Source organism: Triticum urartu, chromosome 1A (assembly GCF_056163025.1).
Source record: "Triticum urartu cultivar PI428250 chromosome 1A, HENAU_Tu73, whole genome shotgun sequence".
Taxonomy (NCBI): domain Eukaryota; kingdom Viridiplantae; phylum Streptophyta; class Magnoliopsida; order Poales; family Poaceae; genus Triticum; species Triticum urartu.
The window spans coordinates 144,398,119-144,470,207 of NC_141873.1; the positions used below are offsets into that span (position 1 = coordinate 144,398,119).

At 45.9% G+C, this 72,089-nt stretch overlaps 1 protein-coding gene across 1 annotated transcript; it reads right to left on the reverse strand.

Moving 5' to 3' along the window:
- Positions 1-25,672: 25,672 nt before the first annotated feature.
- On the reverse strand, positions 25,673-55,042 carry LOC147990398 (uncharacterized). Its single transcript, XM_087538205.1, has 2 exons — positions 54,097-55,042; positions 25,673-25,839 (listed from the first exon to the last, which is right to left on the reverse strand). The coding sequence occupies exons 1-2, from the start codon at positions 55,040-55,042 to the stop codon at positions 25,673-25,675; spliced, it is 1,113 nt and encodes a 370-aa protein (XP_087394331.1).
- Positions 55,043-72,089: the final 17,047 nt, after the last annotated feature.

Sequence of the window (72,089 nt, forward strand, 5' to 3'; positions counted from 1 at the left end):
CTGTCACCGTCTCTCTCTCCTCCACCGTGCGGCCCGCGGGACCCGGATCGGGCCCGCGCGAGCCCGCGCCGTCGCTGCCGTCCGCCCATTCGGCCTGCGCCTCAGCGTGCCGTCCACCGCGCCTGCTCGCTGGGGCTTCGCCGGACTCCACCGGCCGCATCACCGGTGCTCCCCGCCACCACACCGTCGCCCGCCGCTCCACCGCAGGAGCTCCACCGCCACCACTGCGACCCTCCGCGCCACCCCGCACCAGGATATGATCCGGCTCATGCGTGTAGCATATCAAAATGTTCGTCTCAACGAGTACACCGTTTCATCTCATTGCATCATTTTCATTTGAGCTCATCTTGATGCCCGAAATGTTGTTGGAAGAGGGCTATGTGGTGAATTTGTCAGATCTGTTTCATCAAATGGCATTTTGTCATTTTTTCCATGATTAATGTGTGCATGCTATGACCCTGAGCTCTACATGTGTTTTGTTATATGCCATGCCATCTCTACAGAGGAGCTTGCCATGTATTTTTGTGATATTTGTGGTGACTAGCACAAGCTTGCAAAGTAGCGTAATCAGTAATGCTGATTTCAGGGACTTAGAATTTCTCTAAGTCCTTGTCCTGATTTTGTCATTATGTCATGTGTTCATGTTGTTTCGTAGTGATCCGTGCCTCTTTTGAGGATGATCAATATTGTGGTGCTCTATCCATCCATGTCTTTGTTTGCATTTCTGGAGCACCCTAGATTGAGTCAATCGAGCTCTACTTTCGCTATTTCGTGAATCCTGGCAGATTGTTGACTTGTTAGCGATTTTGCCGAGGATGTTGCTATTGATCCGTGCATGCTATGTTCTTGTTCTTGCCATGTCTAGCTTCTATGCCATGTATTCTTGATGGGTGTATGCTTAGTTTGTCATGCCATGCTCTGTAGTGAGTGCATCGAGCTCGTAAACATGCCTACTCGCTAATCTGTTTTGCATGCTCCAGTTTTTCACTAAGTCTGAATCTGTTTATGTTTTTGCCATGTTCACATGCTTGCAATTGTATTTTCTGATCCCTTTTGGCTCAAGGTCACTAAGGGACTTTTGTTAAGTCCTTTGATTAGCTTCATGCCATGCCTTGCTTTGCCATGACATGTTCCCGTAGCATGTAGTTTTCTTGCTCTAAAGTATGCTTCCTGATAATAAATTCCAGACTTGTGTTAATTTCACTAAGTCTGAAACCTGTTATCATTTGCACTTTTGCCATGCTTGTTTGAACCTGTTAATGAGTGATTTATCCGTAGCTCAGTGTTCATCTTTTGTTAAGATTCTTGAGTGGATCCCTGCCATGTATTTTGTTGCCATGTTTGAGTGCTGTAGCATATTTATCTTTTTGCATTTAGATGGCTACTTGCTGATTATCGCAGACCGGTGCCATATTTGTTTTGCTTGCCATTTCCAAACCATGCATCCGATTCCGGCGATCTTTATATCGATTTCAACCGAAATCACCTCACCTTTCTAGTGGCACTCTTGGATTTCCATGTTGAGTCCAGGTTCAATCATTCCTTTGCAAATCATGCATATGCATCACATACCGCATCCCGCATATCATACCATGTTCATGTGTTGGTTGTTTACTATGTTATGTGCTTCTTTTCGGTGTTGCTTCTTCGGGTTGGTTCCGATAATGTTGCGTTTGTGAGGACCCGTTTGACTACGTCTGTTTGTCTTCTTCATGGGCTCGTTCTTCTTCCTTGCGGGATTTCAGGCAAGATGACCATACCCTCGAAATCACTTCTATCTTTGCTTGCTAGTTGCTCGCTCTTTTGCTATGCCTATGCTGCGATATCTACCACTTGCTAATCATGCCTCCCATATTGTTGAACCAAGCCCCTAACCCACCTTGTCCTAGCAAACCGTTGTTTGGCTATGTTACCGCTTTGCTCAGCCCCTCTTATAGCATTGTTAGTTGCAGGTGAAGATTGAAGTTTGTTCCTTGTTGGAACATGGAGATGTTGTTCCTTGTTGGAACATGTTTACATGTTGGGATATCACATTATCTCTTATTTAAGTAATGCATCTATATACTTGGTAAAGGGTGGAAGGCTCGGCCTTATGCCTGGTGTTTTGTTCCACTCTTGCCGCCCTAGTTTCCGTCATATCGGTGTTATGTTCCCGGATTTTGCGTTCCTTACGCGGTTGGGTTATAATGGGAACCCCTTGACAGTTCGCTTTGAATAAAACTCCTCTAGCAAGGCCCAACATTGGTTTTACCATTTGCCACCTAGCCTTTTTTCCCTTGGGTTAGGCCAGCCCAAGGGTCATCTTTATTTTAAACCCCCGGGCCAATGCTTGTCTAAGTGTTGGTCCAAACTAGAGCCCCTTGCAGCGCGACCTCGGGGAAACTCGAGGGCTGGTTTTAGTTGTACGGATTGCTTATCCGGTGTTGCCCTGAGAACGAGATATGTGCAGCTCCTATCAGGATGTCGGCGCATCGGGCGGTCTTGCTGGACTTGTTTTACCATTGTCGAGGATGTCTTGTAACCAGGATTCTGAGTCTGATCGGGTCTTCCCGCTAGAAGGAATATCCTTCGTTGACCATGAGAGCTTGTGATGGGCTAAGTTGGGACACCCCTGCAGGGTTTTGAACTTTCAAAAGCCGTGCCCGTGGTTATGGGTAGATGGGAATTTGTTAATGTCCGGTTGTAGAAAACCTGAAGTTGACCTTAATTAAAATACATCAACCGCGTGCGTAACCGTGATGGTCTCTTCTCGGCGGAGTCCGGGAAGTGAACACGGTGTTGGAGATATGCTTGACGTAGGTTGTTCTAGGATCACTTCTTGATCATAGTTGTTTGACCGTGCTTTTGCCTTCTCTTCTTGCTCTCATTTGCGTATGTTAGCCACCATATATGCTAGTCGCTTGCTGCAGCTCCACCTCATACCTTTACCTTACCTATAAGCTTAAATAGTCTTGATCGCGAGGGTGTGAGATTGCTGAGTCCCCGTGACTCACAGATACTTCCAAAACCAGTTTGCAGGTGCCGATGTTACCGAGCAGGTGACGCAACCAAGCTCAAGGAGGAGCTCAATGAAGATCTTGTCCTTTGTGTTGTTTCATTCTAGTTGATCAGTAGTGGAGCCCAGTTGGGGCTGATCGAGGATCTGTGTAGCATTTGGGGTAGTCTTCTTTTATTTTGGCTCTGTAGTTGGGCCTTGATTGTAACTGGTTGATGTAATGCTTTATTCATGTAATTGTGTGATGTGGCGATTGTAAGCCAACTATGTATCTCTTTCCCTTATGTATTACATGGGTTGTGTGAAGATTACCTCACTTGCGACATTGCTTTCAATGCGGTTATGCCTCTAAGTCGTGCTTCGACACGTGGGAGATATAGCCGCATCGAGGGCGTTACAAGTTGGTAATCAGAGCCTTCCCCGACCTTAGGAGCCCCGTGCTTGATCGAATCGCGAGCGTTATTGAGTCTAGAAATGTTTTGAGTCATTTACGAATTATATGTATCAGAGAGTTAGGACTTCTTTTTACTCCCTAGTCCCTTTGTCGCTCCGGTCAGGCATCCTGACGTAGAGTTTTGACTCTTCTCTTCTCAAATTTCACTAAAAAAATTTAGGATCACGCGGGTATCTTGGAATCGTTCCGATGGTTTTGTGACGAGAACATTGTTCTTGGTGCCTCCTGACATTTAGGGGTTGTGGCAGTGTCCCGGGGAGTTGATCTCCGAGGTGTTGTCGTCACAATTTTATCGTTGCAGTTCTGGAATACCTGAGATTAGTTTCGTCGACATCGAAAATCTCTTTTATGCAGTTGTTGGTGAGATAACCTCGACGCCACCCAGTACTGGGGCGGGAGTTCGGGAGTATTGCCATAACTCGTATAACGGGTGTTTTTCGAAGGTTGAGGTAAACGATTTCCGAAGGTTTCTTGGTTATGTGTTGAAGGATGGATACAGCTGGATGTAGGATTTGCTAGTTTTGGGTGAGATATTATTCTTCCCCTGTATCCCGAATACCTGATTGCATAACCAGAAAATTTGGGGAGTTTGTAAGTGGGAATTCAAGTAGCTCTTAGGATATCTTTCCGACAGATGTATGATATGAAATTGGGGTTCGATGTCTAGTGGTCCGCCTATCCACGGTTGGTTTTATAGTGGTCTCGTTGTGTCTTAAAAAGTCCTTCGCTATGCCGACTCCGGGACGCTTTGTATGTCATGTGCACTGCCTTGTACATGATGGTGCTGTACGATCGAGCCCGTGTAGGCCCCACCACGAAAACTTCGGACGAAATCTCTATCATATGTTTGTTCTAGCTTATTTTGCAAGCCAATCCTTTGTTTTGTTTTTGAGTTGTGGTATTCGAGTTGCTTCGAAGTCAAATGTTGATTCCATACCTTTCCTAAGTGGTGTTCTCATATTCCTATGTGAATACTAATCCTTCTCGATCATCGAGTTTGTCATTTCAATTTCCTTTCACCGGTGTGTCTCTCTTCAAGTGGATCCGATCATTTCAACAAACGCAAGATCATGTATCAGTTCTTCTCAATGGTGTTTTCTTCATTTGTTCCAAGTTGCCTTTATTTTCCCACCCCCATCCCCTTTTCTTCAAGGATTCAGATCTCTTATTCAACTATCCACCTTATTAATGGAAGTCTGTTCATTCTTTTCTTTCAATGTTCTATCCGGTGATTCTCATGAAGATACTAAGGAACTCCAAGTTCATCATTCGTCATTCTTTTCTTCTGCGGTGGATTCAATTCAAGCTTTGTTGATCATATCCTTTCCTCGGTTCAAATGTTTTCTCATGCCGGTGCGCCTCATAACCTTCCATTTCTCGCTATTCAATCGTTCCGGAGTGCTCAAGATATCTCGAAGATTCGCGTTTCCACTCTGTATTCGTTCAATCTCTTTCGAGATTGTTATCTCATTCAAGACATTTAATTCTACCGGTGCAATATCTCTTTTCAAGTAATCATTTCAACGGTGTTTATTTTGAGTGGGCCCTAACCCACAGGTCCTTTTCCAGGATCTTACCTGACTCTTCTAATTCTACCGGAGCTATTCTAAAAATTTCTTTTCGAAGTTTGACGTAAGAATGATTTATCACCAGTCAAATGTCTTTCTCCAAGATCTCTCAAATTCATTTCATTGTTGATTCAACTTTTCTATTCTTCTTTATTCCGGAGTGTCTCAACAATTCACGATGGTGTTTCTCGTCGTCATTCTCAGATTTTGAAGACCGAAGAAGAGTTTTTCCTCCATATCTTATCCGTTCTCTCGAAGATTTGTCATTCTAGCTTGTTGCCTTCCTCTCATAACTGTTTTCGATTGTGAGAATTCTTTTCGCCCATCCGGAGCAACTCAAGAGTCTGCTCAGTTTGATTATCCGGAGTCCATAAATTCAGGTTTTTTCATTCCAGCTTTCAGCTCTCACTCTCCAATCTTACCGGTGCTTCGTTCAAGTGATCTCTAATCAGCTCGTGATCTCTTCGTTCACTTGCATCTAAACTCTCTCATGTATCTTCGTTCATTTGTTAATTCTTACCAGTGATTCACCCCTTTTGCTTCGTTCATTTTGAATTCTTACGGTGGTTCGTTCAAAATTCTCTTCCATGGTTATCATATTAATTTATTCGTTGTTTCAACCTGACCGGTGGTTCGTTGAAGACCTTCCCAAGTTTGCGCTATATCTCGCTTAATCCTTTCTACGAGAATAAGTAATATGTCAAATCCGTTGATTGTCATCAATTTAATTGGTGAAGGATAAGCATAATGTAATTCTTATTCTTGTTTCATCGAGTGAACTCAATTCCCTATTCTGGAGGCTCATCAAATTCTTGGTTTCAATAGCTCATCTTTCTTTTCCGGAGTTCCAAGATCTCACAATTATATCATCTCGGAGATACATCTAAAGCATTACAAGGTTTCACCTTGTGTTTTCAACTTCCCTTTCTTCTCGTTATCCTTTTGTTACCGGAGTTCTTCACGGAGGTTCTACATGATGGTTCAGCTATGATTTAATTCATTCTCGAAGTGTTCATTGGGATTCTTTTCTAAGGAGCTCAAGCATTCTTCATCTTGCAATCCGGAGTGCAATTCTTCCTTCAATATCATTGGAGGTGGTATTATGTCATTCTTGATATTTTGAGTTCATGTTTCATGATTCACATGTTGTCAAGGATGAGGTATCTTAAATCCACCGATCTCGTCAGTGGAGTTATCTTGGGTTATATTTCACCTAAAGCTTTCCCTAAGGATTGTTGCTAATTATGGTGCTTATAAAGGACCCAAGTTCTTCTTTCATCCTCCCTGTGAGATAGCATCTCGTCTCTTTGTTCTTATCAATCAAATTCTTGTTCCCATTAGTGGCAGGTTGTCACCTCATAATCTTGAGATGTTTTTCCCATAAGCCCACAACTAGCTTACTCTTTGCGTGGTTGAATTTCCGACAACTCCGTTCGACCCTTCTCCTAAAGATGCCTTTTCAAGCTCTTTTGTGGCATAAGATGGCTTTTTCTTCTCCATTCTCCTATGTCAATTATCTATCTTCTATTCTTTTGTTCCGGAGGCATTGTGATGTTGCTCTTCTCAACCCAGCTTCTCGTTTGTCAAAGATCATGTTCTTTTCATGATTGTCCATTTAACCGGAGTGTCGTGCCCTCTTTTCAAGTTCTATCACCTTATCAAGTTCTTATTCAATTCCTTTCTTTTTCAATCGGAATGCTGCCCGAAGTTGTTCTTCCTTGTTCCTCTTTTCTAACGAAGTGTTTTTCAACTTCGTCATATCCATTGTATTCTTTTCTCGAAATGGCTTAACCTTTGCAAGGTTCTTTGGTTTCACTCGTTTGTCAAAGAAACAACTTAGTTTTACCTCTTCTCTTTCCCTTTCGTTTACCCTCCGGTGCCATTCTAGATCTCGGGACGAGATCCTCTCGTAGTGGTGGAGTGTTGTAACGCCCCGAGAACGATGTGCCAGGTGTCTTCCAGTTATTCGTTGTTGTTGCGTTGTCATTGCTTGTGTGTCATGCATTGCATATCATGTCATCATGCGCATTTCATTTGCATACATGTTCATCTCATGCATCCGAGCATTTTCCCCGTTGTCCATTTTGCAATCCGGCGCTCCTATGTCACCCGGTGTCCCCTTTTACCTCTTTTCTTGTGCGGGTTTTAAACATTTTCGGATTGGACCGAGACTTGTCATGCGGCCTTGGGTTACCACCGGTAGACCACCTGTCAAGTTTCATGCCATTTGGACTTCGTTTGATACTCCAACGGTTAACCGAGGGACCGAAAAGGCCTCGTGTGTGTTGCAGCCCAACACCCTTCCAAAGTGGCCCAAAACCCACCTAAACCCCCTCCATCATCTCGGTCGTTCGATCACGATCGCGTGGCCGAAAACCGCACCTCATTTGGACTCTCCTAGCTTCCTCTACCTATAAATATGTGCACCCCGTAAAAATTCGCGGACGAAACGCTAGCGTCTTCCTCCTCGCGCCGCCGGACATGTTCGCGCCCGCCGGACTCGTCCAGCCGCCACCTCACTCCGGGCATCACATCGTGCCACATCTGCCTCGCCGCCGCCTCGCCCAACCGCGGCGCGCCAATTGTCACCGTCTCTCTCTCCTCCACCGCGCAGCCCGCGGGACCCGGATCGGGCCCGCGCGAGCCCGCGCCGCCGCCGCCGTCCGCCCGTTCGGCCCGCGCCTCAGCGCGCCGTCGCCCGCGCCTGCTTGCCGGGGCTTCGCCGGACTCCGCCGGCCGCATCGCCGGTGCTCCCCGCCACCACACCGCCGCCCGCCGCTCCACCGCAGGAGCTCCGCCGCCACCACTGCGCCCCTCCGCGCCACCCCGCGCCAGGATCTGATCCAGCTCGGGCTCGCCGCCCCTCGACTCCGGCAGACCGTACCGGCCGGCGAGCGCCGCCGCCGCCCCTGCTCGGTGCCCGAGAGTTCGCCGCCGCACCTGCCAGGGCCTCCCGCTGACCTCCTCCGCCGGATCCCGCACCCAGCACCTCCCCAGACGTCTTCTTCTCTGTCTCCGGCCCAACTCCGGCGAGGGATCCGGCCAACCTCGAGATCCGTAACAAGAACCCTAGATCTGGGCGGGTAAAATTCGTCTAAGTCCTTTTTCCCCAGTATTTTTTTGGCATTTTCATTGCATCGTAACTCTCCACTCGTAGCTCCGATTTGTGCATGTAGCATATCAAAATGTTCGCCTCGACGAGTACATCATTTAATCTCATTGCATCATTTTCATTTGAGCTCATCTTGATGCCCGAAATGTTTTTGGAAGAGGACTATGTGGTGAATTTGTCAGATCTGTTTCATCAAATGGCATTTTGTCATTTTTTCCATGATTAATGTGTGCATGCTATGACCCTGAGCTCTACATGTGTTTTGTTATATGCCATGCCATCTTTACAGAGGAGCTTGCCATGTATTTTTGCGATATGTGTGGTGACTAGCACAAGCTTGCAAAGTAGCGTAATCGGTAATGCTGATTTCAGGGACTTAGAATTTCTCTAAGTCCTTGTCCAGATTTTGTCATTATGCCATATGTTCATGTTGTTTCCTAGTGATCCGTGCCTCTTTTGTGGATGATCAGTAATGATGTTTTGTTAATATTGTGGTGCTCTATCCATCCATGTCTTTGTTTGCATTTATGGAGCACCCTATATTGAGTCAATCGAGCTCTACTTTCGCTATTTCGTGAATCCTGGCAGATTGTTGACTTGTTAGCGATTTTGCCGAGGATGTTGCTATTGATCCGTGCATGCTATGTTCTTGTTCTTTCCATGTCTAGCTTCTATGCCATGTATTCTTGATGGGTGTATGCTTCGTTTGTCATGCCATGCTCTGTAGTGAGTGCATCGAGCTCGTAAACATGCCTACTCGCTAATCTGTTTTGCATGCTTCAGTTTTTCACTAAGTCTAAATCTGTTTATGTTTTTGCCATGTTCACATGCTTGCAATTGTATTTTCTGACCCTTTTGGCTCTAGGTCACTAAGGGACTTTTGTTAAGTGCTTGGAGTAGCTTCATCGCATGCCTTGCTTTGCCATGACATGTTTCCGTAGCATGTAGTTTTCTTGCTCTAAAGTATGCTTCCTGATAATAAATTCCAGACTTGTGTTAATTTCACAAACTCTGAAACCTGTTATCATTTGCACTTTTGCCATGCTTGTTTGAACCTGTTAATGTGTGATTTATCCGTATCTCAGTTTTCATCTTTTGTTAAGCTTCTTGAGTGGATCCCTGCCATGTATTTTGTTGTCATGTTTGAGTGCTGTAGCATATTTATCTTGTTGCATTTAGATGGCTACTTGCTGATTATCGCAGACCGGTGCCATAGTTGTTTTGCTTGCAATTTCCAAACCGTGCATCCGAGTCCGGCAATCTTTATATCGATTTCAACCGAAATCACCTCACCTTTCCTGTGGCACTCTTGGATTTCCATGTTGAGGCCAGGCTCAATCATTCCTTTGCATATCATGCATATGCATGACATACCACATCCCGCATATCATACCATGTTCATGTGTTTGTTGTTTACTATGTTGTGTGCTTCTTTCCAGTGGTGCTTCTTCGGGTTGGTTCCGATAATGTCGCGTTTGTGAGGACCCGTTCGACTACGTCCATTTGTCTTCTTCATGGACTTGTTCTTCTTCCTTGCGGGATTTCAGGCAAGATGACCATACCCTCGAAATCACTTCTATCTTTGCTTGCTAGTTGCTCGCTCTTTTGTTATGCCTATGCTGCGATACCTACCACTTGCTTATCATGCCTCCCATATTGTTTAACCAAGCCTCTAACCCACCTTGTCCTAGCAAACCATTGTTTGGCTATGTTACCGCTTTGCTCAGCCCCTCTTATAGCGTTGTTAGTTGCAGGTGAAGATTGAAGTTTGTTCCTTGTTGGAACATGGAGATGTTGTTCCTTGTTGGAACATGTTTACTTGTTGGGATATCACATTATCTCTTATTTAATTAATGCATCTATATACTTGGTAAAGGGTGGAAGGCTCGGCCTTATGCCTGGTGTTTTGTTCCACTCTTGCCGCCCTAGTTTCTGTCATATCGGTGTTATGTTCCCGGATTTTGCGTTCCTTACGCGGTTGAGTTATAATGGGAACCCCTTGACAGTTCGCTTTGAATAAAACTCCTCCAGCAAGGCCCAACATTGGTTTTACCATTTTCCACCTAGCCTTTTTTCCCTTAGGTTAGGCCAGCCCAAGGGTCATCTTTATTTTAAACCCCCGGGCCAATGCTTGTCTAAGTGTTGGTCCAAACTAGAGCCCCTTGCAGCGCCACCTCGGGGAAACTCGAGGGCTGGTTTTAGTTGTACGGATTGCTTATCCGGTGTTGCCCTGAGAACGAGATATGTGCAGCTCCTATCAGGATGTCGGCGCATCGGGCGGTCTTGCTGGACTTGTTTTACCATTGTCAAGGATGTCTTGTAACCGGGATTCTGAGTCTGATCAGGTCTTCCCGCTAGAAGGAATATCCTTCGTTGACCATGAGAGCTTGTGATGGGCTAAGTTGGGACACCCCTGCAGGGTTTTGAACTTTCGAAAGCCGTGCCGCGGTTATGGATAGATGGGAATTTGTTAATGTCCGGTTGTAGAAAACCCGAAGTTGACCTTAATTAAAATACATCAACCGCGTGCGTAACCGTGATGGTCTCTTCTCGGCGGAGTCCGGGAAGTGAACACGGTGTTGGAGATATGCTTGACGTAGGTTGTTCTAGGATCACTTCTTGATCATAGTTGTTTGACCGTGCTTTTGCCTTCTCTTCTTTCTCTCATTTGCGTATGTTAGCCACCATATATGCTAGTCGCTTGCTGCAGCTTCACCTCATACATTTTCCTTACCTATAAGCTTAAATAGTCTTGATCGCGAGGGTGTGAGATTGCTGAGTCCCCGTGACTCACAGATACTTCCAAAACCAGTTTGCAGGTGCCGATGTTACCGAGTAGGTGACGCAACCAAGCTCAAGGAGGAGCTCGATGAAGATCTTGTCCTTTGTGTTGTTTCGTTCTAGTTGATCAGTAGTGGAGCCTAGTTGTGGTCGATCGGGGATCTGTGTAGCATTTGGGGTAGTCTTCTTTTATTTTGGCTCCGTAGTCGGGCCTTGATTGTAACTGGTTGATGTAATGCTTTATTCATGTAATTGTGTGAAGTGGCGATTGTAAGCCAACTATGTATCTCTTTCCCTTATGTATTACATGGGCTGTGTGAAGATTACCTCACTTGCGACATTGCTTTCAATGTGGTTATGCTTCTAAGTCATGCTTCGACACGTGGGAGATATAGCCGCGTCGAGCGCGTTACATTGGCTGACATAGCCAAATGGTCGGCCCAGCCCACCTCGCCCCCTCCTCCTTCCTACTGCTCACCAGGAGCGTCGTGGTCGCGCGCGCCCCATCCATGCCCGCGGATGGCCACACAATGTCCATCCCGTGGCTCCTGATGTAGATAAGGTGTCCCAGAGCTGCCCTCGTCGAACCCTAGCTTGATATTCCCCTCCCCCTCGCGTCTATCTCTTGATCCCTTCTCCACCCGAGCGCCTCCTATCACCGTCGTCGTCGTCCACCGTGGCGACCCTCGCCGATGTCCCTCTCTGACATGCCCCGTGGTTCCGCTGCCATCGGCTACTTCATCTATGACGCAGAACGCGAGCCGGGAGCCACTCTTTGTCAGGATCGAGTGCTTCTCCACGTTCGGACCCGCCACTACCTCGTCGTCATCCTGCTCTACACTCTCGCTCGCTCAGCTCGCCGCCACGGCTGTGCCCCGCCACGAGCGCTCACGTCCGTTGATGCGCCCGCGCTCCCCTATGCTGCTGCCGCTGCTCCCCCCCCTCCCGGCTGCCCCATCTGGCGACCCCCCATCACTGGCGACCTCGCCCCGGGGCCCCCATCGGCTGAGGCCATGGCCTCGACGGCCCTGCTGGGCGAGCGCCCCAGCCCTGCTGCCCGTTTTGCCTGTCACCCGCTAAGGCCCAAGTGGGCCACTGGCCTATGGGCCCCGCACCCTAGAAAAGGAAGAAAAAGAAAAGTAAAAAAATATTAGATGGGTTAATGAGTATGACATGTGGGCCCCACGGTCAGTTTGACCAGTCAACGTGTCAACATTGACTGCTAACTTGGCAGTCAACGGGCCCACTGTTAGCCTCTAATGACCTGTTGGGTGCACTAGACCGGGTGCATCTAGTATTTTAGGTGTATTTTCGATTTTAATTTAATATCCAGAATTTTCTAAATAATGTTTAAACTTAGAAAAATCATATAAAATAATCCGTAGCTCGGATGAAAAAGTTTTAAACATGAAAGTTGCTTAGAACGACGAGACGAATCCGGATACGCCCACCGTTCGTTTGTCACATGCCCCTAGCATAGCAAACATGCGACCTCCCCCTCCATTTCATCTGTCCAAAATGCCAAACTTCAGGAAAACTTTCCCGGATGATATCCCCCTCTGCCGATAGCATGTAGCACCGCGTTAGAACACGTCTAGCTCTGCCTGTTGTCCTATTATGCACTTGCTTGCTATGTATTTACTGTTCTCCCACCTCTTCTCTTTGGTAGACCTCGTGACGGCTACCGATGCCGCTATGATCAACTATGTCAACGACGACCCTCCTTCCTTTTCGGCGGAGCTTCCAGGAAAGTCCCCTTTGATCATCCTGATATCGCCCATTCCATTCTCTCATTCTTGCATTAGATTTTGCTACTATAATTGATTGCTCCTATTCTGATGCATAGCCTGCTTTTGTAACCTGCTCATTGTACCTTACCTGCTTATCCTAAACTGCTTAGTATAGGTTGGTTAGTGATCCATCAAAGACCCCCACCTTGTCCCGGTTGCCCCTGCTTTATCATCAATGACTCGATCAACATGATCCAAGACGAGAGCCCGACACCTCACATCACATCACGCCCCTTGTGTTGCTCGACTCTACAGAGCTACTATCGAGTGCCAGGGGTGATACCTCATAACGCACTCCTGATGACGACTCTGTAGTGTAGCTATTAAGTCGTGGTCATCGAGGGTGATTCCTCCTTGACCACTTCCGATACGACTCTGTCGTGCAACCCCTCAAGTGTGAACCTTGAGGGTGGTTCCTCTTTACGTTCACCTTGATGATTACATCGAGTGGAATTCACCGATGGTGATTCCTTGGGTTTTCCTCCTTGATGATTTTGACACGCGGTTACCCGGACTTTACTTGAGACCATTGTTGAAGTCGGGTCGGCCCTAAGGGGTAACCGCGAGTTGATGTGAATGTCGGGTGGGCCTGTTGAGCACCTGCGAGTTTTCCACGAGGCACGATCGGGCATTCTAGGCCCTTGCCGTAAGTCCATGAGACGGGGTGACGGGGTCACATTATCGTGAGTCTCTGCTTGTCTCTGCGAGCCCCCAATGCACTAACAGGTTTGGGTATTTGTTATGAGTTGGCCTCTGGCATTTACGCACTAACCACCACGCAAGAATAGATATGGGCTTCGACGTCATAGTGTCAGCTGAAGCTTTGTCAGACGTCCAGTTCATCATTGTGGCACGGTCGAATCGTACTGGCCATCCGAGGTGGTGCTGGTATCCACCCTGCACACAACGACCCGGAGTGCAACGGGCGATGGGCCCAAGACCCCGGAGTGCTTAGGATGTAGACCGGCGGGACCTCTCTGCTGAGCCTAGGTAGGTCTGCGACATGTTGATCTTCCAAGGCTGGGCATTGACCCAGAAAAGTGTGTCCAGCCAGAGTGATCGAGCGTGTTGGGTAACGTGGTGCACCCCTGCAGGGAAGATATATATTCGAATAGCGTGTCCACGGTAATGGACATTCAGACTTGTATCCTGATATATTATAACTAGAAATGGATACTTGAGATATGTTATGGATATGTGGCTCCAGGATTGCTTTCTCGTAGGGAGTCGAGGAAGGATCTCTGGGCGTTAATGCTACAACATGTTTGTTAAATATAAACTGCTATTATTTACTCTTCTACAAGCTGCAAGTTGCTTGGAGCTGCTTGAAGATGCTAGTCTTTGATAGGCTAGGCCTTCCCCCCTATTCTGGCTTTCCGCAGTTCACTCCACAGATACAATCCTTGCATTTGATACCAATGCATACTTAGTATAGATCTGATGCTTGCGAGTACTTTTGATGAGTACTCACGGTTGCTTTGCTACCCCTTTTCCCCCTTCTTTCTTCTTTCTGGTTGATGCAACCAGATGGTGGATCCCAGGAGCCAGATGCCACCCCAGTAGACTACTACTACTACCCAATGGAGCCTACTACTACATGGAGGCCGCCGATGACCAGGAGTAGTTAGGAGGTCCCAGGCAGGAGGCGTTCCCTCTTCGATCATTGTTGCCTTTGTGTTTCCCTTCTCAAGGCGTCCTTGTTTAACTTATGTCTGTACTCAGATATTGTTGCTTCCACTGAATCTTAAGAATCGAGCTATGTATTCGAGCCCTTGAGGGCCCTGGCTTGTAATATGAAGCTTGTATTATTTGAATTTGTGTCTAGAGTTGTGTTGTGATATCTTCCCATGAGTCCCTGATCTTGATCATACACATTTGCATGTATGATTAGTGTACGATTGAATCGGGGGCGTCACATCATGGCCGACCGGGTCGAGGGGGGGGGGGGGTCACGGCGCACGATCGGGCGGCCGGCGGCCTTGTCATCCTACTTCGCGAGATCAGCCCACTGGAGCACCAGAGCAGGTGCGAGGGGTGGCGAGGGGGAGGAGGGGACGGTGGACAGCGCGGCCGAGGCCGAAGCAGCTGCAGGACGGGGTTCCGAGGCGAGGAAGCCGGTGGCGAGGCCGCGAGCGACGAGTCGCCTTGCGCATCACAGGAGCTCATCTTCTCCCAAGCCCTGTCACAAAAATCCCTATGGAGTGTAAGAATGGAAGAATAGTTGTGCTTCAAAGAGTAGTTGAGACAAATGAATCAATGATACACACCAAAAAAGGGTTTTCCCCCGCTTTGTATTCCAAAGCAACCAACACCGAGTACAAAGATCGCTGTGGCGAGCAGCACAAAGAGCCAAAAGAAAAAGAAGAAGAAACAAATGCCAACTGCAGCAACTCGGCAAACCGCGGTTGACCCACCACCGCGGCGCACACCAGATACAAACCACCACAAGCCGAGGCTTCAAACCGCCGCATACCAAGCAGCACCTCCAAGAAGGGATGCGACGCCAACTACGTTGTTGCCCGGACGAGTCCTAGGGTTTCCCCCGGCACGCGGAGGGGGTGGGGGATGGATACCACCAACACCCTCCGGGAAGGAATGGTGGCACCTGCGGGTGCACGACATCAGGGCCGAAACCGGCAAGGATTTCTCCCGCACTCCAAGCCCAACCGCCCAACCGGACGAAGCCGACCCTCCAAACCGCCGCCCACCACCATGCGCCAACGCAGTTGTGCTGCCACCCATGCTGCCTCACTACGAACACCACCATGAGGCCAAGAGGACCAAAGAGAAGTGCACCACGGCAGGAGAAGCAACCCTGAAGCCGAGCGGGAGGGAACGACCTCCACCACCGTCATGCTGGAGGCCCGTGCCTCTGGCACCGTCGCGGTTGCCGTCCGGACGCAGCAGTGGGGCATGCCGTGCCACCGGATATGTCTCCAACATATCTATAATTTTTGATTGTTCCATGCTATTATATTATCAATCTTGGATGTTTGATAATCATCTTATAGTCATTTATATCATTTTTTGGTACTAACCTATTGACATAGTGCCAAGTGCCAGTTGCCATTTTTTACATCACAGGAAATAAATACCAAACGGAGTCCAAATGCAACGAAACTTTACGGAGATTTTTTGGGACCAAAAGACACCCAATGGGCCAAGGCAGCGCCTGGGGGTGCTCTGTGGGGAGCACAACCCACTAGGGCGCGCCAGGAGGCCCAGGCGCGCCCTGGTGGGTTGTGCCCACCTCGGGTGCCCCCCGGACCGCCTCTTTGCTCTATAAATACCCCAATATTCCAGAAACCCTAGGGGAGTCGACGAAAATCAATTCCAGCCACCGCAGAGTCCAGAGCCACCAGATGCAATCTAGATACCATCACAGAGGGGTTCACCACCATTGGTGCCTCTCCGATGATGCATGAGTAGTTCTTGTAGACCTTCGGGTCCGTTGTTAGTAGCTAGATGGCTTCCTCTCTCTCTCTCGTTTGATTCTCAACACAATGGGCTCTTGGAGATCCATATGATGTAACTCTTTTTGCGGGGTGTTTGTTGGGATCGGATGAACTTTGAGTTTATGATCAGATCTATCTTTTTATATCCATGAAAGTTATTTGAGTTTCTTTAATCTCTTATATGCATGATTGCTTATAGACTCGTATTTCTTCTCCAATATTTGGGTTTTGTTTGGCCAACTTGATCTATTTATCTTGCAATGGGAAGATGTGTTTTGTAGTGGGTTTGATTTTACGGTGCTTGATCCCGGTGATAGAAAGGGAACCAACACGTATGTATCGTTGCTACTAAGGATAAAACGATGGGATCTATCTCTACATAGATATATCTTGTCTACATCATGTCATCATTCTTATTGCATTACTCCGTTTCTCCATGAACTTAATACACAAGATGCATGCTGGATAGCGATCGATGTGTGGAGTAATAGTAGTAGATGCAGGCAGGAGTCGGTCTACTAATCTTGGATGTGATGCTTATATAATGATCATTTCCTGGATATCTTCATGATTATTTGACGTTCTATCAATTTCCCAACAGTAACTCGTTTACCCACCGTTTGCTATTTTTCTCGAGAGAAGCCGCTAGTGAAACCTACAGCCCCCAGGTCTCTTTCTCATATTATTTGCCTTTGCGATCTACTTTTCCTTTGCTTTTATTTTTCAGATCTACTAAACCAAAAATACAAAAATAGCTTGTTGCACATTATTTTATTTGGCGTTTGATCTATCAATATTTACAACTTTCTCCCGTCCATGTGCCAATTTCTGGCCCCGCTACCCGAAACGGATTGACAACCCCTTTTACACGTCGGGTTGCGAGTATTTGTTATTTGTGTGCAGGTGCTGTTTACGTTGTGTTTCTTGGTTGTCCTACTGGTTCGATAACCTTGGTTTCATATCTGAGGGAAATATCTACCGATGATGTGCTGCATCGTCCCTTCCTCTTTGGGGAAATTCCAACGTAGCTTCAAGCAACATCAAAAGGAATTTCTCGCGGCGTTGCCGGGGAGGATCTTCAACATATACCAGGTTCCTAATCACAAATATCATCTCCTCGCAATTTACATCATTTTCCATTTGCCTCTCATTTTGCTCTCCCCCACTTCACAAAAATTTGTCGTTTTATTCACCCCTCTTTTTCATTCGCCGATTTCTTGCTGGATCTGTTTTTAGTGCAATCTTGTTGCGTAGTCATCATGACTGAAGAGAACACAAAATTGTGTGATTTTTCAAATACCAACAACAATGATTTTATTGGCACTCCGCTTGCTCCTCCCGCCACTAGTGTGGAGTCTTGTGATATTAATACTGTTTTGTTGAATCTTGTTATGAAAGATCAATTTTCCGGTACTCCTAATGAGGATGTCGCGTCCCATCTTAATACCTTCATGGAATTATGTGATATGCAAAAAAGATGTGGACAATGATGTTATGAAGATGAAATTATTTCCGTTTTCTTTGCGTGATTCTACAAAAATTCAGTTTTCTTCTTTGCCTCAAAATAGTATCGATTCATGGAATAAGTGCAAAGATGCTTTTATCACTAAGTATTTTCCGCCTGCACAAATTATTTCCCTTAGAACCCAGATCATGAATTTCAAGCAACTTGAACATGAGCATGTTGCACAATCTTGGGAAAGGATGTAAATGATTCTAAGGAATTTCCCAACTCATGGGTTAAATCTTTGGATGATCATACAATTTTTTTATGCGGGATTGAATTGTGTTTCTCTTAATCTTTTAGATTCCACCGCAGGTGGTACTTTTATGGAAATTAATTTGGGTGAAGCCACTAAATTTCTTGATAATATTATGGGAAATTATTCACAATGGCATAACGAAAGAGCTCCTACTAGTAAAAAAGTTAATTCGGTTGAAGAAATTTCTTATTTAAGTGTGCTCTAATGAAAATGGTTTCTAGTAAAAGTGCTCCTATTGATTTTAATGACATGCCTTTGTCTAATTCGATTGAGAAAAATAGTGATGCCATATATGTGAATTTTATCTCTCGAAATAATTTTAATAATAATGCTTATAGAGGTAATTTTAATCCTAGTGTAGCGACCCGATCCCAATGGACCGAAGTCTCTGTGCATAAGTGGCATCCCTGGATTGGTGTGCTGAGACACACAATACTCGAGGAATTATAAAAAAGTTCAATCAAACACTTATTACATCGAGGTCCTCATAAAGAGAATTTATTACAATAATGTGGCTGAAGGCCATCTAAAAAAATAACTGCGGAAGCTTCGAAGGTAAATGAGTCCATCCAACTCCACGGCAAAACTGAGTGCAAGAAAACGACCTATCGCACCTTAATCCTCGTCTGAAAATTCTTCAGCATGAGACGTTGCAGCCGTGTAGGTCAGCACATGGAATATGCTGGCAAGATCACACTATAGAGCAATGATGAATAATGACTATCACTACATGCACATTTGGCTGGTGGAAGCTCTATATTTAACATTTGCATAAAGCTAATTATTCCCTACAACAAAGGAATATATTTAATTTACTACCAAGTTTATGCCATTTTTGATAAGGTATCCCCAACTCAATCACAAAATTCACCAGTAATAATAATATTAATAACCCAACAAATTTACTAAGTAAAGTGATGAGATCAACCAATAACTCAAATACCAAATACTCAAAATGTCCATAACTCGGGACACGACTAATCATGATTAGTTTGTACACTCTGCAGAGGTTTGCGCACTTTTCCCCACAAGACTCGGGCGCATCCATGATCGGAAGATCGAGACATAGCCTTTTTGAAGAGGTCGCCTTAACCGATAGATAGGCTGGCACACCTACAATTTCCCTACATCTGCTAGCCTATCATGGAAAGGTTTCCCACAACTTACTTAACTATGCTAGAGCCCATAATGGCTTGTGGCTGCGCACGGAAGTTTCTAGCATGAATAATCTTATGATCCCTTTGAGCCTGGATGGCATTCCATAGGATGATCACACGGAAACCCAGGGATCTCCTAGGACAACATTGGATTCCCTGGTGCCCACAACCAATCCACCCAGATGTGTATCAAAGTAGCAACCTTAAGTTTCCCTTAGTTATTATCTCTCACAACTTGCATGATTCTGACATACCAATCCCCGTCTACTAGAATGGCTAAGCAATATGAGCATAACGTATATTCCCGGGGTGATCAAAAAGGTAATAGGTTCCTACCTCATCAACTACATAGTAATAACCACATCAGAATTGCGAAACTCAAGTTATGATCAAAAGAAATTCAAATTCAAATCTGTTTGAAACCAAATTTTAATCTTTCAAAAACATGTTTAAGTTGGTTATCTAGATGGAGGGATCATAATGAAGAATTTGGCGTTGGTTTCATTGGAATTGGATAAACGAGCAAAAAGTTGTGACCGTTTGAAGAACAGGGACTAATCTGCAAAGAAAATATTTATGGATGGGTCCCTTGCCGAAAATAAACCGAAAAAGAAAAATCTATCGGAGGAACATCCGCTACAAAACCTAATCTAACGAATCTGTTCACTACAGTGCCTAAACGAACGAACGATCGCTAAATAAAAAGAGATCGGGTTTTAAAAGAAAAACCAAGGAGAAACCGAAAAAACCGAGACGGTTCGGCGGTTTTACGAGTGGTTCTCGAAGGTTTTTGTCGACGGCGGCAAACTCCGGCGACGGCGGCTTCGGGCGGCGGTTGCGGTGGCGGCGGGGTGGCTAAGCGGCATCGGTGGCGGCGACTACGAGCGGTGGCGGCGGCGGCTGCGCGGGGCGGCAGCGGCTGCTCGAGGCGGTGCGACTGCGGCAGTGGCTGGTGAGGAGGAAGAGGCTGCGGCGCGGTGGCTTATAAAGGCCCAGGAGGGCTTGCCTTGGGGGAAGGGGCGGGCGCGGCTCGGACTCCTGCCGGAGTCCGGCTCGGCGACGGGAGGTAGGCGGCGGCGAGTTGGACCAGCTGGGCTTCGGCCCAGTTTGGTCCAAAAAGTTTTTTTTAACAATTTTTTCGGAGACGAAAAATACGAACAACATAACAAAAAATATTTTAAAAATTCTAGAAAAATTCACATAATTCCCTCCTAATATTTGGACTAATGTGAACATTTTTCTGGACCTAAATGCCTAAAAATAGAGTAAACTTTTTAGTACAAAGAAATAAATAAACACGCAATAAAATAAAATAAAATATACATTTATTCAAAAATAAATTTCCAACATTTCTTTACTGTTTTTGAAGAAGTCATATTATCTTCTCTCATTATTTTATTTGTTTGAAGTTGTTGGAAAAATATTTTGAATAAAACTCTTTGATCCAAATTGCCAATTTTAAAAATTCAAAAATGGATATATTTTTAGAAAACCTCCAACTCTCTCAATTGGTCCTTGAGTTGCTTAAGGTTTCTAGGATCAAAACTCAATTAAAAAAAATTCAAAATGCTCAAATGATGAATGCATATGAATGATCTAAATAACATCCAAATTGAAAATTGGGATGTTACAAACCTACCCCCCTTAAGATGAATCTCGCCCTCGAGATACGGGTTGGCTAGCAAAATGGTGTGCGTGGTCTTTTCGGAGGTCTTCTTATTGTTCCCAGGTGGCTTCCTCCTCGGTATGGTGACTACACTGAACCTTTCAAAACTTGATGACCTTGCTGCGAGTAACTCGATTGGCGAACTCGAGAATCTTGAAGGGTTTCTACTCATAAGTCAGGTCACTCTCCAACTGAATTGCTTCCAGGGGCACTGTATCTCTGAGAGGAATATCAGCCATTTCTGCATGACACTTCTTCAACCGGGAAACGTGAAACACATCATGAACTCCTGACAAACCTTCGGGTAATTCCAACTTGTAGGCAACTTCACCCATACGTTCCAAAACTCTGTATGGTCCCACAAATCGTGGCGCCAACTTTCCTTTGACTCCAAACCATTTAACTCCTCGAAGTGGCGACACACGAAGATATGCTCTATCTCCGAGTTCATAGGTTACCTCCTTGTTTATTATTGGCATAACTCTTCTGCCTAGACTGGGCTATCTTGAGTCTATCATGAATCAACTTGACCTTCACTTTAGACTCTCTGATTAAATCTGGTCTGAACAATTGTCAGTCTCCAACTTGATCCCACATCAATGGTGTCCTGCACCTCCTTGCATACAAAGCTTCAAAAGGGGCCATCTTCAAACTAGCTTGGTAACTGTTGTTATATGAGAGCTCTGCGTAAGGCAAATTATCATCCCAACTAGATCCATAATCTAGCGCACAAGCTCTCAACATGTCTTCCAGGATCTGATTGACTCTCTCGGTCCGCCCATCTTTCTGCGAATGAAAGGCTGTACTGAACTTTAGCCTGGTACCCAAAGTATGGTGTAACTGATTCCAAAACATCGAAGTAAACTGTGTTCCTTCATCTGATACTATGGTCCTCGGAACTCCATGCAGACATACGATCCTGGTCATATATATCTTGGCTAACTTAGCGCTCGTATAAATGGTTTTCACCGGGATAAAGTGAGCCACCTTGGTCAAGCGATCTACTACAACCCAAATGGAGTCATACCCTGAACGAGTCCTGGGTAATCCGGTGATGAAATCCATGCCAATCTTATCTCACTTCCATTCGGGTATCGGCAAAGGCTGAAGTAATCCTACTGGTTTCTGATGCTCTGCCTTAACACTCTGACATACATCACATACTGATATGTACTCGGCGATATCTTCTTCATACATGTCCACCAGAAATGTTCCTTCAAATCCAGATACATCTTGGTGTTGCCTGGGTGAATCAAGTAAGGCGAATCATGAGCCTCCTGAAGAATTAACTTCTTGATCTCTGGGTCATTGGGCACATAGATGCAATCTTCAAACCATAAGGTTCCATGTTCATCCTCATGAAAACCTTTGGCCTTTCCTTTACTCATCTTTTCTTTTATCTCTGCAATTTCCTTCTCAATCTTCTGGGCTTCTCGAATCTTTCCCAACAAAGTGGACTGAACTTCCAATGCTGCAACAAAACCTCTCAGAACTATCTCCAAGCTAAGTTCTCGGAGATCATCGGCTAACTCCTGAGGTAATCCTCCGGTTATGAGAGTATTGGCATAACTCTTGCGGCCCAAAGCATCTGCCACAACATTGGCCTTTGCTAGGTGATAATGCAGTTTCATGTCATAATCCTTCATGAGCTCCAACCATCTCCTCTGCCTGAGGTTCAACTCCTTCTGCGCGAAGATATACTTCAAACTCTAATGATCCATGTAAACATCACAACGATTTCCGATAAGAAAATGCCTCCAGGTCTTAAGCGCATGCACTGTGGCGGCTAACTCCAAATATTGTGTGGCACAATTCAACTCATGGGGTCGAAGCTGACATGAGGCATATGAAACAACTCTTCCTTCTTTCATAAGAACGCCTCCAAGTCCCTGTCGAGAAGCGTCGCAGTATACTTGGAAATCCTTGCGTATATTCAGAAGAATTAGCATTGGGGCTGTAACCAAACGTTTCTTCAACTCCTAAAAACTGTCCTCACAATCATATGTCCAATTGAACTTGTTGTCCTTCTTCAATAACTCCATCATGGGCTTCGCGATCTTGGAAAAATTATCAATAAATCTCTGATAATATCCTGCAAGTCCAAGGAAACTGCGTTTCTCTCCCACTGAGGTGGGTGCCAACCAGTCGGTGACGGATTGAACCTTGGGGGGGTCTACTGCTATACCTTCTCCTGATATAACATGTCCGAGGAATCTGACTTCCTTCAAACAAAACTCACATTTGCTAAACTTGGCATATAGCTGATGTTCCCTGAGCATCTCGAGAACCAAGCGCAAATGTTCCTTGTGTTCTTCTTCATTCTTCGAGTACACCAATATATCATCAATGAACACCACAACAAACTTATCCTAGATCTCCATGAACAACTTATTCGTCATACTCATAAAATAGGTCGAGGTGTTAGTCAGTCCAAAAGACATGACCGTGTACTCATATAGCCCATACCTTGTGGTAAACGCTGTCTTAGGTATATCCTGTTCTCAGATCTTCAGCTGGTGATATCCTAGTCGAAGATCGATGTTGGAGAAAACTTTAGCTCCCTACAACTGGTCAAACAAATCATTGATCATCGGTAGAGGATATTTGTTCTTGATGGTCACCTCATTTAATGCTCGATAATCAACAACCATTCTCAAGGACCTTCTTCTCAACTAGAAGCACTGGGCTCCCCACGGTGATGAACTTGGTCGAATATAACCTTTTCTCCAATAACTCCTTAATACGCTTCTTAGTTTCCTCGAGATCATTTGCGGGCATCCTATACGGTCTCTTGGATATTGGTCTAGTGCCTGGCAACAGCTTGATCAAAAACTCAATGTCTCGGTCTGGTGGCATGCCTTGTAACTCCTTTGGGAATACATCGTTCTAATCCTTCGCAACTAGCACTTCCTCCTAAACAACTCCCGAGAGTGAATTTACTCGAGTCCTCCTTGGCGCATGCCTGGACACATACTTGATCCCTTTTCCCTCTGGGTGGTGAGAAGAATTGATTTACTAGCACAATCGATATGTCCCCCATACTTGGATAGCCAATCCATGCCTAGTATCACAGCCAATCCCTGTGATTCCAAAATAATGAGGTCTGTGGGAGAAACATTCCTACCTATGGTTAACGGCAACTAAAAACATCCCTGTCTAGCCATATACTCCGCTCCTGTTGAGCTTACCAACATAGGTGTCTTAAGGGTTACGGTTGGCAGCTTAACTTGTCCACAAATCACCTTGATATGTATGAATGCGATGCACCAGTGTCAAAAAGAACAAGGGTTGTAAATGACTTATCAAAAACTTACCAATAACTGCGTCAGCCTGCTTGTCAACTTCCTCCACGTTGACATGATTCACCTGTCCCCTGGTGAAAGGGTTGGGCTTCTTTCCTGAGCTTCCATTGCCATTTCCATTCTTTGCCTCAGGATAGTCATTGGCGTAGTGTCCGGTCTTCCCGCACTTGTAACAAGTAATGTGACTCAGATCCTTCTTGGCGGGGGTTGCTGGGTTGGAACGGCTCTAACTATTGTTTTCTCCACTCCCATTACCATTCTTTGGGCCATTGTGGTTGTGTGAATTTGCTCCATTGTGAGAATGGCCTCCATGGTTATGTCCTCCATGGGTATGAGTGTGTCCTCCCGAGTACGGGGAATAGCGGGGCTTCTGCCGAGTTCCAGAGTTGTACTTTCCCTGTCCATACTTCCGCTTGCGGTTCTCTATCTGCTGCTGCTTGCCTTCAATCATGAGGGCCCTGCCTACCAACTCCCGGTAGTTTGTGAAAGTTTCCACCATCAACTGCATACTCAGCTCGTCATTCAGTCCTTCAAGAAACTTCTCCTGCTTCGCGGCATCTGTGGCCACATCATCCGGGGCGTAGCGTGATAACTTGCTGAACTCATCCACGTATTGTGCCACAGTACAGTTCCCCTGGCGTAAGTTGCGGAACTCACGCTTCTTCATACTCATGGCTCCAGCAGAGACATGTGCGGTGATGAAGGTCTGCTAAAACTAATCCCATGTAACATTGGCCACGGGGAAGGTGGTGGTGTAGTTCTCCCACCATGAGGCTGCGGGTCCATCAAGCTGATGTGCGGCAGAGTGCACCTTCTCCGCATTTGTGCATCCAGCAGTTTTTAGCTCCCTTCCGATCTTGCGGAGCCAATCATCAGCGACAGTCGGCTCAATGTTGCTAGATAACACCGGTGGATTCAACCTTAGGAAACATGCTAGGTTGTCAACTAGGGGTGGCGGCAGTGGGTTGTTGTTGTTGTTGCCTTGGTTCTGGACGAGCAACTGCATCAAGGCACTCTGCTGTTGGATCAACTGGGTGAGCTCCGGCGGGAAAACGAATTTGTGGTCACATCTTGGAGGCATCTGATAGGTTAGAGGGGTGAGAACAGAATAGAATGGGGTCTAATGAGAGATTTCACTACCCATATGCACATGAGACAAAACATACTCAATCCATATCACTCAATTCAAACAAGATTCATACAATCAATCTAAGATACTATTACAAGATCTCATGAACGATTTCTAACTACTTGGAAGGATTCTAATAGTAATGTGGTAGTCGACTAGAAATTTTGATTGGTGGAAGACTCCATAATATCTGCTCCATCTTCGTCTTCAAAGTCATTACTGTCCTTGTCATCTCTACCTTCTTCAGCATTACTGTCAGTGTCTGTGTCATCTAGTATGATGTAGTCTTCAGAACGAATGTCCACTTCAGGTTCCGGTTTCACTATAGATATTCCAATCTTCTTCCCCAGGTATTCATTCTGCTCCAGTAGCACAACAATTTCCTCATCGTATCCATCACGTGTTGCCTTGAGTTCCTCTTCTAGATCAATATTCTGGGTCATCTCCTTCTTGCTATCTATCATGTTAGCGCACATCTGATTCTCATATCGACGGATGTGCTAGTTCAACTCCTCTATGTAGGTTGCAATAGATCCATCCTTCCTGGTGCGAATCAACTCCCATTGCTCATCCCGGCGTCCACATTTCTGATAGACGATGTCCTTAAGATCCTTGTTGTACACCTCGCCTATGCGTCCAATGGTGATGTGGGCGGCCATGCTCTTTCCTAAGCTCCAGGTTGGTGCATCAAAAGAAAACTTGATGGGCTCGGTAATTGGTGCAAAAGTCATCCCAGGAACTCAAACTTGAATTGTCCAGCGCTCCTCTTTTGGTAGAGTTGCAGTGAAGGTTCAAGTGAAGCTTGGTATGCTGATGTTCAGTTCTTAGTGACTTCCTTCAACTATCATCCGAAAGGGGTGTCTTCATCCGGCCGAGTGAACTTGTTCCTGGGGTACGACATCTATAGAGTAGAAATAGAGAAGAGTTAGAAATAAGTAGAGAAGAGTATCCTGTGGCTTTTCCTAGTGGTAGCGTCCTACAATCAGCGTGTGATCTGATACCATCTTGTAGCAACCTGATCCCAATGGACCGAACTCTCTATGCATAAGTGTCACTCCTGGATCGGTATGCTGACACACACAGTACTCGAGGAATTATAACAGAGTTCAATCACACTTATTACATCGAGGTCCTCATAAAGAGTATTTATTACAATAATATGGTTGAAGGCCATCTAACAAAATAACCGCAGATGCTTCGAAGGTAAATGAGTCCATCCAACTCCACGGCAAAATTGAGTGCAAGACAACGACCTATCGCACCTTAATCCTCGTCTGAAAATTCTGCAACATGAGACGTTGCAGCCGTGTAGGTCAGCACATGGAATATGCTGGCATGATCACACTATAGAGCTATGATGAATAATGACTATCACTACATGCACATATGGCTGGTGGAAGCTCTAAGTTTAACATTTGCATAAAGCTAATTTTTTCCTACAACAAAGGAATATATTTTATTTACTACCGAGTTTATGCCATTATTGAGAAGGTATCCCCAACTCAATCCCAAAATTATCAAGTAATAATAATATTAACAACCCAACAAATTTTATTAAGTAAAGTGATGAGATCAACCAATAACTCAAATACCAGATACTCAAAATGTCCATAGCCGGGGACACGGCTAATCATGATTAGTTTGTACACTCTGCAGAGGTTTGCGCACTTTTCCCCACAATACTCGACCGCATCCATGATCAGAAGATCGAGACATAGCCTTTTTGAAGAGATCCCCTTAACCGATAGATAGGCCGATACACCTAAAAGTCCCCTACATCTGCTAGCCCATCATGGAAAGGTTTCCCAGAACTTACTTAACTGTGCTAGATCCCATAATGGCTTGTGGCTGCACATGAATGTTTCTAGCATGAATAATCTTATGATCTCTTTGAGCCTGGGTGGCATTCCATAGGATGATCACACGGGTACACTGGGATCTCCTAGGACAGCACTAGATTCCCTAGGTGCCCACAGCCAATCCACCCAGATGTGTATTAAAGTAGCCACCTTAAGTTTCCCTTAGTTATTATCTCTCACAACTTGCATGATTCTCACATACCAATCCCCGTCTACGAGCATGGCTAAGCAATATGAGCATAACGTATATTCCCGGGGTGATCAAAAAGGTAATAGGTTCCTACTTCATCAACTACATAGCAATAACCACATGTTCCCAATCCTACTCATGCAATGTTTGAGGGTAACACTAATGCATAAAAACTGGGTAATAAAGGAGTATGATCAAAGTGTGAACTTGCCTTGCTGATGATCGGAAAACCCTAGAGATTCGTAGTAGCAAGCTTCACACTCCAGAAAATATATCGTAGACAAACAATAGCATACATAAGCACTCAAGCATGAAGATGCAAAGAAAATCAAAGAAAAAGATCCTAACAGAAAGTTTAGTCAGCTTCGCACTCCAGAAAATCTATTGTAGACAAACAATAGCATACATAAGCACTCAAGCATGAAGATGCAAAGAAAATCAAAGAAAAAGATCCTAATAGAAAGTTTAGGTCGAGAACTTTGATTTGCAAAAAGAATCAACCAAATCAGAATTATGAAACTCAAGTTACGATCAAAGGAAATTCAAATTCAAATCTGTTTGAAACCAAATTTTAATCTTTCAAAAACATGTTTAAGTTGGATATCTGGATGAAGGGGATCATAACGAAGAATTTAGCATTGGTTTCATTGGATTTGGATAAACGAGCAAAAAGTTGTGATCATTTGAAGAACATGGACTAATCTGCAAAGAAAATATTTATGCATGGGTCCCTGGCCAAAAATGAAGAGAAAAAGAAAAATCTATCGGACAAACGTCTGCTACGGAACCTAATCTAACGAATCTGTTCGCTACACAGCCTAAACGAACGAACGATCGCTAAATAAGAACAAATCGGGTTTTAAAAGAAAAACCGAGGAAAATCCGAAAAAACCGAGGCGGTTCAGCGGTTTTACCGGCGGTTCTCGATGGTTTTCGTCGACGGCAGCGAACTCCGGCGATGGCGGCTTCGGGCAGCGGCTGCGGTGGCGGCGGGGTGGCTAAGCGGCAGCGGCTGCTCGGGGCGGCGCGGGTGCGGCGGTGGCTGGTGAGGAAGAAGAGCGATGGAGCGGCAACTTATAAAGGCCCGAGGGGCTTGCCTTGGGGGAAGGCGCAGCCGGGGCGGCACGGCTCGGACTCCTGCCGGAGTCCGGCTCGGCGACGGGAGGTAGGCGGCGGCGAGTTGAGTCAGTAGGGCTTCGGCCCAGTTTGGTCCAAAAAGATTATTTTTTAAAACACATTTTTTCCAGAGACAAAAAATACGAAAAACATAACAAAAAATATTTTTAAAATTACAGAAAAATTCACATAATTCCCTCCTAATATTTGGACTAATGTGAACATTTTTCTGGACCTAAATGCCTAAAAATAAAATAAACTTTTTAGTACAAAGAAATAAATAAACACGCAATAAAATCAAGTTATATATATATATTTATTCAAAAAATCCAACAATTCTTTACTATTTTTGAAGAAGTCATATTATCTTCTCTCATTATTTTATTTATTTGAAATTGTTGGAAAAATATTTTGAATAAAACTCTTTGATCCAAATTGCCAAATTTGAAAATTCAAAAATGGTTTTTTAGAACACCTCCAACTCTCTCAATTGGTCCTTGAGTTTCTTAAGCTTTCTAGGATCAAAATTCAATTAAAACACGCAAAAAGTTTTCAACACTACCATAGAAGAAAAGTTGAATAAGATTGATGATTTGTCTAGAAGTGTTGATAGAATTTCTCATGATGTGGAAAGTCTCAAGATGAAAATTTTTGTGCCTAAGGTTGAGGAATCAATTAAAGCTCTTTATGTTTCTACGTATGAAAGTAAGAAAAAGAACTACTATGCTTAGAGCTAAAAGAGAATTTTTAGAAAAAGCGTTTTCTAGTGATTACTTTCACAAAAGTGATGGAGATCTTAAAACGATTGGTGTTTCTTCTATTGATTCCTTGTTTAGTAAAGTTGAGATTGAAGAAAAAGGGACTGGAGAAGATTCAACTTTAGTTAGAAGGCGTCCCGATAATTCGGAGGGTGAAAATCTTATTGAGAAAATTGATAAAAGTGGGTTTGAAGAGGTCAAAACTTTAGCTAGTGATGTGCCCACTCTTTTGGATTACAAAGACTTTAATTATGATAGTTGCTCTTTGATTGATTGTATTTATTTTTTGCAATCCATGATAAATTCACCCCATTCTTATGAACAAAATAAAGCTTTTACTAAACATATTGTTGATGCTATGATGAAAGCTTTATAAGAAAAGTTGGAATTAGAAGTTTCAATTCCTAGAAAATTACATTATGAATGGGAACCTACTATAGTCAAGATTAAAAATTATGAGTGTTTTGCTTTGTTTGACTTGGGTGCTAGTGTTTCTACAATTCTGAAATCTTTATGTGATGTGCTTGGTCTTACCGATATTGAAGAATGCTCCTTAAATTTGCACTTGGTGGATTCTAGTATTAAAAAGCCTATGGGAAGAATTAATGATGTTCTTATTCTTGCAAATAGGAATTATGTGCCCATAGATTTTATTGTTCTTGATATTGATTGCAATCCGTCTTGTCCAATTATTCTTTGTAGACCATTTTTACGCATTATTGGTGCCGTGATTGAAATGAAAGAAGGCAATATTAAGTTCCAATCTCCTTTGATGTAGAGTATGGAGCACTTCCCTAGAACAAGAATTAGGCCACCATATGAATCAATCATGAGGGCATATTATGGATCTCGAAACAAAGATGACAACACATAGATCCTTGCTTTATGCCTAGTTAAGGGCGTAAAACTATAGCGCTTGTTGGGAGGCAACCCAATGAATAAAATTTATTTTTTCTTTTTGCTTTCTATTCTTGAGTGTTTGCACAATTATGCTACTGTTATGATTTTTTTTTATTTTAATTAGTGTTTGTGCCAAGTAAATCCTTTAGAATCTTCTTGGGTGATAGTTGTTTTATCTTGCTGGAAAAAAAACAAAAACTTTTGCGCTCGCGAAAATAATTTTCAGTTTTTAACCAGAGGGCGATAAAATACCAATTCATTCTGCAGTAGATTAATATACAAATTTTCTAGGCCTTCCTAATTTTTTAGAGTTTTTGGAGTTACAGAAGTATTCGAATTACCCAGATTGCTACAGCCAGTTCTGTTTTTGACAGATTCTGTTTTTCTTTGCGTTGTGTGCTTATTTTGATGGCTCTATGGTTTTCTTTGATGAGTTTTTGCCATAGAAAAGTTGGAATACAATATATATAATGCAAGAACAAAATATGAATTGGTTTACAACAATACTTATAGTAGTGATTTGTTTTCTTATACTAACGAATCTCACGAAGGCTTTTGTTGAGTTTTGTGTGATTGAAGTTTTCAAGTTTTGGGTTATCTTACGATGGATGAGGGGATAAGGAGTAAGAAGAGCCTAAGATTGGGGATGCCCCAGCATCCCAAGCTATTATCCAAAAGAGAGCAAGCAACTAATCTTGGGAATGCCCCCAGTGGCATCCCCTCTTTCTTCTAACGCCCATCAGTATTTTACTCGAAGCTATATTTGTATTCACCACATACTATGTGTTTTGCTTGGAGTTTCTTGTATGATATGAGTCTTTGCTTGCTTTATTTTTTGTTTTAAGTCTTGATTCCTTACTGGAAACACTTATTTGAGAGAGCCAAAAATATGTCATGACTTGTTAGAATTGCTCTCTATGCTTCACTTAAATTTTTTATGAGCTATGGACTTGCTCTAGTGCTTCACTTATATCTTTTTGAGCACGGTATGCTAGTATTTTCGAAGAAATGCTCTCTTGCTTCACTTAGATTTATTTGAGAGTTAGTAAAATTCTCAAGAAATTCTCTCTTGCTTCGCTTCAATTAATTTGAGAGAAAGAAATATTATGCTCATGATCTTCACTTATATTTGTTTGAGCTTATCAAAAGCAACACATGAAAATTAGTCCCAAAGTGATAGATATCCAAGAAGGATATAATAAAAACTTTCATGAAGATCATTGGACAGAATAAACTTTATTCTTAGTAATAGTTTTGTGATATGTGAGTTATGTTGATGAGCAATTATGCTTTAGTAAGAATATTAGTGTTAAGGTTTGTGATTCCCTATGCAAGCATGAAAGTCAATGATTATGCAATGAAATTGTATCCTACTTGTGGTGCATTATTCGGTGTTAATTATGCTTAATGCTCGCTTATGAGATTATTCGTTTCTTGGTTGGTCGCTTCTCAATCTTTTGCTAGCCTTCATTTTGCACTAAGTATGATCACTACTTGTGCATCGAAAAGCCTTTAAACCAGTTTTGCCACATGAGTCCACTATATCTACCTATATGCGGTATTCTTTTGCCATTCTAGGCAAATTTGTATGTGCCATCTCTATTTTCAAAATAAACATCTCTTTTGTGTGTTCGTTCCGCTCGCGGAGTGGTGAGGGGTGGCTAATATTTTCCATGCTAGATGTGTTATTCTCACGATGAGTGTTTATTCACTTGTCATTGCACGAGAGTAAGGCAAAGGTATTAGGGATGCCCAGTCCCGAAATGAAAAATGAATTTACTTTATGTTGTCAAATAATAAATTCCTTGGAAAGTGTTGGTATGGAAGGCACCCGTGGATACGGTTAGCCATGGAAAGTGAAAGTATGGTGGAAAAAGGAATAAACTTTAATTTCCGTTTGGGAACCGCCTATGATATATCTAGCATGGAAAGTGTTGGGAACTCTCAGTCATTTTCGTTGGTGGGAAGGACACACCTCCCAAAATATTTTTATCTCTAAGTTTTTCGCTTTCAACTCTGGCACCTCTACAAATCCCTACATCCCTCTGTGAAGGGCCTTTCTTTTACTTGATGCAATTTTTATTTTTGAATTTGAGTCTCCATGTTCTCTTGTAAAAGCACCAACTAGGAGGCACTATGATCTTACTTGAGCATTGGGTGTAGTTTATATGCGAGTGTGTTTCATGAATGGATCAATGATTGAGCATGATGGGCTAGGGATAGCTTATGTTAGCGTTAATATTTTGGAAAACATGGTTGCTTGTTGATATGCTTGAGTATTTAAGTTATCATGTCAAAAATAGACTATTGCTTTTAACAATATAGAAGTCCAAATGTCCATGCTATAAAGAAAAGAATATGATATGACATGATAGGACGAGCAAGAGTTAAGCTTGGGGTTGCTGATACGTCTCCAACGTATCTATAATTTTTGATTGTTCCATGATGTTATGTTATCAATCTTGGATGTTTTATAATCATTTTATATCATTTTTTGGTACTAACCTATTGACATAGTGCCAAGTGCCAGTTGTTGATTTTGCATGTTTTTTACATCGTAGGAAATCAATACCAAACGGAGTCCAAACGCAATGAAACTTTACGGAGATTTTTTTGGACTAGAAGACACCCAATGGGCCAAGGCAGCGCCTGGGGGGTGCTCTGAGGGGAGCGCAACCCACCAGGGCGTGCCAGGAGGCCCAGGCGCGCCCTGGTGGGTTGTGCCCACCTTGGGTGCCCCTCGGACCGCCTCTTTGCTCTATAAATACCCCAATATTCCAGAAACCCTAGGGGAGTCGACGAAAATCAATTCTAGCCGCCGCAGAGTCCAGAACCACCAAGTCCAATCTAGACACCATTATGGAGGGGTTCACCACTTCCATTGGTGCCCCTTCGATGATGCCCGAGTAGTTCTTTGTAGACCATCGGGTCCGTAGTTAGTAGCTACATGGCTTCCTCTCTCTCATTTTATTCTCAATACAATGGGCTCTTGGAGATCCATATGATGTAACTCTTTTTGCGGTGTGTTTGTTGGGATCGGATGAACTTTGAGTTTATGATCAGATCTATCTTTCTATATCCATGAAAGTTATTTGAGTTTTTTTGATCTCTTATATGCATGATTGCTTATAGCCTCATATTTCTTCTCCAATATTTGGGTTTGTTTGGCAAACTTGATCTATTTATCTTGCAATGGGAAGAGGTGCTTTGTAGTGGGTTCAATCTTACGGTGCTTGATCCCAATGACAGAAAGGGAACCGACATGTATGTATCGTTGCTACTAAGGATAAAACAATGGGGTCTATCTCTACATAGATAGGTCTTGTCTACATCATGTCATCGTTCTTATTGCATTACTCTGTTTCTCCATGAACTTAATACACTAGATGCATGCTAGATAGCGGTCGATGTCTAGAGTAATAGTAGTAGATGCAGGCAGGAGTCGGTCTACTAATCTTGGACATGATGCCTATATAATGATCATTGCCTGGATATCGTCATGATTATTTGAAGTTCTATCAATTGCCCAACAGTAATTCGTTTACCCACCGTTTGCTATTTTTTTCAAGAGAAGCCACTAGTGAAACCTACCGCCACTAGTGAAACCTACCTACCCCGGGTATCTTTCTCATATTATTTGCATTTGCGATCTGCTTTTCCTTTGCTTTTATTTTCAGATCTACTAAACCAAAAATACAAAAATACCTTGCTGCACTTTATTTTGTTTGGCGTTCGATCTATCAATATTTACAACTTTCTCCCGTCCACGTGCCAATTTCTGGCGCCACTACCCGAAAGGGATTGACAACCCCTTTAACACATCAGGTTGCAAGGATTTGTTATCTGTGTGCAGGGGCTGTTTACGTTGTGTTGCTTGGTTCTCCTACTGTTTCAATAACCTTTGTTTCATATATGAGGGAAATACCTACCGCCGATGTGCTGCATCATCCCTTCCTCTTTGGGAATACCGACGTAGCTTCAAGCGACATCACCACCCCTGGCCCAGCCAGGCCCGAAGCGGGATCGTTAAGACCCGCCGGCCACGATGCAGCAGGCCGGCATCGGTGCCGCCAGCAACCAGCCACTTGTCGCGTCTCCCCCGCCTCCTGGAAGCCATGCCGGAGACCATCCCCGCCGCCTGCCCGCCCAGGACCAGATGGGGCCTGAAGGGCCCGGATCTGGCCCGAGCGTGCGACGCTAGATCTCGCCGCCGCGCCGCCCCGCCGCCAACGGTGGCGCCGCTCACCTGCGTCGCGCCATAGGACCCCGCCACCATGCCAGACCGCCGCCGCCTAAGTGCACCCCCCGATGCAGGTCCGCCCGTGCCGAAGAGCTACCAGTAGGGGAAGGACAGGGAGGCCACCACCACCAGCAGCCCTGGGGCCAAGCCGGCCGTGGGTGCCGGCGACTGCGACGGGAAGGAAGGAGGGAGGAGGGAGGTCGCGGCGCGGGGGGGGGGGGGGGGTTGATATGTCTCCAACGTATCTATAATTTTTTATTGTTCCACACTATTATATATTCTGTTTTGGATGTTAACAGGCTTTATTTTACACTTTTATACTATTTTTGGGACTAACCTATTAACCCAAGGCCCAGTGCAAATTGCTATTTTTTGCCTATTTTAGTGTTTTGCAGAAAAGGGATATCAAACGGAGTCCAAACGGAACGAAATTTTCGGAGCGTGATTTTTGGAACAAACGTGATCTAGAGGACTTGGAGTGGACGTCAAGCAATCAACGAGGCGGCCACGAGGCAGGGGGCGCGCCTACCCCCTGGGTGCGCCCTCCCCCTCGTGGGCCCCTCGTTGCTCCACCGACCTACTTCCTCCTCCTATATATATTCATATACCCCAAAAACATCCAGGAGCACCATGAAATCCTATTTTCACCGCCGCAACCTTCTGTACCCAAGAGATCCTATCTTGGGGACTTTTCTGGAGCTCCGCTGGAGGGGGCATTGATCACGGAGGGCCTCTACATCAACTCCATGGCCTCTGCGAGGATGTGTGAGTAGTTTATTTACCTTCGGGTCCATAGCTAGTAGTTAGATGGCTTCTTCTCTCTCTTTGGATCTCAATACAATGTTCTCCTCGATCTTCTTGGAGATCTATTTGATGTAACTCCTTTTGCGGTGTGTTTGTCGAGATCCGATGAATTGTGGGTTTATGATCAAGTCGATCTATTAACAATATTTGAATCTTCTCTGAATTCTTTTATGCATGATTGGTTATCTTTGCAAGTCTCTTCAAATTATCAGTTTGGTTTGGCCTACTAGATTAATCTTTCTTGCAATGGGAGAACTGCTTAGCTTTGGGTTCAATCTTGCGGTGCTCGATCCCAGTGACAGAAAGGGAAAAAACACGTATTGTATTATTGCCATAGAGGATAAAAAGATGGGGTTTATATCATATTGCTTGAGTTTATCCATCTACATCACGTCATCTTACCTAATGTGTTACTCTGTTCTTATGAACTTAATACTCTAGATGCATGCTGGATAGTGGTCGATGTGTGGAGTAATAGTAGTAGATGGAGGCAGGAGTCGGTCTATATTTCACGGACGTGATGCCTATATACATGATCATGCCTAGATATTCTCATAATTATTCGCTTCTCTATCAATTGCTAGACAGTAATTTGTTCACCCACCATAATACTTATGCTGTCTTGAGAGAAGCCACTAGTGAAACCTATGGCCCCGGGTCTATTCTCATCATATTAATCTCCCGTTATCAAGTTATTCCTTGCACCGTTTGTTTTGCAATCTTTACTTTTTATCCTTATTATAAAAATACCAAAAATATTATCCTATCATATCTATCAGATCTCAGTCTCGTAAGTGACCGTGAAGGGATTGACAACCCCTTTATTGCGTTGGTTGCGAGGTTCTTATTTGTTTGTGTATGTACGAGGGACTTGCGTGTGGCCTCCTACTAGATTGATACCTTGGTTCTCAAAAACTGAGGGAATACTTATGCTACTTTGCTGCATCACCCTTTCCTCTTCAAGGGAAAACCAAGGCAGTGCTCAAGAGGTAGCAAGAAGGATTTCTGGCGCCGTTGCCGGGGAGTCTACGCACAAGTCAAGACATACCAAGTACCCATCAGAAACTCTTATCCCTCGCATTACATTATTTTCCATTTGCCTCTCGTTTTCCTCTCCCCCACTTCACCCGTACCATTTTATTCACCCTATTTTTTCCTTTTCCCTCCTTTTTTCTAGTTCGTTTCTTTTTGCTTGATTCTTGTGTCGCCGTATGTCTTTATGGCTTGTCCTTTATCTGTCCTTTTATCTCCCGAGTTTGAAGTTCTTCACTTCAAACAAAGGCAAGGAGAAAATTTAAAATATGCGTGGTTTAGGATGATGGAATCTTATCGTAATTACACCCTAGAGGTGAATTTTATAATTTTACTTTACATTTTTTATGTTGGACTAAATATGTCCCATAAACAACTCTTGGATTACGTTGCCAAAGGAAATTTTATTGAAATGGATCCCAATATTACTCATGAAATCTTAGACGGAATAGTGGGCACACTACCTCCGCAAAAGGGGCCACATGATACCCAAGAGGAGACCCAAGTTTTGAGAAGATTTGCAAAGTAACGCAAATTTTACAAAAATCTCTTGAACCTCTCAAGAGTGTTAGCGGAAATCTTCACCGCATGAATATGTTAATTACCCTTTGCAATAAGCGGTTGGATTCTTTAGATCTAAAAATTTCCAAATATTAAAGGAAGCGTAAGGAACCTCCTGGATTCGAGCATGACTCTGCTAAGAAAATTAAAACCAAAGATGGCAATACCTAGATCTATCCTTGCTTTTATGCCTAGCTAGGGGCGTTAAACGATAGCGCTTGTTGGGAGGCAACCCAATTTATTTTTGTTCATTACTTTTTGATTATGTTTAGTAATAAATAATTCATCTAGCCTCTGTTTAGATGTGTTTTTATGCTTCTAATTAGTGTTTGTGCCAAGTAGAACCTTTGGGAAGACTTGGGGAAAGTCTTTGCGATCTTGCTGTAAAAAACAGAAACTTCAGCGCTCACGCGATTTGCTGCCATTTTTACTAGAGAATGCTATTTAGTTAATTCTTTTTATAGATGATTAATAGATAAATTTATCACGTCCAGAAATTTATTTTAGAATTTTTGGGGTTCCAAAAGTAGTCGAAACCTACATATTACTACAGACTCTTCTGTTTTTGACAGATTTTGTTTTTTGCATGTTGCTTGCTTATTTTGATGAATTTATGAGTAGTATCGGAGGGTATGAACCATAGAGAAGTTAAAATACAGTAGGTTAAACATCAATATAAATAAATAATGAGTTAATTATAGTACCTTAAGTGGTGGTTTGTTTTCTTATACTAACGGAGCTCATGAGATTTTCTATTTAAGTTTTGTGTTGTGAAGTTTTCAAGTTTTGGGTAATGATTTGATGGATTATGGAACAAGGAGTGGCAAGAGCCTATGATAGGGGATGACCAAGGCACCCCAAGGTAAAATCCAAGGAAAACCAAAATCCTAAGCTTGGGGATGCCCTGAAAGGCATCCCCTCTTTTGTCTTCGTCCATCGGTAACTTTACTTGGAGCTATATTTTTATTCACCACATGATATGTGTTTTGCTTGGAGCGTCTTGTGTTATTTGAGTCTTTGATTTTTAGTTTACCACAATAATCCTTGCTGTATAAACCTTTTGGGAGAGACACACATGAATTGAAATTTATTAGAATACTCTATGTGCATCACTTATATCTTTTGAGCTAGATAATTTTGCTCTAGTGCTTCACTTATATCTTTTAAGAGCACGGTGGTGGTTTTATTTTATAGAAATAATTGATCTCTCATTCTTCACTTATATTATTTTGAGAGTCCTTTAGAACTGCATGGAAATTTTCTTTGGTTATGAATCTAGTCCTAATATAATAGGCATCCAAGATCGGTATAATAAAAACTTTCATAAATAGTGCATTGAGTACTAGGAGAAGTTTGATACTTGATAATTGTTTTGAGATATAAAGGTGGTGATATTAGGGTGTGCTAGTTGAGTAGTTGTGAATTTGAGAAATACTTGTGTTGAAGTTTGCAAGTCCTATAGCATGCACGTATGGTGACCGTTGTGTGACAAATTTGAAACATGAGGTGTTATTTGATTGTCTTCCTTATGAGTGGCGGTCGGGGATGAGTGATGGTCTTTTCCTACCAATCTATCCCCCTAGGAGCATGCGCGTAATACTTGGTTTTTATGACTTGTAGATTTTTGCAATAAGTATGTGAGTTCTTTATGACTAATGTTGAGTCCATGGATTATACGCACTCTCACCCTTCCATCATTGCTAGCCTCTTCGGTACCGTGCATTGCCCTTTCTCACCTTGAGAGTTGGTGCAAACTTCGCCGGTGCATCCAAACCCCGTGATATGATATGCTTTGTCACACATAAACCTCCTTATATATTCCTCAAAACAGCCACCATACCTACCTATTATGGCATTTCCATAGTCATTCCGAGATATATTGCCATGCAACTTTCCACCATTCCGTTCATCATGACATGCATCAACATTGTCATATTGCCTTGCATGATCATGTAGTTGACATCGTATTTGTGGCAAAGCCACCGTTCATAATTTTCATACATGTCACTCTTGATTCATTGCCCATCCCGGTACACCGCCGGAGGCATTCATATAGAGTCATACTTTGTTCTAGAGCATCATTAATAGAAGTGTGATGATCATCATTAATAGAGCATTGTCCCAAAAAAAGGGAGATAGGCCAAATAAAAAAGGAAGGCCCAAAAATTATATACATATATATATATAAAGGGGCAATGCTACTATCCTTTTTCCACACTTGTTCTTCAAAGTAGCACCATGATCTTTATGATAGAGAGTCTCTTGTTTTGTCACTTTCATATACTAGTGGAAAATTTTCGTTATAGAACTTGGCTTGTATACTGCAAGAATAGACTTCCTCAAAATGCCCTAGATCTTCGTGAGCAAGCAAGTTGGATGAACACCCACTTAGTTTCTTTTGTTGAGCTTTCATTTATTTATAGCTCTAGTGCATCCGTTGCATGGCAATCCCTACTCCTTGCATTGACATCAATTGATGGGCATCTCCCTAGCCCATCGATTAGCCGCATTGATGTGAGACTTTCTCCTTTTTTTGTCTTCTCCACATAACCCCCATCATCATATTGTATTCCACCCATAGTGCTATATCCATGGCTCATGCTCATGTATTGCGTGAAAGTTGAAAAAAGTTTGAGATTACTAAAGTTTGAAACAATTGCTTGGCTTGTCATCAGGGTTGTGCATGATGAGAGCATTCTTGTGTGATGAAAATGGAGCATGACCAAACTATATGATTTTGTAGGGATGAACTTTCTTTTGCCATGTTATTTTGAGAAGACATAATTTCTTAGTTAGTATGCTTGAAGTATTATTATTTTTATATCAATATTAGACTTTTATGTTGAATCTTTCGGATCTGAATATTCACGCCACAATAAAGAGAATTACATTGAAGAATATGCTAGAAAGCATTCCACATCAAAAATTCTGTTTTTATCATTTACCTACTCGAGGACGAGCAGGAATTAAGCTTGGGGATGCTTGATATGTCTCCAACATATCTATAATGTTTGATTGTTCCATGCTACTATATATTCTGTTTTAGATGTTAATGGGCTTTATTTTACACTTTTATATTATTTTTGGGACTAACCTATTAACCCAAGGCCCAGTGCAAATTGTTGTTTTTTTTGCCTATTTTAGTGTTTCGCAGAAAAGGGATATCAAACGGAGTCCAAACGGAATGAAACCTTCGGGAGCGTGATTTTTGGAACAAACATGATCCAGAGGACTTGGAGTGGACGTCAAGCAATCAACGAGGCGGTCACGAGGTAGGGGGGCGCGCCTACCCCCTGGGCGCGCCCTCCCCCTCGTGGGCCCCTCGTTGTTCCATCGACCTACTTCTTCCTCCTATATATATTCATACACCCCAAAAACATCTAGGAGCACCACGAAACCCTATTTCCACCGTGGCAACCTTCTGTACCCAAGAGATCCTATCTTGGGGCCTTTTCCGGAGCTCCGCCGGAGGCTGCATTGATCACGAAGGGCCTCTACATCAACTCCATGGCCTCTCCGATGATGTGTGAGTAGTTTATTTCAGACCTTTGGGATCATAGCTAGTAGCTAGATGGCTTCTTCTCCCTCTTTGTATCTCAATACAATGTTCTCCTCGATCTTCTTGGAGATCTATTTGATGTAACTCTTTTTGCAGTATGTTTGTCGAGATCCGATTAATTGTGGGTTTATGATCAAGTCTATCTATGAACAATATTTGAATCTTCTCTGAATTCTTTTATGCATGATTGGTTATCTTTACAAGTCTCTTCGAATTATCAGTTTAGTTTGGCTTACTAGATTGATCTTTCTTGCAATGGGAAAAGTGCTTAGCTTTGGGTTCAATCTTGCGGTGCTCGATCCCAGCGACAGAAAGGGAAACGACATGTATTGTATTGTTCCCATCGAGGATAAAAAGATGGTGTTTATATCACATTGCTTGAGTTTATCCCTCTACATCATGTCAGCTTACCTAATGCGTTACTCTGTTCTTATGAACTTAATAGTCTAGATGCATGTTGGATAGCGGTCGATGTGCGGAGTAATAGTAGTAGATGCAGGCAGGAGTCGGTCTACATGTCACGGACATGATGCCTATATACATGATCATGCCTAGATATTCTCAAAATTATTCGCTTTTCTATCAATTGCTCGACAGTAATTTGTTCACCCACCGTAATACTTATGCTATCTTGAGAGAAGCCACTAGTGAAACCTATGGCCCCCGGGTCTATTCTCATCATATTAATCTCCCGTTATCAAGTTATTCCTTGCCCCGTTTATTTTGCAATCTTCACTATTCATCCTTATTATAAAAATACCAAAAATATTATCCTATCATATCTATCAGATCTCACTCTCGTAAGTGGCCGTGAATGGATTGACAACCCCTTTATCGCGTTGGTTGCGAGGTTCTTATTTGTTTGTGTAGGTATGGCGGACTTGCGTGTGGCCTCCTACTGGATTGATACCTTGGTTCTCAAAAACTGAGGGAAATACTTACGCTACTTTGTTGCATCACCCTTTCCTCTTCAAGGGAAAACCAACGCAGTGCTCAAGAGGTGGCAGGGGGCGACACGGTCGCGAGAGGGAGGACCCATTGATGATACATAGGAAACAGAAATACAGATAATTATAACATATACATTATTCATTGCTATATATACATAGTCGTAGCCATAGAATTAAATACATAAAAAATTGTAAGTAGTTGCATCATAAAATTCAACTAGATTTGTAGTAAAATTAAATTGTTGACTCAATGGGTGCCATTGAGTCATGACCAACACTTCGCCAGTCAATCAATTAAGTCATTCTATAATTAACACAACACTATATTATCATCTCTTAGATTTAAAGGGAGCACCGCCGAGTTAAAAGTATAATCATATAATTTCTTATTTATTCAAACTAATTAATTATAAGCTTGTACATAGAAGGAAACAATTCAAGCATTCTACTTAGCATAATCCATTATATTAACATGATTTTGTGGACATTTGAGCAAGGCATGCATCCCTATCAGGTGCTCCTACCAAGAGAACTAAGGAAGATTTTGGATATGTGACAACACATTATTCATTGAGCTTATAGAAAAATTAGGTCAACCTTAGAGCTACACTAAAGAGACCTTAGACAGACAACAAGATATTCAAGATAATCTAGGAACTTCTACTGTATTCAACTATTCTTGAGATCACATCCCTACCATGATTCATACATATGCAGATAGTTATTGGAATACATGCCGCTTGCATGTTTGAAAACATGGAGCAATGACCCATATATGCTAGTAGATCCTGTCAACATAGTTGTAAATCAGTAATCTTGTAAAACTTAATGATGCAGAACAAAATTTAAAGCTAGCTGAGTAGGCCCGTTTTGCTGCCTCCTCTCTATACCCTTCTTTTATCGTGGAGGTACCAAAGGTTGAATAAGTATTCTGACTTACCTCCATTAGCACAACTGTACTAGTCACTTGATTAATGAAATATACAACTGGGAGGCTGAGATCCTTATATGATGGAATGATAAGATAGTTGTTAAACAACTACATCTGTGAATGACCATGTGTAACATCGAAATTCCCCAAATCAGTTATGTAAGAATTTTGTACTCTGTAGACTTCTTCCCCCTGAAACTCTGACAAAAATACAGACTTGCTTCTTCTCTGATGAAAATATGAAAACGTACACACGTATGCTTATAGAATAAAAATTTAAGATCCTTTAAATAAGGTATTCAAACTTAGTCATACAAATTTACATGAGAAAGATTGAAATATACATTGCCTGATTGCTCACAACAGAAAAATTAAAGTACGAATTTACATAATAAAGAATTGGACTATGCATTGCCGATTTCTAACAACACAAAACATACAATCACACCTACAATTTTGAGGCATGCATGTTCTGTTGCAGGATTAAAAAGAAATTAGCTTGGTAGAACCTCCTATCATGGGAATTGCCAACAGAAAATCATGGCTCTATCTACTGGATGCTTACCAAGTTCATTACAAAAACAACCAACTGGAGGCACTTTGAAGTTAATGTTGATAGTTCTAATTATAGGCTCGCTTGATGGTCATAGCTGGGCTCTGAATCGCCTGATGGGCATAGCTCAGCTCTGAATCAATCTCCATGAGGTATCCAAAAAAATAAGGGAGAAGATTCAGGGTTCAATCCAAATCAATAGGAAGAATTCGTGCACAACATGATCAAATGATACAAAAAAGTTGTTGAATCCGAATCCAGAAGAAAAGATAGCATGGTAAACCGGCAAGAAAAAAATCTAAACAAAATTTGTGAGATACGAACCAGATCTAGATCAAGAAAAACAAATTTAAGGAAGTAACCCCTTCACCACGGCAGATCCATGGCCCAACTTGCTTGCATTAGTTTGAGAGAGTAGTAGCTTTGGATAATCCAAATCGCTAACTCTTTGATTTTTCTTGCGTAGTCATACAAATTTACATGAGAAAGATTGAAATATACATTGCCTGATTGCTAACAACACAAAAATTAAAGTACAAATTTACATAAGAAAGAATTGGACTATCCATAGCCAATTGCTAACAACACAAAACATACAATCACACCTCAAATTTTGAGGCATACATGTTCTATTGCAGGCTCAAAACGAAATTAGCTTGGTAGAACCTGCTGTCATGGGAATTGCCAATAGAAAATTATGGCTCTATCTATTGGATGCTTACTGGGTTCATTACAAAAACAACCAACTAGAGGCACTTTGAAGTTAATGTGATTTGGATTATCCAAAGCTACTGCTCTCTCAAACTAATGCAAGCAAGTTGGGCCATGGATCTTCCGTGGTGAAGGGGTTACTTCCTTAAATTTGTTGTTCTTGATCTAGATCTGGTTCATATCTCACAAATTTTGTTTTGATTTTTTTCTTGCCGATTTACCATGCTATCTTTTCTTCTGGATTCGGATTCAACTACTTTTTTCTATCATTTGATCACGTTGTGCACGAATTCATCCTATTGCATTGTTGGGGAACGCAGTAATTTCAAAAAAATTCCTACACACCGGGAAGATCCATCTAGGTGATGCATAGCAATGAGAGGGAAGAGTGTTGTCCGCGTACCCTCGTAGACCGTAAGCGGTAGCATTATGACAACACGGTTGATGTAGTCATACGTCTTCATGATCCGACCGATCCTAGCACCGAAGGTATGGCACCTCCGCAATCTGCACACGTTCAGCTCGGTGACGTCCCACGAACTCTAGATCCAACTAAGGTCGAGGGAGAGTTTCGTCAGCACGACAGCTGATGACGGTGATGATGAAGTGATCGACGCAAAGCTTCGCCTAAGCTCTACAACGATAAGACCGAGGTGGAAATCTGTGGAGGGGGGCACCACACACGGCTAAACAATCAACTTGTGTGTCTATGGGGTGCCCCCTTCCCCCGTATATAAAGGAGTCGAGGAACGGGAGGGCCGGCCCTCTCATGGCGCGCCCAAGGTGGGAGTAGGATTCCCCCTTCCCTTGTTGGAGTAGGAGAGAAAGGAAGGGGAGAGAGAGGGAAGGAAGGGGCGCCGGCCGCCCACCCAATTCAGATTGGGCTTGGGGGGGCACCCTCCACCTTGGCCGCCTCCTCCTCTCTCCCACTAAGTCCCAATAAGGCCCATACACTCCCCGGGGGGGGGGGGTCCGGTAACCCCCCGGTACTCCGGTAAAAGCCCGAACTCACCCGGAACCATTCCGATGTCCAAACATAGCCTTCCAATATATTGATCTTTATGTCTCGACCATTTTGAGACACCTCGTCATGTCCGTGATCATATCCAGGACTCCAAACTACCTTTGGTATATCAAAACACATAAAATCATAATACTAATCATCACTGAACGTTAAGCGTGCGGACCCTACGGGTTCGAGAACTATGTAGACATGACCGAGACTCACTTCCGGTCAATAACCAATAACAGAACCTGGATGCTCATATTGGTTCCTACATATTCTACGAAGATCTTTATCAGTCAAACCGCATAACAACATACGTTGTTCCCTTTGTCATCGGTATGTTACTTGCTTGACATTCGATCGTCGGTATCTCAATACCTAGTTCAATCTCGTTATCGGCAAGTCTCTTTACTCATTCTGTAATGCAACATCCCGTAACTAACTCATTAGTCACATTGCTTGCAAGGATTATAGTGATGTGCATTACTGAGAGGGCCTAGAGATACCTCTCTGATACACGGAGTGACAAATCCTAATCCCGATCTATGACAACTCAATAAACACCATTACAGACACCTATAGAGCATCTTTATAGTCACCCAGTTACATTTGACGTTTGATAGCACACTAAGTGTTCCTTCGGTATTCGGGAGTTTCATAATCTCATAGTCATAGGAACATGTATAAGTTATGGAGAAAGCAATAGCAACAAACTAAATGATCACCGTGCTAAGCTAACGGATGGGTCAAGTCAATCACATCATTCTCTAATGATGTGATCCCGTTCATCAAATGACAACTCTTTGTCCATGGCTAGGAAACTTAACCATCTTTGATTAACGAGCTAGTCAAGTAGAGGCATACTAGTGACACTCAGTTTGTCTATGTATTCACACATGTACTAAGTTTCTGGTTAATACAATTCAAGCATGAATAATAAACATTTATCATGAAATATAAATAACAACTTTATTATTTCCTGTAGGGCATATTTCCTTCATGGATTTGGATTGAACCCTGAATCTTCTCCCATAAATTTTTTGGATACCTCCTGGAGATTGATTCAGAGCCGAGCTATGGCCATCAGGCGATTCATTACGGAGAGGAAGGCATAGGGGAATAGTTTTTTTTATGGGTGAGACAAAGGGACGGTGGAATATTTTCACTTTGCATGGAGAGAGATGTAAAAAAAAGCTTTGCGTGGAGAGAAAGAATGATGAAGGGTTGGTGTTATCTCATCTCGTCAGCGTTTTTTAACAGAAAAACAGTGACACTTTTATTGATGAATGTGGTAATTCTTAGCTAATCTACACCGTTATAATTCGGACCCACGGGATTAACGGCTCTAATTTACTAATTAACATGGTAATTTCTAGGGAGTCTGTAATTAGTATAGGTATAGATTGCCAAACACTTTGAAATATGCTTATCTTGATGAGAAAAAGATATATCTTATTATTACTAGTGCTAACCTTTCAGAACATGAAGAATAAAGATTATTAAAGGTTCTAAAGAAGCACCAAGCTGCTATTGGGTATACTCTTGATGATTTAAAGGGCATTAGTCCCACTCTGTGTCAGCACAAAATTAATATGGAACCTGATGCTAAACCCATTGTCGATCACCAATGATGTTTAAATCCAAAAATGAAAAAAGTGGTAAGAACTGAAATACTGAAGCTTCCCGAAGCAGGTATAATCTATCATATAGCTTACTCTAGATGGGTAAGTCCAGTTCATTGTGTCCCTAAGAAGGGAGGTATTACTGTTGTTCCTAATGACAAGAATGAACTTATTCCACAAAGAATTGTCACCAGCTATAGAATGGTAACAGATTTTAGAAAATTAAATAAAGCTACTAGAAAATATCATTACCCTCTGCCTTTTATTGATCAAATGCTTGAAAGATTGTCAAAACACATAGACTTTTGCTTCCTTGATGGATATTCTGGTTTTTCTCAAATGCCCATTTCACAATTTGATCAAGAGAAAACCACCTTTACTTGTCCTTTTGGAACTTATGCTTATAGACGTATGCCTTTTGGTTTTATGTAATGCACCTGCTACCTTTCAAAGATGTATGGCTGCTGTATTCTCTGATTTTTATGAAAAGATTTTTGAGGTTTACATGGATGATTTTTCCGTTTATGGAACTTCTTTTGATGATTGCTTAAGCAACCTTGATCGAGTTTTGCAGAGATGCGAGCAAACTAATCTTGTCTTGAATTCGGAGAAGTGCCACTTTATGGTTAATGAAGGTATTGTCTTGGGACATAAAATTTCTGAAAGGGGTATTGAGGTGGATAAAGCTAAAGTTGATGTAGAGAAAATGCCATGTCCTAAAGATATCAAAGGTATTCGTAGTTTCCTTGGTCATGTTGGTTTCTATAGGAGGTTTATTGAAGACTTCTCCAAAATTTCTAGGCCTCTTACAAATCTTTTACAAAAGGATGTTCCATTTGTTTTTATGATGATTGTGTAGAAGCCTTGATTTCCGCACCTATTGTTCGACCACCTTATTGGAATTTGCCTTTTGAAATTTTGTGTGATGCTAGTGACTATGTTGTTTGTGTTATTCTAGGACAAAGAGTTGATATAAAATTAAATGGTATTCATTATGCTAGTAAAACTCTAGAGAGTTCTCAACGAAATTATGCTACTACTAAAGAATAATTCTTACCAGTGGTGTTTGCTGGTGATAAATTTAGATCTTACATTGTTGATCCTAAAGTAATTGTTCACATTGATCATGCTGCTATTAAATATCTTATGGAAAAGAAAGATGACAAACCTAGACTCATTAGGTGGGTTCTCTTGCTACAATAATTTGACTTACATATCACTGATAGAAATGGAGCTGAGAACCCCGTAGCTAATAACTTGTCTAGGCTTGAAAATATTCTTGATGACCCACAACCTATTAATGATAGTTTTCTTGATGAACAATTAGCTGCAATAAATATTTCTCATAACACTCCTTGGTATGCTGACTATGCTAATTACATTGTTGCTAAATATATACCACCTAGTTTCACATACCAACAAAAGAAAAAATTCTTCTATGATTTAAGACACTACTTTTGGGATGACCCACATCTTTATTAAGAAGGAGTAGACGGTATTATTAGACGTTGTGTACCTGAGCATGAACAGGAACAAATCATATGGAAATGTCACTCCGAAGCTTATGGAGGACATCATGCGGGAGAAAGAACTGCTCACAAGGTATTGCAATCCGGATTTTACTGGCCTACTCTCTTCAAGGATGCCTGAGGGAGTCCTGGACTAGGGGGTGTCCGGATGGCCGGACTATACCTTCGGCCGGACTCCTGGACTATGAAGATACAAGATTCAAGACTTCGCCCCGTGTCCGGAAGGGACTTTCCTTGGCATGGAAGGCAAGCTTGGCGATACGGATATGTAGATCTCCTACCATTGTAACCGACTCTATGTAACCCTAGCCCTCTCCGGTGTCTATATAAACCGCAGAGTTTTAGTCCGTAGGACGAACAACAATCATACCATAGGCTAGCTTCTAGGGTTTAGCCTCTCTGATCTCGTGGTAGATCTACTCTTGTACTACCCATATCATCAATATTAATCAAGCAGGACGTAGGGTTTTACCTCCATCTGGAGGGCCCAAACCCGGGTAAAACATCGTGTCCCCTGCCTCCTGTTACCATCCGCCCTAGACGCACAGTTCGGGACCCCCTACCCGAGATCCGCCGGTTTTGACACCGACATTGGTGCTTTCATTGAGAGTTCCTCTGTGTCATCACTTTTAGGCCCGATGGCTTCTCCGATCATCAACAGCGATGCGATGCAGGGTGAGACTTTTCTCCCCGGACAGATCTTCGTATTCGGCGGCTTTGCACTGTGGGCCAATTCGCTTGGTCATCTGGAGCAGATCGAAGGCTACGCCCCTGGCCATCAGGTCAGATTTGGAAGTTTGAACTTGTCACGCCCCCGATTCAATTGTACACTAATCATACATGCAAACATGTATGATCAAGATCATGGACTCACGGGAAGATATCACAACACAACTCTACAAATAAAATAAGTCATACAAGCATCATATTACAAGCCAGGGGCCTCGAGGGCTCGAATACAAGAGCTCGATCATAGACGAGTCGGCGGAAGCAACAATATCTGAGTACAGACATAAGTTAAACAAGTTTGCCTTAAGAAGGCTAGCACAAACTGGGATAAAGATCGAAAGAGGCACATGCCTCCTGCCTGGGATCCTCCTAAACTACTCCTGTTCGCCGTCAGCGGACTACACGTAGTAGTAGGCACCTCCCGAGTAGTAGTAGTCGTCGTCGATGGTGGCGCCGGGCTCCTGGACTCCAACGTCTGGTTGCAGCAATCGGATATAGGAAAGGGGAAAAGGGGGAGAAAAGCAACCGTGAGTACTCATCCAAAGTACTCGCAAGCAAGGAGCTACACTACATATGTATGCATTGGTATCAAATGGAAAAAGGGTATCTTATGTGGACTAAACTTCAGAATGCCGGAATAAGAGGGGGATAGCTAGTCCTATCGAAGACTACGCTTCTGGCAACCTCCATCTTGTAGCAGGAGAAGAGAGTAGATGGTAAGTTCACCAAGTAGCATCGCATAGCATAATCCTAACCGATGATCCTCCCCTCGTCGCCCTGTGAGAGTGCGATCACCGGTTGTAACTGGCACTTGGAAGGGTGTGTTTTATTAAGTATCCGGTTCTAGTTGTCATAAGGTCAAGGTACAACTCCAAGTCGTCCTGTTACCAAAGATCACGGCTATTCGAATAGATTAACTTCCCTGCAGGGGTGCACCACATAACCCAACACGCTCGATCCCATTTGGCCGGACATACTTTCCTGGGTCATGCCCGGCCTCGGAAGATCAACACGTCGCAGCCCTATCTAGGCACAACAGAGAGGTCAGCACGCCGGTCTAAATCCTATGGCGTAGGGGTCTGGGCCCATCGCCCTTTGCACACCTGCACGTTGCGAACGCGGCCGGAAGCAGACCTAGCCTAGCAGGCGTTCCAGTCCAATCCAGCGTGTGCCGCTCAGTCGCTGACGTCACGAAGGCTTCGACTGATACCACGACGTCGAGTGCCCATAACTGTCCCCGCATAGATGGTTAGTGCGTATAGGCCAGTAGCCAGACTCAGATCAAATACCAAGATCTCGTTAAACGTGTTATCTTGAAATAACCGCGAACGCCGACCAGGGCCAGGCCCACCTCTCTCCTAGGTGGTCTCAATCTACCCTGTCGCTTCACCACAAAGATCCACTCAGAGGGCCGTCGGGACAAACGTCTTTAGTCAATCCGTGAATCACTCGCGGGTACTCCTACGAGCCGACCCGTCTTTAGTCACCACAAGTAACATATATTATGTATAGATATATACCCGTGATCAACTGCCGAGTGATCACGGCCTGATAGTATAGCATGGAAGATGGACAAGAATGTAGGGCCACTGATGATAACTAGCATCCTATACTAAGCATTAGGATTGCAGGTAAGGTATCAACAGTTGTAGCAACAATGACATGCTATGCATCAGAATATGATTAACGAAAAGCAGTAACATGCTACACTACTCTAATGCAAGCAGTATAGAGGAGAGTAGGCGATATCTGGTGATCAAGGGGGGGGGCTTGCCTGGTTGCTCTGGCAAGAGAGAGGGGTCGTCAACACCGTAGTCGTACTGGGTAGCAGTGGCGTCGGTCTCGGTGTCTAGCGAGAGAAGAGGGGGAAGAAGCAATAAATATATTGCAAACAAATGCATGACGATGCATGACATGACAAAGCATGATGCTAGGTGTGCCCTAACGCGGTACGAGGTGGTACTGGTGAAGGGGGGAACATCCGGGAAATTATCCCCGGTGTTTCGTGTTTTTGGGCAAAGGAGCCGGAGGGGGAAAGTTGCGTGTTCGCTATGCTAGGGATGCGTGGCAGACGAATGGGTTGCGTATCCGAATTTGTCTCGTCGTTCTGAGCAACTTTCATGTTGAAAATAATTTAATCCGAGTTACGGATTAAAAGATATGATTTTCTAAAGATTTTATTAATTTCTGGAATTTAATTAATTATTTAAATTAATTCGAAATGGATTTATGACATCAGCATGACGTCATGCTAACGTCAGTAGTTGACTGGTCAACCTGACCGGTGGGTCCCACTGGTCAGTGACACATTTTAATTAAACAGTTTAATTAAACTAATCAAAATTAATTAGGTGGTGGGCCCCACTATCATACTAATTAATTAGCTAATTAACAGTAGTTAATTAGGTTAATTAATCTTAATTGGTTAATTTAATCAGAATTAATTAAGTTAATTAATTAATTAATTAATTAATTTTATTATTCATTATTTTATTTTTATTTTTATTATTTTTTTTTACGTTCTGGGGGTCGGGCCCCACTTGTCATTGGCACCAGGGGGCCATAGCGGTTCAGGGGTAACGGGTGCGGGCGCACCCGAGTGAGCACCCGCCCGTAGGGCGGGACGAGGCCAGCGGGGCCGGACGGTCACCAGAGGGGGACGCCGGCGGGAGAGCAGCAGGGCGGCGCCGGAGTGGAGCCGCGGGGCAGAGGGGGAGTGGCTTGCCGAGCCAGACGGCCAGGACGAGGCACGGGCGCAACCAAGAGGCGGGGCGTGGCCAGGCAGTGGGGGACGAGGGCGCACGGGAGCGCGGCCACGCACGTGCTGGGCGCGGCGGGGGAACGGCGCCGGCGACAGAGAAGGGAGGAACCGGGGCGCGGTGAGCGCGGTCGGGGGCCCGACCAGGGGCGAGCCCGGGCGCGGCCCACGGCGCGGCCCACGGCGCGGCCAGCGGGCCCGAGGGCCACGGTGAGCGCAGAGCGGCGGTGAGTCGCAGCGGTCGTGTGGCGGCAGCGGGCGTGTGCAAAGGGGGCAGAGGCTGAGCGGGATGGACCCGAGCCATGACCAGCGAGAGGGGGCGCGTGGCCGTAGTGAGGCCGGCCGCGAGGTGCGGTGACCAGGGGGCCGCGGGGGTTGGGCGTGGCGGACACGGGACAGAGGGATGTCGCGCTCGGCACAGGAGCTCACCGCGGGATGGTGGGGTCTAGCCAATGGGGCTTGGGGAGGAGGACAGAGATGACGGTTCGACAGGGAGGCAGGCCGGCGAGGAAGTGCTTCGGGCAGCGGTGGCCAACGGCGACGAGCGGTCTGGGCGGCGTCAAGCGGTTCCAGGCGGCGGTGGGGTGTCGGTGTCGGTGGAGTGGGTGGGGGTGGTGTAGTGGATAAGGAGTGGGGGTGGGTGGCTGGCTGGGCCTGGTGGGTTGGCCCAGTTGGGCCACGGCCCAGGAGGGTCTCTCTTTTTTTATTTTCTGTTTGCTTTTCCCTTTTGTATTTTCTTTCTTTTATTTATTTTCTTTCTGTTTTATTTCATTTTAGGGCATTTAGGTATTTTCTAAAAATATGTTTGCTGCACTATAATTAGCCTCGTAATATTCGGCATCCACCGAACATTTGTGTTTCAAATTTTAAAAACTTTTGTTGTTTGCCATTTTTTAATTGATTTTGAATCGGTTTGAACTAATGAAAGTTTAGCAATTGTAATCAAAGATGACATGGCATCATTAGGAGAGTTTTACTGTAGCTTAAATATCCGGGCGTCACAATTCTCCTCCACTACAAGAAATCTCGTCCCAAGACTTAGGAGGTAGAAAGAAACAGTGCGGGGTATTCATCACGCAGGCGGTCCTCGTGTTCCCAAGTGGCTTCGTCTTCAGAATGATTCGACCACTGGACTTTGAGGAACTTGATCGCCTTCTGACGTGTGCGGCATTCAGCTTGGTCGAGAATGCGGACCGGATGATCTTTATAGGAGAGGTCCTCTTGCAATTCGAGCACTTCATGATCCACTGCTCGGATTGGATCCTTGAAGCAACGGCGGAGCTGTGACACGTGGAACACATCGTGAACCTGAGAAAGGTTCGGCGGAAGCTCCAGTTGATATGCCACTTTTCCATGCCTTTCGAGAATAGTGAAGGGACCGATATAGCGAGGAGCTAGCTTGCCCTTGATCCCGAAGCGGTGAGCACCCTTCATTGGTGTAACTCAAAGATAAGCCTTTTTGCCAGGTTGATAGACCATGTCTTTGTGATGACGGTCATACTGACTCTTCTGACGTGACTGAGCAGTCTTGAGATTCTCGCGAATAATGCGGACTTGCTCTTCGGCCTGTTGGATAATATCCGGACTGAAGAGTGGACGTTCCCCAGTTTCTGACCAGTTCAGAGGGGTTCGACACTTCCGTCCATAGAGTACTTCGAAGGGGGACATCTTCAGACTAGCTTGATAGCTATTATTATAAGAGAACTTGGCATATGGAAGAGATTCCTCCCATTTCTTGTCGAAGGAAATTACACAAGCTCGAAGCATATCTTCGAGAACTTGGTTGACACATTCAACCTGTCCTTGCGACTGAGGATGAAATGCAGTACTGAACGACAGATGAGTCCCCATAGCTTCTTGGAAACTTGCCCAGAACCTTGAAGTGAATAAGCTGCCATGGTCTGAACTGATAACCAGTGGAATACCGTGAAGTGAAACAATTCTGGACATGTAGAGAGTTGCAAGCTGGCTAGCAGTGATTGTCTCTTTGACTGCCAGAAAATGTGCAACTTTAGAAAGCCGGTCAATGACGACAAGAATAGCATCATTACCTTTCTGCGATTTGGGAAATCCAGTGACGAAGTCCATTTCAACATGGTCCCATTTCCATTCAGGAATAGAGATAGGTTGCAGAGTTCCAGCAGGCTTTTGATGCTCTGCTTTGATTCGGCGACAAACGTCACACTCAGCAACATAACGAGCAATGTCCTGCTTCATATTAGACCACCGGAATCTTTGACGAATATCCTGGTACATCTTTGGGATATCCTCTTCACGAACACGGATCTGGTGGTAACCCAACCTCAAATCGAGTTTGGAGAACACTGATGAGCCAGTCAGTTGATCATAAAGATCATTGATCCGAGGAAGAGGATATTTATTCTGAATGGTAGCTTGGTTTATAGGACGGTAGTCTTGGACTAATCGGTTTGTCCCATCCTTCTTCTTAACAAAGAGAGAAGGTGCTCCCCAAGGAGAGCAACTTGGGCGAATGAAACCTTTGACAAGAGATTTGTCGATTTCCTCCTTAAGCTCAATGAGTTCATGCGGCGGCATCTTGTAGGGTCGTTTAGCTATAGGGGTGGTGCCGGGTTTCAAGTCGATGATGAATTCAACAGCTCTAGCAGGGGGAATCCCTAGAAGTTCTTCTGGGAAGACGTCTTGGAATTCATGAATGACGGAAATGTTTTCAATGCCCTCGAGTGGTGCAGCGTTCAACGCATTCAAGGCATAAAGACGTGCCTCGGTGTTCTGAACTAGATGAGCTTGGTAAGCAATTATTTCATCAGAAGGGTGTAGCAGATGGACGACCTTAGTGGCGCAAACTATAGAAGCAGTATGCGCTTTCAACCAATCCATTCCCAGAATGAGGTCGATGCTACAGGACTTTAGTACGATGGGAGAGGCAAGGAATTCCAGTCCTTCAACTTCAACGGGAACGTTGTGACTAACCATAGAGGTTTGACACTGGCCCGCAGGAGTGTGTACCACAATCGCAATGTTCATCTCTTCGTATTTAATGCCATGCATGAATGCAAACTCAGCTGATATGAATGAACGCGACGCTCCTGTATCAAATAAAATAGATGCTGGTACTGAATTTACGAGGAGTGTACCCATCACGGTAGTAGGCTGGTCTAGAACTTCATTGAGATCAACGTGGTTGGCATGAACACGACCATAAGACTTGGCATTGTTGTTGCGGGGATGGTTGCTTCCACGGCCAGTTGCTGGGAGGGCCAGTTGATTCTGGTTCTGGTTGCATTCCCTAGCACGGTGTCCTGGTTGACCACACCTGAAGCATAGACCATTATTGGGAGTCAGAACAGGAGTTTGTGGTGGTGGAGTTGGAAGTCTTGGCTGCCTAGTTGGTGGAGCAGGCAGACGAGGTGCAGCATAGGGCTGCCTTGGAGCAGGTGCATTCGGCTGGTACATGCTGTTGGGAATCCATATCTTGCGCTTCTGCGAGGACGGGCCCGAAGATGAGCCCGTGTCACGGTTGCGCCTGTGAGATCCCTGGTACTCCTGCAGACCAGTTTCGACATTGATGGCCTTGTTCACCAGGGTAGTGAAATCAGCAAAGTCATGCACCAGAAGTGCGAGCTTGATGTCAGTTTGAAGGCCATCACAGAACTTCTCCTGTCTGCGTGCATCAGTTGCAATATCCTCTTCAGCATAGCGGGACAAGTCCAGAAACTCCCGCTGATAAGCTTCCATAGTTCTGTTGCCTTGGGTGAGGTTGCGGAACTCATGCTTCTTCCGGTCCATGACTCCCTGAGGAATGAAGCAAGCACGGAAGGCAGCTTGGAAGTCTGGCCAGGTGATGATTGTTCCAGCTGGCAGAGTACGCCTGTGGCTGTCCCACCATTGAGCTGCGGGTCCTTTCAAGAAGAAAGAAGCAAAGGTGACGTAGCTGGCAGGGGCTACATCAGCAGACTCCATCTCATAGGTGATGTCACGGAGCCAGTCATCAACATCCAGAGGCTGAGTTGAGCTGCGGTACACGGTTGGGTTGAGGCGCATGAAATCCTGCAGAGTCACTTGGGTTGGCTGCTGGTTCATATTGGGGCGAGGGAACTGAGCCATAATATTCTCCATGAACTGACGATTCAGCTCAAACTGTTGCATCATCCCAGCCATGTACTCAGGAGGTGGTGGGGCGTTGCCACCACGACCACGACCACCTGGTCTAACCATCCTGCTAATATATAACAGGGGTAGTTCAGCATTGAGAAATTTGCAAAGACAAGAATCATTCATGATGAAACATGCACAACGAAAGCAGCATGATAGATACTACATAGTAGTCAGCATATCTTTCAAAAGAGATCATGCATACAGTTCGGTACACAGAGTTTAGTACATAGACTAAGACATCATAGGCGGCACGCAGGCTCGCGGCGAAAGCATCTAACACTAACAAGCAAGTATACATCAGTCCCACGCGGTACTGCGAAGGTAGGTGTAGCCCGACAGCTGGTAGTGACGCGAAGGGAAGACCTCCACACGAGTAGCCTGGGGTCCGCGGATACTCTGGTGCGGAACCTGATGCGTAGGTGGCAGGAGAGGTCCAGGTGCAGGAGAGTAGCCTCCCACATCTGGCCAGCCTACGCCCCAGGGCATCACGGTCCTGGTAGGGTAGATCACAGAACGCGACAGATCACCAGATCGGACAGAGGGGTGCAACATCGTCATAGCACGGTACAGGTGCTGACGGGTGGTGTACAACTCGTGGCGAAGAGCCCGGTTAGCTCTAGCCAGCCCATCAGCATGCAGAACCAGGTTCTGATGGTAGAAGGGCTCTCGGGTGACAGTGGAGTAGGCAGCAGTGTAGTATCCCTCCGCACCAACATCGGATGCGATAGCAATGTGCCTGAAGGGGCAGGTGTCCAACTCCTGATACTCTCCACGAAGACGTGTTAGAGCAGCATAAGCAGCATCGTGGACCGCCATATCGATAGTCACTCCAACACCATGAGTAGTGTGCAGCACGATAGTGGAGTCATACTAACGAGAGTAGAGGTGGACGATGGCACGGTACTGCTCCTGGTTGAAGTCCTGATACTCCTCATAGACGGTGTACTCAGGGTGCCAGCGATAACCCAGATAGGTCATCATCTCAACCAACACAACAGGTGATCCTGAGGCACCAATGGCCGCCGTGTGGCGCACGACCTGCCTTGTGGGTTCCATCTGAAAACAAAGATGTTTTCACAGGAGTCAAATGACAATGTGGATAATGTTCAAATACTACTCTAAAGAATAACTAGGGCTTATCCAACTTTGGGGTGAACGTGGTCACGGGATCCTAGTGTTAGAGTTAGTAAAATCGTTTAACCCGAGTAGGAGAGATTTCGGAGTCCCAGAGTAAGGATCGAGGAGTAAAAGATCCTAATACCACCCAGATGGCGACGTGGGCCCATAAGGCACACAACCATGTTAGTAAAAGTTTTTGTAATGTCTAGACTCAACTTCGGCCAAGGAGTGTCAAAGGGGATTCCTACAGGCAGTCGGCTCTGATACCAACTTGTGACGCCCCCGATTCAATCGTACACTAATCATACACGCAAATGTGTACGATCAAGATCAGGGACTCACAGGAAAATATCACAACACAACTCTACAAATAAAATAAGTCATAAAAGCATCATATTACAAGCCAGGGGCCTCGAGGGCTCGAATACAAGAGCTCGATCATAGACGAGTCAGCGGAAGCAACAATATCTGAGTACAGACATAAGTTAAACAAGTTTGCCTTAAGAAGGCTAGCACAAACTGGGATAAATATCGAAAGAGGCGCAAGCCTCCTGCCTGGGATCCTCCTAAACTACTCCTGGTCGCCGTCAGCGGACTGCACGTAGTAGTAGGCACCTCCCGAGTAGTAGTAGTCGTCGTCGACGGTGGCGTCGGGCTCCTGGACTCCAACGTCTGGTTGCAGCAATCGGACATAGGAAAGGGGAAAAGGAGGAGAAAAGCAACCATGAGTACTCATCCAAAGTACTCGCAAGCAACGAGCTACACTACATATGTATGCATTGGTATCAAATGGAAAAAGGGTATCTTATGTGGACTAAACTGCAGAATGCCAGAATAAGAGGGAGATAGCTAGTCCTGTCGAAGACTACGCTTCTGGCAACCTCCATCTTGCAGCAGGAGAAGAGAGTAGATGGCAAGTTCACCAAGTAGCATCGCATAGCATAATCCTAACCGATGATCCTCCCCTCGTCGCCCTGTGAGAGAGCGATCACTGGTTGTAACTGGCACTTGGAAGCATGTGTTTTATTAAGTATCCGGTTCTAGTTGTCATAAGGTCAAGGTACAACTCCAAGTCGTCCTGTTACCGAAGATCACGGCTATTCGAATAGATTAACTTCCCTGCAGGGGTGCACCACATAACCCAACACGCTCGATCCCATTTGGCCGGACATACTTTCCTGGGTCAGGCCCGGCCTCGGAAGATCAACATGTCGCAACCCTATCTAGGCACAACAGAGAGGTCAGCACGCCGGTCTAAATCCTATGGCGCAGGAGACTGGGACCATCGCCCTTTGCACACCTGCATGTTGCGAATGCGGCCGGAAGCAGACCTAGCCTAGCAGGCGTTCCAGTCCAATCCGGCGCGCGCCACTCAGTCGCTGACGTCACGAAGGCTTCGACTGATACCACGACGTCGAGTGCCCATAACTGTCCCTTGTAGATGGTTAGTGCATATAGGCCAGTAGCCAGACTCAGATCAAATACCAAGATCTCGTTAAACGTGTTATCTTGAAATAACCGCGAACGCCGACCAGGGCTAGGCCAACCTCTCTCCTAGGTGGTCTCAACCTACCCTGTCGCTTTGCCACAAAGATCCACTCAGAGGGCCGTTGGGACAAACGTCCTTTCGAACCCAATCCGTGAATCACTCGCGGGTACTCCTACGAGCTGACCCGTCTTTAGTCACCACAAGTAACATATATTATGTATAGATATATACCCATGATCAACTGCCGAGTGATCACGGCCTGATAGTATAGCATGGAAGACGGACAAGAATGTAGGGCTACTAATGATAACTAGCATCCTATACTAAGCATTAGGATTGCAGGTAAGGTATCAACAGTTGTAGCAACAATGACATGCTATGCATCAGAATAGGATTAACGGAAAGCAGTAACATGCTACACTACTCTAATGCAAGCAGTATAGAGGAGAGTAGGCGATATCTGGTGATCAAGGGGGGGGGGGCTTGCCTGGTTGCTCTGGCAAGAGAGAGGGGTCGTCAACACCGTAGTCGTACTGGGTAGCAGTGGCGTCGGTCTCGGTGTCTAGCGAGAGAAGAGGGGGTAGAAACAATAAATATATTGCAAACAAATGCATGACGATGCATGACATGACAAAGCATGATGCTAGGTGTGCCCTAACGCGGTACGAGGTGGTACTGGTGAAGGGGGGAACATCCGGGAAATTATCCCCGGTGTTTCGTGTTTTTGGGCAAAGGATCCGGAGGGGGAAAGTTGCGTGTTCGCTATGCTAGGGATGCGTGGCAGACGGATGGGTTGCGTATCCGAATTTGTCTCGTCGTTCTGAGCAACTTTCATGTTGAAAATAATTTAATCCGAGTTACGGATTAAAAGATATGATTTTCTAAAGATTTTATTAATTTCTGGAATTTAATTAATTATTTAAATTAATTCGAAATGGATTTATGACAAGAGCATGACGTCATGCTGACGTCAGCAGTTGACTGGTCAACCTGACCGGTGGGTCCCACTGGTCAGTGACACATTTTAATTAAACAATTTAATTAAACTATTCAAAATTAATTAGGGGGTGGGCCCCACTTTCATACTAATTAATTAGCTAATTAACAGTAGTTAATTAGGTTAATTAATCATTAGGTTAATTAATCTTAATTGGTTAATTTAATCATAATTATTTAAGTTAATTAATTAGTTAATTAATTAATTTTATTATTTATTTTATTATTTTATTATTTTTTTACGTTCTGGGGCCGGGCCCCACTTGTGATTGGCCCTAGGGGGCCATAGCGGTTCAGGCGGTAACGGGTGCGGGCGCACCCGAGTGAGCACCCGCCCGTAGGGCGGGACGAGGCCAGCGGGGCCGGACGGTCACCGGAGGGGGATGCCAGCGGGAGAGCAGCAGGGCGGCGCTAGAGTGGGGCCGCGGGCCAGAGGGGGAGTGGCTTGCCGAGCCAGACGGCCAGGACGAGGCACAGGCGCAACCAGGAGGCGGGGCGTGGCCAGGCAGTGGTGGACGAGGGCGCGCGGGAGCGCGGCCACGCACATGCTGGGCGCGGCGGGGGAACGGCGCCGGCGACAGAGAAGGGAGGAACCGGGGCGCGGTGAGCGCGGTCGCGGGACCGACCAGGGGTGAGCCCGGGCACGGCCCACGGCGCGGCCAGCGGGCACGAGGGCCACGGTGAGCGCGGGGCGGCGGTGAGTCGCAGCGGTCGTGGGGCGGCAGCGGGCGTGTGCAAAGGGGGCGGAGGCCGAGCGGGACGGACCCGAGCCATGACTAGCGAGGGGGGGGGGGGTGGCTGCAGCGATGCCGGCCGCGAGGTGCGGTGACCAGGGGGTCGCGGGGGTCGGGCGTGGCGGACACGGGACAGAGGGATGTTGCGCGCTGTACAGGAGCTCACCGTGGGATGGTGGGGTCTAGGCAATGGGGCTTGGGGAGGAGGACGGAGACGACCGTTCGACGGGGAGGCAGGCTGGCGAGGAAGTGCTCCGGGCGGCGGTGGCCAACGGCGACGGGCGGTCCGGGCGGCGTCGAGCGGTTCCAGGCGGCGGTGGCCTCCTCTCGATCCCGATCCAGATCGGGAGAGAGGAGGGGGAGGAGATATTTTTGGGGGGGTTGTGGGGTGTCGGTGGAGTGGGTGGGGGTGGTGTAGTGGATAAGGAGTGGGGGGTGGGTGGCCGGCTGGGCCTGGTGGGTTGGCCCAGTTGGGCCACGGCCTAGGGGGGGTTTCTCTTTTTTTTGTTTTCTGTTTGCTTTTCCCTTTTGTATTTTCTTTCTTTTATTTATTTTCTTTTTGTTTTATTTCATTTTAGGGCATTTAGGTATTTTCTAAAAATATGTTTGCTGCACTATAATTACCCTCGTAATATTCGGCATCCACCGAACATTTGTGTTTCAACTTTTAAAAACTTTTGTTGTTTGCCATTTTTTTGAATTGATTTTGAATCGGTTTGAACTAACGGAAGTTTAGCAATAGTAATCAAAGATGACATGGCATCATTAGGAGAGTTTTACTGTAGCTTAAATATCCGGGCGTCACAGAACTACACGGCAGACATCCGCGGAGACTTGATCTTCGACGGATTCGAGCCACAGCCGAGCGCGCCGCACTGTCACGATGGGCATGATTTAGCTCTGCCACCGAACAGTGCCCTGGAGGCCGCACCTGTGTCCGCTCCGACACCTAGCTCAGAGCCGATCACACCAACCGAGGATAGGTGGTTAGACACCGGCTAGGGGGCTGCAATTTCTATAGCGATCGAGCCGAACACCAGCCCTATTCTTTTCGAAGCCCGTGACTCCAAGGATCCGGACTCCTCTCCAGACTCCGAGCCCTCCGCACCCCGACCGATCGAACCCGATTGGGCGCCGATCATGGAGTTCACCGCCGCAGACATCTTTCAGCACTCGCCCTTCGGTGATATTCTGAAGTCACTAAAGTCTCTCTCTTTGTCAGGAGAGCCCTGGCCGGACTATGGTCGGCAAGGTTGGGATGCGGATGATGAAGACATTCAAAGCCCACCCACCACCCACTTCATAGCCACTGTCGATGATTCAACCGACATGCTCGACTTCGACTCCGAAGACATCGATGGTATGGACGCCGATGTAGGAGACGACCAAGAACCAGCGCCCATAGGGCACTGGAAAGCCACTCGTCATATGATATATACATGGTGGACACCCCAAAAGAAGGCAATGGTGATGGAACAGCGGAGGATGACCCCTCCAAGAAGCAGCCTAAGCGCCGGCGTCAGCGGCGCCGCTCTAAATCCCGCCAAAACAAAAATGGTGATTCCGGCACGGGGGATAATAACACCCCGGATAGTGCCAAAGACAACCACCTCCAGGAAGATTCAGCACATGAGGGTAGAGAAGCCAACCCTCATGAGAGAGCGGCAGACAGAGAGGTCGAGGACGATAATTATATGCCTCCCTCTGAAGACGAGGCAAGCCTCGACGACGACGAATTTGTCGTGCTGGAGGATCCCATCAAACAAGAGCGTTTCAAACGCAGGCTTATGGCCACGGTGAACAGCCTCAAGAAAAAACAGCAACAGCTTAGAGCTGATCAAGATTTGCTAGCCGACAGATGGACTGAAGTCCTTGCGGCTGAAGAGTATGAACTCGAACGCCCCTCCAAGAGCTACCCAAAGCACAGGTTGCTACCTCAATTAGAGGAGGAAGCACCTAAACCTACATCACCAACGCATGATGCGGCTGACCGGCCACCCCGTGGCCACGACAGAGAGGCCTCTTGGCCGTCCACTCAAGCCGCACCCCGGCGCCGCTCAAAAACTGCCAAGGCATGGGAAAATGCGCCAGACCTGCGAGATATATTGGAGGACAAGGCAAGGCAAACAAGATTGATCTACGGATCACGTGGGCGCCCCATGGCACGAGACGGTACTTGTCACGCCGGATACAGTAAATCCGGCCGGGCCAAACACAGTAGACAAAGCTCGTTTGAGCTGCGTCGTGATGTAGCCCAATACAGAGGCGCCGCACACCCACTATGCTTCACAGATGAAGTAATGGATCATCAAATCCCCGAGGGTTTCAAACCCGTGAACATCGAATCATACGATGGCACAACAGATCCTGCGGTATGGATCGAGGACTATCTCCTTCATATCCACATGGCCCGCGGTGATGACCTACACGCCATCAAATACCTCCCACTCAAGCTTAAAGGACTAGCCCGGCATTGGCTTAACAGCTTGCCAGCAGAATCAATTGGTTGTTGGGAGGACCTGGAAGCTGCATTCCTCGACAATTTCCAGGGCACTTATGTGCGACCAACAGACACCGATGACCTAAGCCACATAATTCAGTAGCCAAAGGAATCGGCCAGACAATTCTGGACACGGTTCCTAACCAAGAAAAATCAAATCGTCGACTGTCCGGACGCAGAGGCCCTAGCAGCCTTCAAGCATAACATCTGCGAAGAGTGGCTTGCACGACACCTAGGACAGGAAAAGCAGAAATCTATGGCAGCCCTCACGACACTTATGACCCGCTTTTGCGCGGGAGAAGACAGCTGGCTAGCTCGCAGCAATAACATGACCAAGAGCCCTGGTAATTCGGATACCAAGGATAGCAGTGGCAGGTCACGTCGCAACAAGCAAAAACGCCGCATTAATGGCGACAATGCTGAGGATATGGCAGTTACTGCCGGATTCAAAGGCTCTAAACCCGGTCAGCGGAAGAAGCCATTCAAAAGAAATACTTTGGGCCCGTCCAGTTTGGACCAAATACTCGACCGCTCATGCCAGATACATGGCACCCCCGAAAAACCAGCCAATCACACCAACAGGGATCGTTGGGTGTTCAAGCAGGCATGCAAGTTAAATGCCAAAAGCGGAGACAAGGGACTGCATAGCGATGATGAGGAGGAGCCCCGGCCGCCAAAAAACAGTGGACAAAAAGGTTTTCTCCCACAAGTGCGGACGGTGAACACGATATACGCAACCCACGTCCCCAAGAGGGAGCGGAAGCGTGTGCTAAGGGACGTATACGCGATGGAGCCAGTCGCCCCAAAGTTCAACCCATGGTCTTCCTGCCCGATCACTTTTGATCGAAGGGACCACCCCACTAGCATCCGTCATGGCGGATTCGCCACATTGGTTCTAGACCCAATTATTGATGGATTTCACCTCACTAGAGTCCTTATGGATGGCGGCAGCAGCCTGAACCTGCTTTATCAGGATACAGTGCGGAAAATGGGCATCGATCTCTCGAGGATTAAACCCACCAGAACGACCTTTAAAGGCGTCATACCAGGTGTAGAAACCAACTGTACAGGCTCAGTTACACTTGAAGTGGTCTTCAGATCTCCGGATAATTTCCGAAGCGAGGAGTTAATCTTCGACATAGTCCTGTTCCGTAGTGGCTATCACGCACTGCTCGGGCGAACCGCATTTGCCAAGTTCAATGCAGTGCCGCACTACACATACCTCAAGCTCAACATGCCAGGCCCTCGAGGCGTCGTCACGGTCAATGGAAACACCGAACGGTCTCTCCAAACGGAGGAGCATATGGCGGCTATCGCAGCAGAAGTACAAAGCAGCCTCTCAAGGAAATTCTCCAGTCCGGCCATTAAACGGCCGGACACCGTCAAGCGCGCCTGGAGTAACCCACAACAAGACCGCCTGGCACGTTCCGAGCAAGCGTAGCAATGCGGCCCCAACCCCAGCCCTCGCGAACTTGCGAAACCAGCGTTGCGCGTACATAACTATGCTCTAGAAATACCATGGGCACAGGGGGAGGGGCACCATCACGGCACGCCCGAAACGCGGCTTAAACCTTACTAGGGGCTGCCGATTTCTTAATTTTCTCTTATTTTCAGGACTCCATTCTTCGGAAGGCTTGTCCGGCAGTACAATTGCCACACAAACGATACAACCAGGGAAGTAGAAAGCTACGCCGCACTACGGAACTCTAAGGTGGTCTCTATAACGAGCAGTATACCTGTTTCGCATAACATTCCGCAGATCGCCCCTGGAAAGGACATATTTGATAGTCCCATCTTTTTCTTATCGCACTATTTGTATCGTTCTGCTTTGATCGTAGCTTTTTTAAATAAACAATGCATAGCTTCCGTCTATTATTGCATTACCTCTTTTTTACGAATATATGTTCATTAATGACATGTTGCACCCGTACACTTTGGTATGGCCAATACGCCAGGGGCTTAAGTACCCCACAACATGGTGTGAGAAGTCCGAGCACTTTCACAAGTGCGGCACCCTAAACTTATAGCATTATATGCATCGGCTCCGAATCATGTCTTGGGTTAATAGTTGGGTTTGCCCGGCTCCTATGTCTTGGTACCTTACATTCCGTTATATCAGCTAAGGTAGCACTAGGAGAACTACTGCGATTGTGCCCCAGTTGAGCTGGGCTAAGCACCTCAGTAGAGAAAGCTAAAACTAACCGTCATGATGAGGTGAGAGCTGGTCGCTGTTCGAGAGGTTTTCGAGTCCCTAAAGACTTATGCCGCTTAGAGCGAGGAGTCGGCTTTGTCCGGCCTAGGCGTGGATAGTGCCCCGAACTCGGTCTTCCGAACACTAGGGGCTTCGCCGAAATTTAAAATTATAGAATTCTATGGCTAAGTGAGAGCGTTCAAGCATTATAGTCTGATTGCCTTGTTCGTTGTGTTGAGCGCCTCCCTTGAAGGACCCAAGAATGGGAAAAAGAGCGCTCATGTTTATCCCGAACACCCCAGCACTCATGCCATGGGGGCAGAAGCCGACGACTCGCCATCTCTCAAATTTGATAAACGGACGCACAGAAGGTAATATTTTAAATTCAAAAAGCATTACTTAGCGCACATGAACAAGTTTTCAGCGCACACGACAAAAAGAGCGAGTTCATTGAAAATTACATTCATGGAACATTCATCCGCCACAAGGCGGGCACCCTTCCGAACGCCCTCATATACATCTCGTGCTTGCGATGCTCCTTGCCCGGTGGTGGCCCGTTCTTCACAAGCTTCTCAGCATCCAGCTTGCCCCAGTGCACCTTCGCACGGGCAAGTGCCCTACGGGCACCCTCGATGCATACGGAGTGCTTGATGACTTCGAGCCTTGGACAGGCCTCCACCAGCCGCCTCACCAGCCCAGGCATGGTCTCTCCAGGCCACAGCCAGACTATGAGGCCCTTCATGGCCTGTTCGGCCACCTTATGGAGCTCGACCAGCTGTTTCAGCTGGTCGCTTAAGGGCACCGGGTGTTCGGCCTCAGCATACTGAGACCAGAACACCTTCTCAGTCGAGCTTCCCTCCTCGGCTCGGTAGAAGGCGGCGGCATCCGACACGCTACGGGGCAAGTCTGCGAATGCTCCTGGAGAGCTCCGGATTCGGGTAAGTGACAAGTAATTCACTTTTACGTGCTTGCTTTGCATAAAGAATGCCTTACCCGCCGCTATCTTTTTTATTGCCTCAACCTCCTGGAGGGCCTTCTGGGCTTCGGCCTTGGCAGACTTGGCATCTTCAATGGCCGCAGCGAGCTCAGACACTCGCGTCTTCAAGTCAAGCTCCAAACTCTCATGTTTTTCATGAGAGCCTGGAGCTCTTGCCGCACCTCGCCAACCTGCGTCTCATGCTTCTCCCGCTTGGTGCGCTCCGTGGCCGCCCTCTTTTCGGCCTCGGGCAGCGCTTGCTTAAGGGTCGCCACCTCACTTGTGGCCCCTACAATAGCCACGTTAATCCTGTCACTTTTTGCAATTGCACCTTTCACATATTTCAATAAGGTATTTCTTACCTTCCTTCTCCTCGAGCTGCTGCTTGGCTAGGCCGAGCTCTTGCTCGGACCGCTCGAGGTTCTGCTTCAGTGTATCCACCTCCGCGGTCAGTGCGGCGGAGGCCAGCAACGAAGCCTGCATACGCATATTGACTTGATTATGTTAGACTCCTGCGATTATTAGATCCTCTATTCGGCTTTTCTTTCCGAACGCCGAATAGAGCATCATGGGATACTGTCTATGCGGTAATATTTTTACATATTCTTTACTTACCTCAAAGCCTGTTAGAAGGCTGGCACAGGCTTCAGTCAGTCCGCTCTTGGCGGACTGAACCTTCTGGATCACCGCACTCATAATAGTGCGGTGCTCCTCGTCGATGGAGGCGCCGTTAAGCATCTCCAGCAAATTATCCGGTGCCTCCGGTTGGACGGAGGTCACCGGCTTGGTAGGATTGCTCCTCTTGGAAGGAGGCTGCCTACCAGAGTCCGGAACCATTGAAGGTTCCGGCGCGGTGTCCGGATCAAGGCCGGACTTGGAGCCCTTGGGGGTTCTATGCCCTTTACGCCTGGAGTCCGGGAGGTTGCCTTGCGGTGCCTCCAGGATCACCTCCTCCTGTCTTGGAACCTGTTGGGACGCCACCTCGGCGCCGTCCGTAGGGTGGGGGAGAAAGCCGTCGGAAGAGAATTCACATCCGATGAGTCCAGGGAGCCGCTCGATGACACGTCGAGCCCGGCCTTGGGCGGACTGCACAATCATGTTCAACGTAAGGAAAAGCCGTGCAATGGGGGAATACTATGAATCACTCTGGTATCCGGATACTTACAATTTCGCCAGGGGCTTGGCCCTGTGCGGACACTCCTCTTCGCTGTCGTCGGTGTTGGTGGAGTAGTCCGGAGGAGGGGTCTTCCCCCTCTTGGACCCTTCGGCCTCCCCGGTTGGGGCGGCCTTCCTTTTCTTCCCTCCCCCCGCTAGGGGGGGAGAGGTCTCTTCTCCCTCCTCCTTGTCTTCAGGGGAGGAGCGCGCCTTGGAGTCATCGGATGGTGAATCCGACACCTCCTGGCGTCGGGCAGTCTTTCGAGTCCCCGTGGCCTTCTTCTTGGCCTTCTTCTCCGGCACCACGTAAGGTGCCGGAACCAGCAGCTTCGCCAAGCGAGCGTCCGCTGGGCCTTCGGGCAAATGAGCCGGACAGTTGATCTGTCCGGACGTCTCCTGCCAATCCTGTCAAAGGTAAGGGAACTTAGATCCCGCATGGAGTCAAACTATGAAAAACTAATACCCTGTAAAAGGTAAAAACAGCTTACCGCACGAGCATGACACTGCGTGCTGAATCCGCGATCCTCGGTAGCGGATGTGGGGTCCTCGGCGCCCTTGAAAAGCACCTTCCAGGCATCTTCGTACGTCGTGTTGAAGAGCCTGCTTAGAGTTCGGTGCCACGCCGGGTCGAACTCCCATAGGTTGAAAGCCCGTTGTTGACACGGGAGGATCCGACGGATGAGCATAACCTGGACTACGTTGACAAGTTTGAGATTCCTGTCCACCAGGGTTTGGACGCATGTTTGGAGTCCAGTCAGCTCTCCTTTTTTACCCCATGATAGGCCCGTCTCTTTCCAGGAGGCGAGCCGCGTAGGGGGTCCGGATCGGAACTCGGGGGCTGCGACCCATTCAGGGTCGCGCGGCTCGGTGATGTAAAACCACCCCGACTGCCACCCCTTTAGGGACTCCACGAAGGAGCTCTTGAACCATAGGACGTTGGGCATCTTGCGCACCATGGAGCCTCCGCACTCCGCTTGGGTGCTGCGCACCACCTTCGGCTTGACATTGAAAGTCTTGAGCCATAGGCCGAAATTGGGGTGGATGCGGAAGAAAGCCTCGCACATGACGATAAATGCCGAGATGTTGAGGACAAAATTCGGGGCCAGATCGTGTAAATCGTGACGGAGGAGACCATCCACTTGCCTCCCGCTTCGGACATGGCTGGAGAAGGTTGAGGTGGGGTGAGCGGACTTGGGCGCTGGAGCTCGAGTGCGCGGAAATGGATTGGCAAAGGAGGAAGAAGGTGTGGATGAAAAGGTGGATCCTTATCCCCTTATATGGGCAGACGCGACTATGCGCCCCCACCAGCCTGGTAAAACTCGCTTATCTCCCAAGCGCCGTAGTCAATGGCGCGGTTGGGTTACCCACACCCGTATTGATGAGAATCCCAGAATAAGGGGACATGATCTCTGCTTTAACAAGACGTGCCGAGGAAACCGCCTCGCTAAACGCGCTGAGGTGGGACAATAAAACGATTCGAATAAAGACTTGGCTGTGGTGTGATGTCATGCTACGGAATACGTTAGCAGATTAGATTTGTGTAAATATTATTCTCTCTATGGCAATATGTGGAAACTTATTTTGCAGAGCCGAACACTACCTTTGTGTTCAAAATCTTCTATGAAGTGCTTGGAGGAGGAACCCGCCTTGCAATGCCGAAGACAATCTGCGTGCCGGACTCGTCGTCATTGAAGCATGGTCTAGGGGCTACTGAGGGAGTCCTGGATTAGGGGGTGTCCGGATGGCTGGACTATACCTTCGGCCGGACTCCTGGACTATGAAGATACAAGATTGAAGAATTCGTCCCATGTCCGGAAGGGACTTTCCTTGGCATGGAAGGCAAGCTTGGCGATACGGATATGTAGATCTCCTACCATTGTAACCGACTCTGTGTAACCCTAGCCCTCTCCGATGTCTATATAAACCGGAGAGTTTTAGTCCGTAGGACGAACAACAATCATACCATAGGCTAGCTTCTAGGGTTTAGCCTCTCTGATCTCGTGGTAGATCTACTCTTGTACTACCCATATCATCAATATTAATCAAGCAGGACGTAGGGTTTTACCTCCATCAAGAGGGCCCGAACCTGGGTAAAACATCGTGTCCCCTGCCTCCTGTTACCATCCGCCCTAGACGCACAGTTCGGGACCCCTGAGGGAGCCCTGGATTATGGGGGTGTCCGGATAGCCGGACTATACCTTCAGCCGGACTCCTAGACTATGAAGATACAAGATTGAAGACTTCGTCCCGTGTCCAGAAGGGACTTTCCTTGGCGTGGAAGGCAAGCTTGGCGATACGAATATGTAGATCTCCTACCATTGTAACCGACTTTGTGTAACCCTGACCCTCTCCGGTGTCTATATAAACCGGAGGGTTTTAGTCCGTAGGACAACATACGGAACAACAATCATACCATAGGCTAGCTTCTAGGGTTTAGCCTCTCTGATCTCGTGGTAGATCTACTCTTGTACCACCCATATGATCAATATTAATCAAGCAGGACGTAGGGTTTTACCTCCATCAAGAGGGCCCGAACCTGGGTAAAACTTCGTGTCCCTTGCCTCCTGTTACCATCCGGCCTAGAGGCACAGTTCGGGACCCCCTACCCGAGATCTGCCGGTTTTGACACCGACATTGGTGCTTTCATTGAGAGTTCCTCTGTGTCGTCGCCATTAGGCTTGATGGCTCCTACGATCATCAATAGCGATGCAGTCCAGGGAGAGACCATCCTCCCCGGACAGATCTTCATCTTCGGCGGCTTCGCACTGCGGGCCAATTCACTTGGCCATCTAGAGCAGATTGAAAGCTATGCCCCTGGCCGTCAGGTCGGATTTGGAAGTTTAAACTACACGGTTGACATCCGCGGGGACTTGATCTTTGACGGATTCGAGCCACTGCCGTGCGCGCCGCACTGTCACGACGAGCATGATCTAGCTCTGCCGCCGAACAGTGCCCTGGAGGCCGCACCTGCGTCGGCTTCGACCCTTCATTCGGAGCCAACTGCGCCGATCGAGGATGGGTGGTTGGACGCCGCCTCGGGGGCTGCGATCCCAATGGCGATCGAGCCGAACACCAGCCCCGCACTCCGCGAGACTCGTGACTCCAAGGAGCCAGACTCCTCTCCGGACTCCGAACCCTCCGCGGCCCTGCCGATCGAATCCGACTGGGTGCCGATCGTGGAGTTTACTGCCGCGGACATCTTTCAGCACTTCCCTTTCGGTGATATCCTGAAGACACTAAAGTCTCTCTCTTTATCAGGAGAGCCCTGGCCGGACTACGGTCAGCAAGGTTGGGATACGGACGATGAAGAAATTCAAAGCCCACCCACCACCCACTTTGTAGCCACTGTCGATGATTTAACCAACATGCTCGACTTCGACTCCGAAGACATCGACGGTATGGACGCCGATGAAAGAGACGATGAAGAACCAGCGCCTATTGGGCCCTGGAAAGCCACTTCATCATATGACGTATACATGGTGGACGCACCAAAAGATGACGACGAGGAGCGGAAGGAAGCACCGAAGGCTTGTTCCCTCGAAAAGCAGTCAAAGCGGCAACGCAAGCGCCGCCCCAAATCCTGCCTCAACAGAAATAACGATCACACAGACCCAACGCTGGAGCAGGGCGAACCGCTGCCGGACAATGGCAATTCGGATAATCGAACCGAACAAACAAATTCTATCAAGGATAATGGTCCGGACGATATAACGCCAGACAGGCACCCGGAGCAGCAGAATGCCCATAAAAGGCTTGTTGCCACCGCGAGGAGTCTTAAAAAGCAGAAGCAAAGGCTCAAGGCTGCGCAAGACACACTCCAATTCAGATGGAGTAAAATACTCAACACAGCAGCAAGGTACGGCGACAATCGCCCCTCCAAGAGCTACCCAAAGCGGAAGCTGCTACCTGAATTCGATGAGGAGGCCTCAGACCCCCCACAACCAAATATGAAAGCAGCCACCTGGCCGGATAGACGACCCCTCTACCAACACAGAGCGGCATACAACGCCACTCACAATATGACACGCGACCCATGCGAGGGCTCGCACCCAAAGGACGGCGCAACAAGATCCATCTATGGACCACACAAGCGCACCCCAGCATACAATGCAACACAACAAACATCCAAACAACACGGTACACCCAGCTACAGGGGTGCTGCACACCCCCTATGTTTCACCGATGAGGTGCTGGACCATGAATTTCCAGAGGGATTCAAACCCGTAAACATAGAGACATACGACGGAACAACAGACCCTGGGGTCTGGATTGAGGACTACATCCTTCATATCCATATGGCTCGAGGAGATGATCTCTACGCCATCAAGTACTTACCCCTCAAGCTCAAAGGGCCAGCTTGTCACTGGCTTAAAGGCCTCCCCGAAAGCTCCATTGGATGTTGGGAAGAGCTCGAAGACGCCTTTCGGGCAAAATTTCAAGGGACTTATGTCTGACCTCCGGATGCGGACGATTTGAGTCATATAACTCAACAGCCCAGAGAGTCAGCCTGAAAGCTTTAGAACATGTTTCTTACTAAAAAGAACCAGATTGTCGACTGTCCGGACGCCGAAGCCTTGGCAACTTTTAAGCATAGCGTCCGTGACGAATGGCTCGCCAGACACCTCGGCCAAAATAAGCCGAGAACGATGGCCGCATTAACAAGCCTCATGACCCGCTTTTGCGCGGGTGAGGACAGCTGGCTAGCCAGATGCAACACCAGCGACCCCAGTACATCTGAAGTTAGAGATGGAAACGGGAAATCACGGCGCAACAGCAATAACAAATGCCGGAATAAAGAAGACAACACGAAGGGCACGGCAGTAAACGCCGGATTCAAAAGCTCTCGGCCAGGTCAAAAGCCGCCCTCTAAAGGCACCAGGGATGAACTGTCCAGCCTCAACAAAATTCTGGACCAAGTATGTCGGATCCATAGTACCCCTGGTAAACCTGCTAATCATATCCACAAAGAATGTTGGGTCTTCAAGCGGTCCGGCAAGCTCAACGCCGTACACAAGGGGGAGGATACACCAAGTGAAGACGAGGACGAGCCTCCCAAGCAAGACACTAGGGAACAAAACAAATTTCCACCAGAAGTCAAAACAGTAAACGTGTTACACGTGATCAAGGGAAAAAACAACGCGGCACTACCAGGAAAATATACACAAGTGCCTGTCACCGCGAAGTCCTGCCACTGGTCGTCTCAACCGATCACTTTCGACCATCGCGATTACTCAGCAAGTATCCGACACGTAGGATGGGCTACCCTAGTATTAGACCCAGTAATTGGCGGATATCACTTCACACAAGTCTTGATGGATGGTGGCAGCAATCTAAACCTAATATATCAGGATACAATCCGCGGGATGGGGTTAGACCCAACAAAAATTTGCCATAGCTATACTACCTTTAAAGAAGTAACGCCAGGCCCAGGGGCTCGTTGTACGGGCTCCCTCCTAGTACAAGTTATATTCGGCTCCCCTGATAACTTCCGTCGTGAGCATTTAACCTTCCACATCGCTCCGTTCCAAAGTGGCTATCAAGCACTGCTCGGACGCGAAGCTTTCGCTCGCTTTAATGCAACACCACACTATGCCTCCCTCACACTCAAAATGCCCGGTCCACGTGGCATCATTTAAGTGAACGGAAATATCAAGCGATCTCTGCGTGCCGAAGAGAGTGCGGCTGCCTTGGCAGCCGCACACTAAAGGCACCCGGACCAGCGAAAGCATCCAATAGGTTGTCAAGACCTCAGACACAACTAATCATGTTCGGCGCCGCTATTTATACCGGACAAATGGTCACACCCCTATTT

What these genes read in the sequence shown, in the direction of transcription:
- LOC147990398 (XM_087538205.1), bottom strand. Translation starts at nt 55,042, where the DNA reads ATGAACCAGCAGCCAACCCAAGTGACTCTGCAGGATTTCATGCGCCTC. An exon ending in CCAGCCTACTACCGTGATGG is followed by an intron (nt 25,840 to 54,096) that starts GTACACTCCTCG and finishes CCTGGAGCTTAG; the next exon opens with GAAAGAGCATGGCCGCCCAC.